The sequence below is a fragment of the Varanus komodoensis genome, unplaced genomic scaffold (assembly GCF_004798865.1).
Source record: "Varanus komodoensis strain SLA01 unplaced genomic scaffold, ASM479886v1 scaffold138, whole genome shotgun sequence".
NCBI lineage: Eukaryota > Metazoa > Chordata > Lepidosauria > Squamata > Varanidae > Varanus > Varanus komodoensis.
Genome location: NW_025335399.1, coordinates 279538 through 345943, shown reverse-complemented (window position 1 = coordinate 345943; position 66406 = coordinate 279538). Strand labels below are relative to the sequence as shown.

The following is a 66406-nucleotide window of genomic DNA, read 5'->3' as shown; positions in this document are numbered from 1 at the left end:
GCATAAAAGCAGCATTTCTCATCCAAGGCAGCACATAAGCTGCCTTGGATGAGAAATGCTGCTTTTATGCAAATCATTCAGGCATCATCCATAGCAGTCTAGACCTAGTCAAAGCCTGCCTGGAGGACTGGAAAAGGCGCCGCCAGGAGGGTTCCAACTGGTATCCGCGCCTCTTTAACTGGTCCCCCTGGCTGACCAGTCTGCTCTCTTCCCTTGCTGGACCCCTTTTAGGGTTGTTATTGCTCCTTATCTTTGGGCCCCTTCTGCTCAGTTGGGTCACCCGCCTTGTCCAGCAGCGCGTCAACGCTACGAAAGTACTGGCATTTCATGTCAGGTCTCATCTGGGGCAGGGTAATGTTTACAAGCTCCGCCCACTAATGGTCCACGGAATCAATGATTCGATTCCCCAAAAGACCAGTAGGGAATGTTGTAACCCCCCTCATAATCAAGCACGTAGCCAGGGCATAGCTCATCACAAGTAAAAAGCATGATCAGGGTGTCCTGTTCGCATGAGAACAAGTACACGAACACGGATATGCATGCTACGCAAAGCTGACAACAAAGCAGGCTACGCGCCAGCATTACCAGTATCACCGCAGCCGTTATGCCCTTGTACCCACGCTTGCTTGCTTTAGCATGATAAATGTGCAAATGTGCTTTCCCCTATTGTTCGCTGTCATTCAAGCATAAGTGTAAAAGAGTATAAAAATCCTGCCTTTGATCTGCTCAGCACCGCACTCTAACGAGTGATGGTCCCTGCCGGCAGGTAAATAAATCTCTCTCGATAATTCCAACCAGTCTCTGGTCTCATCCATAACACCGCGCCATACAACACCAGCCAGTCCTAAAGAAGGCATCCTTGGATCCAGAGGTGGCCACCAATTATAGACTGGTGGCCAACATCCCGTTCTTGGGCAAGGTGCTAGAGCGGGTGGTGGTGGGACAACTCCAAGCATTCTTGGATGAAACTGATTATCTGGACCCATTTCAGTCCGGCTTCAGACCCGGGTACGGCACTGAATTTGCCTTGGCTACCCTGTACGATGACCTGTGCAGGGAGAGAGACAGGGGGAGTGCGTCCCTGTTAGTTCTCCTGGACATCTTAGCGGCTTTCGATACCATCCAACCATGGTATCCATGGCTAGTGGGATTGGGAGTTGGAGGCACCGCATGGCGGTGGTTCCGCTCCTATCTCAACGGCCGATTTCAGAAGGTGGTGCTGGGGGACTATGGCTCTGCACCATGGCAGTTATGCTATGGAGTTCTGCAGGGGTCCATTTTGTCCCCCTTGCTATTCAACATCTACATGAAACCGCTGGGAGAGGTCATCAGGAGGTGTGGGCTGCGGAATCATCAGTACGCTGATGATACCCAGCTCTACCTCTTGTTCTCTACCAATCCAGGTGAGGCAGTGGCTGTAATGAACCGGTGCCTGGCTGAGGTAATGGGCTGGATGAGGGCCAATAAACTGAAGCTCAATCCAGACAAGACGGAGGTCCTGTTGGTGGGTGGTTCAGGCCTCAGGATGGGGGACTTAGGCCTTGTCCTAAATGGGGTTGCACTCCCTCTGAGGGACAGAGTTCGCAGCTTAGGAGTGCTCCTCGACCCTGAGCTGTCTTTAGAAGCTCAGGTGATGGCGGTGGCAAGGAGCGCTTTCCTTCAGCTTCAGCTGATCCAACAGCTGCATCCCTTCCTGGAGAACGACTGCCTGGCGACAGTGACACATTCCTTGGTAACTTCCCCATTAGATTTCTTCAATGCACTCTACATGGGGCTACCCTTGAAGACGGTCCAGATACTTCAATTGGTGCAGAATAGAGCTGCCAGGCTGCTGATGGGGACTGGGCATTGTTCTCATATAACCCCAGTTCTCCATCAGCTCCACTGGCTCCCAATTGAAGTCCAGGCCCAATTCAAGGTGTTGGTTATGACCTATAAAGCCCTCAACGGCTTGGGTCCTGGGTATCTAAAGGAACACTTGTGTCCATATATGCCCTCCCGCCCCTTGAGATCAGCAACAGATGCCCTTCTCCGGGAGCCCTCTGTGAATGATATTAGGAGGGTGAGTACCCAGAGGAGGGCTTTCTCTGCAGTGGCGCCCCATCTATGGAATGCGCTCCCCAGAGAGGTCTGCCTGGCGCCGTCGTTATTTGTTTTTCGGCGCCAGGCTAAGACCTTTTTATTTAAAACTTATTTAATTGTTAATTTATTCGTTATTTATAGGATTTTAAATCTTTTAAGCCGAGCTGCACCGGGTTTTAATATTTTTATTGTGTGATTTGTTATATTTTGCTCTTGTTGTGAGCTGCCCCGAGGCTTTGTTGCAATGGGGGCGGCATAAAAATGTTTTAAATAAATAAATAATCATGATGGTGAGTTTAAATGTGCAACTGCACATATTTAGATGTTCTTTCTATTCTTTCTTTTGTTGTTTGTTGCTTGTTTGAGTTTTTCTCTCATATATCAGGAATGATCCAAAAGAAGAACAACAGTTAATTCCTAAATAGAGATTCTAAAACTTCCTTGTTAGGTCCAAGTGTAACCTGGGACAAATCTTCTTCACAGTGAGCTCCAAGGTTGCCACCATCAGTGTCTGTGGCAGTCCTTAATGGAGACAGTTCAGAGGCTCAATTGAGAATCATCATGATGTGGGTACTGTTCATGTATGCTGTTCTTCTATGGTGTGATATGGGCTGCTGTTCATATGCATGCAATTGGCATCTTAGTCTTTGGTGAATGCATTGCCTTCTTGCTGCACTAGATGTAGGTGCTTATTCTTCTAGAACAGGAGCAAGCACATTTTCCTTATTATTTTTTTTTTAAAATATAGTTTTTACTGCAACAGGATAAAAACAAAGAACAAAAGGGAAAGAAAGAAGTTTTTTCATAAAGGTGTATCCATTCACAATAACCATTCATTATATAATTAACAAAAACAAAGAAACAAAGACTCAGTACTTCTGTTATATGTGTGTGTGTATGTGTGCAGTCCATTCAACAAAATAAGCACCCAGAGGTACATTGTACATTGTCTCTACAACAAGCTGTAGACATACATTCAAATTCAGCAAAAGCAGTAAAATCTTCAGACTACTGAATCATCGGTGGTGATTATTCATTCTCTCTCGCTGGAAGTACAAGTGGTTTTGCAACCTTAAAGTCTCTCAGCATCCATTTTTGCAATTCATCTGTTAATCGCCATATCACAGGAAAATAATTTAAAAGTGCAGAAACAGCTGCAATGATCACAGATTTAACCTTCAAGCACAAAATTTATGCAGACAGCAGCTTCCAACCAGGCAGAAACCTGCATAGGTCATTCCTACACCATATACCCCAACATAGCAGAACCAGAAATATTCCTATTCTAGATATCCAGAGAATTTCTGCTTCATATAGGAGAATTTCTAAAATTAATTCTGCAACTGGAGTTCAATTTGCAGGAGTTTTCATTTTCCCCAGGTTTCTTTTATCTCCCCCTCTTCCCATACTCCATTACTGGGCTGCATTGATAAAATACTGCCCCTCCCCACCAAAAAATGTGGTTTTATACTCTCATTTTATTGCTTTGTGCACTATTTTACTGAGAGTCACGTGTATGCTGGCGGATTAGAAAAATATGACACCAAAGAGACACCGGCACCAACACAACACGACACGACACTGGATGCAATCATATGTCCAAATTGATTTTCGAATTTTGCATATTACATTCTGTTTATCAGAAACTGGGTTGCATTTCGTACTCAGAAATCATCTTGCTACCTGAGGCATCTATCATGTGGTAAATCTGAAGCAGATGTACAACTGATGGATTCGGATGACGGTTAAGGGATGCAAGTGGGTAGGTACAGTTGCCCACCCCAATCTATAGGGATGTTATTTTAAATAGCAGTGTGTTCTTATACATAAATATTCAGAAGAAAGCCCCACCGATTTCAATGGGACTTACTCCCAGATAAGTGTATATTGAATTGCAGCCTAAGTCCCACTTGTGTGAACAGGTTTGAAATTTAAGCTGAAGAGTTTCTAGGTGGATAATGTCCATCTTATTTAGTGGGTGAGGAGAGACAGGGAAGTGTTACTTAGATTTTCTTCCACAGTTGATAAAATATCTTAGCCCACTCTAAGTAAATGGATGTGAAATCTGGAACAGTACACACATAATGTCAAAATAGTTTGCATTGTGTCAGAAGTACCCATAGCTCACTGGTGGCCCATGTGCTTTGCAAGCACGTGATCACTGGTTGTAGTTCAGTCTGTGGCACTTGAGACAGCAGGGCTGGAAATGGCTGCTGCTGAAGACTCTGGAAAATTAAAAAAAATCACAATACTGCTCTAGATGAAACAAAGATCTGCCTCTTTACATGACAGCAGATCCAGGTATTCCTTGCTTGCCAGTATGTCTTTGAATCATAGCTTAGGCAACTGTCAGTGACTTCCATGTGAAAAAGTACATTTACGTCATTCTCAGTGGTCTCTTGTAAAATCCAAATTTTGTCCAAAGTGAAATCCAAAGAAAAATCAATAGTTGCTCCTGAAAAGCAGTACATCATCTAGCTATTTAGTTATGTTTCCATCTAAGATTGCTTCAGCTTTATTTCTGCTTATGCAGCCAAACCTTCACCACCCACACATGAAGGGGTGGGGATGCCTTAAGAAGGGGATCTATCCTAGCAGCCCCATAACAATTCAATTGCACAGAACATCAAGAGATGGGGGATCTGATAAGCTATAAAACAGGGGATCCCCATCATGGTGCCCACAGGCATCATGAAACCCATGAAGTTCTCCATGTGCTCATGAAGTTCTCCATTCCTTGCTTCTTCAAAGACATTTTAAAAAAAACCTCTTGGAAAATGTTGAGGTAGTCTTCCCCTTCCCTCCTTCTAGCCTCTTATCATTCTTTAGCCTTGCTATTCCTCTCTTCTGGTCTACTCTTTCCTTCCCAACACCATTTCTTTTTGAGTAGCCAGTCCCCAAAGCATCCATTGACTAACCACATCCCTAGGAGCCATTTTGTGGTTGTGCGCACAGTACCTTTTCAAATTTCCAAATGTACCCATGGGCCATAACAAGGACATAAAGACAAGGACATAAAGACAAAACATGTCCTTGTCTGAAGGGATATGTGCAGGTCTCATGTTTGGGACAGAACTTAGGACTACACATGTAAAACCAGTGGAGAAACCAAGACTGTGATATAGGCGGAGCTGGACACCAGTGTACTGCAGCTAGAGGGCAGCGCTGAGAGGGAGCAACTACAGCAGACACTGCTGGTGCTGGTATTTGTTCCTCAGCATGAATACCAGGGGTGATCTGACTGCAATGTCCTCATGCCAAGGTGAGCCATCAGTGGCCATAGTTCACCCACAACCACCTCCATCTGCTACAGAATCCACAAGAACACAACAAAGGGATTCATTTTGACAAAATGCTTGGTCCCTATTTCTCTTTCCACAAGTTTTCCTTTAACCAGCTGTTTGCTGCATGTTCTCCACCTTGGTTTCCAGGATGCTGCTCAATCTTTACACAAACCAATCATCTCTTTTCTTTCCTGATTTTTGAGAGTCCAGAAGATCAACTGGGCTGGGTATTGAATGACGTTGTTAGGTTTTCCCTTCTCCCACAGAGGGGAGTCACCTCTTTATAAAACTATACCAATCACCCTCCACACAACCTTCCACTGGGACAAAGCAGCCCATGACTTCCACCAGTTCCTCTTTCCAGTATGACCCACATTACATGCCCTGGCATCCTGCAAGGTCCCCAAGCTTCAGGAACAACTTTGTGGAGGCATGGGGAATGAAGCTGGAGAGGAACCCCATTTTATACGTAGAATTTATCTTGTGCCTCTCTGGAGCAAGCCCTATAATTATCAATAAATAGATATTTTTAGAAGCTAAAACTGTCGTTCTATTCTAACTGTAGTTCTGTAGCCTGTCAGCAATATAGATTAATGATTATTTATTTGGAATTACCATCTTCTAGTACTATTTCAAATTTGCCAAATGTTCAGCCTGGCTCTGCATTTGTGCTGTCCATAGCAGTGTTGCGGACTCCAGTTGAGCAACTCACTCCTAAGTCCAACTCATTTTGTGTCAGCAATTCAACTCGGACTCAACTCAGAAGCAACAAGTGAGTGACTCAATTAAAATTGAATCAGGATGTCTACATTTTTTATGACTGAGTTGCTCCAGGGCTTACTGTGTGGCAGGATATCCTGGAAGGCAGGCATGAACATAGCCAAGGTGGAGGGAGAGACGGAGTTTCAAGGGGATGGGGGCTAGATAGGGAATTTATTTATTTGTTTAAATCGAGGTTTAAACAAAACACTAAGGGCTTCACTGCATCAGTGAGAGAAGTGCAAATGGGAACATCAGGTGTGTTGCAACTCTCCCACCTCCACACACCCACCATGACGTCTCCTTTTGTAGTTAAAGTTGGCTTTTGAGACTAGAGAAGAGACTTGATACTTGACTTGGACTTGAAAGTAAAGATTTGAGACTTGACTTAAGACTTGAAGTAAAGGACTTGAGCATATCACTGGTCCATATAGATTAGAAGTAGGAATATACTGGATTTTAATTTAGGTAGTTTCTTTCCACAAAAGAAGCAGCACTCAGGATAACTTGCATCATACAATGGAAGTACCAAAAGGAGAAGGCATGGGTCACATGAAGTGGCTTCACTGCATGCAAGTTTTCTCTGATGAGAAGAGACCAGTCAAAAATGCAGCCATGTCCTGGTGGATGCCTGAGGAATTTCATCCTCTCAATTCAACTATCAAAGGACATCAGAGGCATGGCCAGACCCCTGACCTGTTTTTGGCCCATGAAATGCTTGGTGGATAGCAATTTTCTTGATCTAGGATTTATCAGTTTGGTGGGTTTTCCTATAGGAATATTTTTGAAGTTGGAGAGGGTGGGAGAATAGGCCATAGGTTATTCATCACTACAAATACAAGTTAACAATAGAAATAAGAGAGAGATGTCACTTTTTAACAGTAGTCACTACTGATCTTTCCCCCAGTCCCAGTATCATAGTAACCCACCATCCCAGTAACTGTCACTTACCATGCACTGTTACATACCAGTAACAAAAGGTGGTTCAGTATTCCTTCTTCCTTCCATCTGCCATTCTCTAGACACATTACTTGATTTTTAAAAAAAAGTCAAAAGAGCACTGGTAAAATGCTACAGGGACTGGGAACAAGGCACACTTGTGAAGCCTTATTTGTATTTTATTTCTTCTAGCATGATGATATGGAACAGAGTCAGGGTGTGTTTCTCCCAGGGACCACCCCCCCCCCTCCCCTGCCATCCAGCCCCCTGTGGCAGAGCTTCTTTCTGCTTCCTGGGGCTCAGAGGTTTTCTGGAGGCTGCCTCCTGCTGGCCTTCTCCGCCACTTACTCGGAAAATGTTCCTCTCTCCTGAAACATTTCAGGGCCTGGCTTAACAGCACTTCTGCACCTTTCCCTGTGACAACTGCCACAGAAAATGACCCTCCAGAGCACCCTGCATGAACATCTTAGGTGGCCTCCCTCCCTCCTCCCCTGTTTGAACCCTCTCCCTGGTGTGCCTGGAGTTTTTCTTGTGACAAGAATGAGCTGCCTGGTCAGCCATAGCTGGCCCTGCTCCTTGTGCCTGAGACTTTTCTCCTTATAGCCTACTTGGCAACTGGGGCTACTGCACTGGGACCAGTCCAAGTCTGCTTGCCCAGTCTACTGTCGCTGCAGCCCAGACACAAAGATTTCCCTACAGTTATGAATGGGCCTCACTAAGAGTCAGGGCCCTTTTTTCCTGCCCCCCAGGATCATTTCATGGCCTGCTTAAGCCTCAAGTTTGCCGCTATTCTGTTTTGTACACAACTGTGCAAAATAGAAGGGAAGAGGTTCTATTATGTCACAAGTGCAAGCTGAGATTCAGTGTCATCTCATACTCAAATATATCTTTTTATGAAAGCTTTAAAAGCCAAACAAACCAGCGTGCTGGTGAGCCGATGCTATGCACAAGAACTAAGGCGGCCCCCACTTGTTTGTGGGGACCTGGACACATTGCCTCAGCTGCCCCCACCCCACCTGAGCAGCCCTGCAGGGCTGGCTTTTGCAGGGTTGCAAAACAGCCGTGCAGCAGGTTCTGATATTGCCAGGTGTTTCCCCAGCAGTGTCTATGAAAAGGACCTGCGGAGGTGGCCTCTGATTTGCTGCTCTGCTTTCTACTCTCTGGTTCTAGGCTCCCCAAAAGTCTCTATCGTGCAGTGTGGGCGGTTGTCAAACGATCACTTTTCCAGAACTGGAGGCTTATAGTCTTTATTATCTTAAGCACACAGCCAAAATGGCTCCAGCAGCAACTTCCTGATCCAGGACACCCCCACTGCAGCTACAAGAAACAGATCCTTTGCTGAAGCAATGTAACTAGTCTTAAAGGGACAGTGGCACCATATACTGCAGTCTCCCAGGCTGTAGTTTCTTCAGTCTCCTTCCTTTGCCATTTTTAGAAAATGTTAAAATTCCCATTGCCCGAAAGATAGTGCTGTGGCAACCAGCACTATCAAGCCTTGCAAGTGATTTGTATGCCAACCAGTTTTGTAACAAACATGAGGCTGATATCACAATACTATGTACTACAGTAGGCTGTGCCTTGACTGAGGTATTTTCCAAGATGACTTCTAAAAGTTGTTCCATCATAACAGAAAGCACAAAACACAGTGACAGTGCCAGCTGCAGAAAGATACAGGCAATATGTAGGCATTCCTTCAGCTTCTGAAGTAGTGAGTTCTTCTTAAAGTGAGAGTGATTCAGTTTGCTTTACTGTAGTTCTGATCACAATGGGAAGATAGTGGTGAAAGAAAAAGAACCCCAGCCTCGCACATCTATCAGTAGTAATTCTAATCCTGTACTGTGCCCAGCAGTGTTTGTGGTTTCCAATGGGCCAAGTGAAATTAAGGATACGGCTTTTCATCTAGATGCAAACAAAGCTCATTTCTTGAGAATTTTTGCTGAAAGAATTTAAGACAATTGTGAGAAGCTGAAAAGGTGCCAGACTGTCTTTTTTGAGTATCATCAATTACTTTGCTTCTGCCACAAGCATTTCCAGGTGGTGCTTCTGCCAGTGTCATTTCTTCACTTGGGAGTCCTGGGACCAGTAACTGGAAACATTTGAAAGACATTCTGAAGCAGTATGAAAACTCACCCAAGCATCATACTGTGTACTTCATGTCTGTAGGTTTGGACTGATGTTAGCAGGTTGATGCAGAACACCAGCAGATTATAAAACAGCATTAGAAGGAGGTGCTCAAATACCTAATAGATATTACACTGTTCTGGGTGGCATACAACTTGGCATTTAGGGGAGCTCTGGACAAGCTGTTCACAGGCAAGAACGGGAATTTTCTGGGTCTTGTGCTCACAGGAATACATGTGGATTGTCAGGTCCAGGACACAGGTGGCAGGTTCTATGGCTTGAAGCACCAGGCCAGGGGTGATGGAGATGGATGGAGATTTCAGTTTGAGGCCAAAGGGATAGGCAAAGTCAGGAACAAGCAAATGTCAGATTTGTGAAGAGTCCATTTTGGGAGTGGGAATCTATCAGATTTCCCAGAGTCTTGGACTCTGGTCTGCTTTGTTGCAGCTCTGAGTCTGAGTCCCTGGCAAGCATGCCCCAAGATTGCCGGGTGCTCACCAGGAATGGACCCCCATGTGCTGCACAGGCAGCATCCCTTTTCTGCACCACCTGCAGCAGTCTTTGTTTGTGCTGCTGCACATGACTTGGAAGAAGATTGCCAGTTGTGCAACCTTTGTTCTGTGAGCATTTGCAGACTTCTCAGTTTGGCTTGCTTCACATGAACAGGCTGAGCACAATAGAATGTCTGCAAATGCTAGATGGAGGGATTATGGTAGGTAATCTAGCAGGACCAGAAGCAAAGGCAGAGCCTGGATCAAGCAAGGTCAGATTAGGGATGAGTGAGGAAACTTGTTTGGGGGTGGGTATATGTGGATTCCCTTGGCTCTGTTCACCAGACTTCAGCCTACGTTCTCTTATCCTGAAGTCTGACTTGGCACAAAGTGCACTGAGTACTTGTGCAGCCCATCTGCCAGGAATAATGTGAACATGCTCAGTGTGAGAGTGGGATTGTTCTTCCACACACATAGCTAACAGGTTATGAGTATGTGCTCCACAAGCTGCAGAAGGTTGCCAGGTTGTGCAAAGAAGAGTTCCACTAGTGTTAGGCAGCATTCACAGACTTTATCTTGGCTTGGCTTGCTTCTTAAGCCAGGGCTGAGAAAGAGAAAGAAATAACAAGCAGAAGAGAGCTGGATTCTGGGAGGATTGTCACAACCCTAGGTCAGATACCGATAAGGCATGTCAGAATCAATGTGAAGGCAGAGTCAGGAGCAGGCAAGGATCAGATAGCCAGCAAAGCATAGCAAGACCAAAGGAAAAAGATACCGATTGAGTGTCTGATGAAGCAGGGTCATGTCAGAGGCAAGGGCAGGGGCAGCTGGGAGTCCTAGCACCATTTAGAGCAAGGCAAGACTGGAAGCAGGATCAGAGACACAACCATCACAAAGACCCAACCTATTGTGGAAAAGCTGAGTAGCACATGGAAGCCTTTTACAGGGCCTTCCAGAGCTCTCAGCTGCACCATGTGATTGCACAGCTTCCAAATACCTACTGGTTTGATCCTGATTCTGCAGGCACAATTTGCAGATGATACAAAACTGAGTGAAATATCAAACACTCAGAAGACAGAACGCGGATCCAGGACAATCTTGATAAACTTGAATGCTGGGCTGAAAGGGATTCAGCAGGGACCTCCACCTAGGAAAAAGAAACCAAATGTATCAATACCAGATGGGAAATATGTGGCTCAACAGAAAAAGACCTTGGAAAACAGTCTAAATATGACCCAACAGTGCAATGCAGCTGCAAAAAGGGAAAATACTATTAACAAAACAGGGGAACCAGTGGCCTAGAGAGGTTATGGGTTCTCCCACACTTTGTTGTTGTTCTTAGTCGCAAAGTCGTGTCTGACCCATCGTGACCCCATGGACAACATTTCTCCAGACCTTCCTGTCCCCCACCATCCCCCAGAGTCCACTTAAGCTCACACCGACTGCTTCAGTGACTCCATCTAGTCACCTCATTCTCTGCCATCTCCTTCTTCCTTTGCCTTCAATTGTTCCCAACATTAGGCTCTTCTCCAGGGAGTCCTTCCTTCTCATTAGGTGGCCAAAGTATTTGAGTTTCATCTTCAGTATCTGGCCTTCTAAAGAGCAGTCAGGGTTGATCTCCTCTAGGACTGACCAGTTTGATCACCTTGCAGTCCAAGGGACTCGTAGGAGTCTTCTTCAGCACCACAATTCAAAGGCCTGAATTTTTCGGCACTCACCCTTCCTTATGGTCCAACTTTCACAGCCATACATTGCAACTGGGAAAACCATAGCCTTGACTATAAACACTTTTGTTGGCAGGGTGATGTCTCTGCTTTTTAGTATGCTGTCTAGATTTGCCATAGCTTTCCTCCCAAGGAGCAAGAGTCTTTTAATTTCTTGGCTGCAGTCCCCATCTGAAGTGATCTTGGAGCCCAGGAATATAAAATCTGTCACTACCTCCATTTGTTCCCCATCTATTTGCCAGGAAGTGAGAGGATCTGATGCCATGATCTTAGTTTTCTTAATGTTGAGTATCAAGCCAACTTTTGTGCTCTCCTCCTTCACCCGCATCAAGAGGCTGTTTAGTTCCTGTTCACTTTCTGCCATGAGAGTGGTATCATCTGCATATCTGAGGTTGTTGATATTTCTCCTGGCAATCTTAATTTCAACTTGTGATTCATCTAGCCCCGCATTTCTCATGATGTGCTCTGCATATAAGTTAAATAGGCAGAGCAACAGCGTACAGCCTTGCCGGACTCCTTTCTCAATTTTGAACCAATCAGTGGTTCCGTGTCCAGTTCTAACTGTTGCTTCTTGACCCACATATTGGTTTCTCAAGAGACAAATAAGATGGTCTGGTACTCCCATCTCTTTAAGAACATGCCACAATTTGTTGTGATTCACACAATCAAAGGATTTAGCATAGTCAATACAGCGGAAGTAGATGTTTTTCTGGTATCTCTAGCTTTCTCCACGGTCCAGCATATGTTGGCAATTTGATCTCTAGTTCCTCTGCTTCTTCGAAATCCTGCCTGTACTTCTGGTAGTTCTCAGTCCACATATGGCTGGAGCCTAGCTTGTAGGATTTTGAACATAACTTTGCTAGCATGTGAAATGAGTGAAATGGTGTGGTAGTTTGAACATTCTTTGGCATTGCCCTTCTTTGGGATTGCAATGTAAACTGACCTTCTCCAATCCTATGGCCACTGCTGAGTTTTCCAAATTTGCTGGCATATTGAGTGTAGCACTTTTACTGCATCGTCTTTTAAGATTTTGAATAGCTCAGCTGGAATACTGTCACCTCCACTAGCTTTGTTGTTGCTCAGACTTCCTAAGGCCCATTTGACTTCACATTCCAGGATGTCTGGCTCAAGGTCAGTGACCACCCCATCGTGGTTATCAAGGACGTTAAACTCTTTCTTGTATAGTTATTCTGTGTAGTCTTGCCACCTCTTCTTAATCTCTTCTGCCTCTATTAGGTCCCTACCATTTTGGTCCTTTATCATGCCCATCTCTGCATGAAACGTTCCCTTCATATCTCCAATTTTCTTGAAGAGATCTCTGGCCCTGCCTGTTCTATTGTTTTCTTCTATTTCTTTGCACTGTTCATTTAAGAAGGCATTCTTATGTCTTCCAGCTATTCTCTGGAATTCTGCATTCAATTGGGTGTATCTTTCTCTTTTTCCCTTGCCTTTCGCTTCCCTCCTTCCCTCAGCTATTTGTAAAGCTTCCTCAGACAGCCATTTTGCTTTCTTGCATTTCTTTTTCTTTCTTGCATTTCTTTTTCTTTGGGATGGTTTTAGTTGCTACCTCTTGTACAATGTTGCGAACCTTTGTCCAGAGTTCTTCAGGCACTCTATCTATCAGATCTAATTCCTGAAATCTATTTGTCACCTGTACTGTATATTCATCAGGAATACGATTTAGGTCATATCTGAGTGGCCTAGTGCTTTTCCCTTCTTTCTTCAATTTAAGCCTAAATTTTGCAACAAGAAGCTCATGATCTGAGCCACAGTCAGCTCCTGATCTAGTTTTTACTGACTGTATAGAGCTTCTCCCTCTTTGGCTGCAGAGCACCTAGTCAATCTGATTTCTGTGTTGACCATCTGGTGATGTCCATGTGTAGTGTCATCTCTTGGGTTGTTGGAAAAGAGTGTTTACCATGACCATCGTATTCCCTTGACAAAATTCTACCAGATTGTGCCATGCTTCATTTTATACTCCAATGCCAAACTTGCCTGTTATTCCAGTTATCTTTCGGCTTCCTACTTTAGCATTCCAATCCCCCATGATGATAAGGACATCATTTTTTGGTGTTAATTCTAGAAGGTGTTGTAGGCCCTTTTAGAACCGGTCAACCTCAGCTTCTTCAGCACCAGTGGTTGGGGCATAGACTTGGACTATTGTGATGTTGAATGGTTTTCCTTGGATTCGAACTGAGATAATTCTGTCATTTTGGAGATTGTATCCCAGTACTGCTTTTCCTACTCTTTTATTGACTATGAAGGCTACTCCATTTCTTCTGAGGGATTCTTGCCCGCAGTAGTGTACCTGATGGGCATCTGAATTAAATTCACCCACTCCTGTCCATTTTAGTTCACTGATTCCTAAGATGTTGATGTTCAGTCCTGTCATCTCTTGTTTGACCACATCCAGCTTGCCTTGATTCATGGATCTTACATTCCAGGTTCCTATGGAGTATAGATCTTTACAGCATTGGACTCTCCTTTCATCACCAGATACATCTGCAACTGAGTCTCCTTTTGGCTTTGACCCAGTCACTTCATTCTTTCTGGTGCTACTACTACTAGCCCTCTGCTCTTCCCCAGTAGCATATTGGACACCTTCCAACCTGAGGGGCTCATCTTCCGGCGTCATATCTTTTTGTCTTTTGGTACTGTCTATGGGGTTTTTCATGGCAAAGATACTGGAGTGGGTTGCCATTTCCTTCTCCAGTGGATCGCGTTTTGTCAGAGCTCTCTGATTTGACCTGTCTGTCTTGGGTGGCCCTGCACAGCATAGCTCATAGCTTCATTGAGTTACACAACCCCTTTTGCCACAACAAGGCAGTGATCCACCCACACTAGAGGCATTCAAGATGAAACTGAACTGGCATTTATTTATTTATTTATTTATTTAAAACATTTCTATGCTGTCCTTTGCATAGCCTCAGGACAGCTCACAGCAAAATAAATAACCATATAAAATACAATTAAAATTCAATGATAAACATTAAAACATTCAATCAAACCAAGTATTTAAAATTAAAAGAAGAAAAGAAAAAAGGAAAAGGAAAAGAAGATGCAACTGATTGATATTTCTTATTAAAATTATTAATTTAATTATTAAAATGATGGGTAAATAAAAAGGTCTTTACCTGGCACCAGAAAAAGTAGAGAATTGGCACCAGGCGAGCCTCTCTGTGGAGCATATTCCATAATTTGTGTGCCACCCCAGAGAAGGCCCTCCTCCGAGTAGCTACCCTCCATACCTCCTTCAAATAGGGTTCCTGGAGCAAGGCCTCACCTACCGATCTTAAGGATATGAAGGCATATAGGAAAAGAGACGCTACATCAGGTATCCCATTCCCAAGCTGTTTAGAGCTTTATAGGTTAATACCAGCACCTTGAATTGGGCTCGGACTTCAGTTGGGAGCCAGTGAAGCTGATAGAGGACTGGCATTATATGAGAATAACAGCCGGCCCCATTATTATTATTATTATTATTATTATTATTATTATTATTATTATAACATTTCTATGCCGCCCCTTGCCGAAACCTCGGGGCGGCTTACAACATGATAAAATACATTGAAATACAATAGTACATAATAAATTACCATTAAATACAAAAATACAAAAAATACATTGATTTACAAATATAAAATTAAAATTATCAGTACAAAATAAAATAAAAATATAGGAGGAGATCATCAACCTGGCAGCTCTATTTTGTACCAATTGAAGTATCCAGACCATTTTCAAGGGCAGCCCCATGCAGAGGGCATTACAATAATCCAACCGGGAGGTTACCAGAGCATGTGTCACTGTTGCTAAGCAGTGCTCGTCCAAGTAAGGGCACAACTGTTGGATCAACTGAAGCTGAAGGAAGGTGCTCCTTGCCACTGCCATCACCTGGGCCTCCAGGGACAGCTCTGGGTCGAGGAGCACTCCTAGCCTGCGGACCCTGTCCTTTAGAGGGAGTGCAAACCTGTCCAGGACAGGAACAGAATCACTTACCTGAAAATCTGAGCTCCCCACCAAAAGGACCTCCATCTTATCTGGATTGAGTCTCAGTTTATTGGCCCTCATCCAGCCTATTATCTTGGCCAGGCACCGGTTCAGGACAGCCACTGCCTCACCTGGATTAGATGTAAATGAGAGGTAAAGCTTGGTGTAATCAGCGTACTGATGAGTCCACAGCCCAAACCTCCTGATGACCTCTCCCACTGGTTTCATGTAGGTGTTAAAAAGCATGGGGGACAAAATAGAGCCCTGTGGTACTCCATGGCAAAGGTGCCATGGTGCAGAGCTAGAGTCCCCGAGCACCACCTTCTGGAAACAACCAGCCAAATAGGAGCGGAACCACTGCCAGCAACTCCCAACCAAGCCAGCCTATTGAGAAGAATACCATGGCGATGGTATCAAAAGCCACTGAGAGGTCCAGGAGAACCAACAGGGATGCACTCCCCAATCCCTCTCCCTGAACAGATCATCATACAGGGCAACCAAGGCAGATTCAGTACCATAACTGGGTCTGAAGCCAGACTAAAAATGGTCTAGATAATTTGTATCATCCAAGAATGCCTGGAGTTGTCCTGCCACCATCCACTCTAACACCTTGCCCAAGGATGGGATGTTGGCCACTGGTGTATAATTGGCAGCCACCTCTGGGTCCAGAGATGTCTTCTTCAGGACAGATCTGATCACCACCTTCTTTAAAGGGGCAGGACCCAGCCCTCCTTCAGTGAGGCATTAATAACCTCCAGGACCCAGGGACCAATCCTGTGATGGACTTTTGCAAGAAGCCGGGAAGGACAAGGGTCAAGTAAACGGGTGGTTGGGCATACCATCCCAAGCATCTTGTCCACTTCCTCAGGCCACAATAACTGAAACTCATCCAACAATGGTGGACCAGATTGCGCTCTGGATGCCTCCCATTCTGGAGTCAGGTCAACTGTGGAGTCCAGCTCACAGCAAATCTGAGCAGTTTTCTCCTTGAAGTGCTGGGCAAAGTTGTCACAGCAGGCTTCTGAAGGTGTCACCACCTCTTTATTTTGGCTGGCGTGTGTAAGGCCACACACTACTCGAAAAAGCTCTGCTGGACGGCACTGTGAGGAGGTAATGGAAGTGGATAAGAATTGCCTCTTCATCACCTTCACCACCACAGCATAGGCTCAATAGTGAGCACATAAATGTGTTTGGTCAGATTCATCACGTGATTTTCTCCACCTGCGCTCTAATCATCTCCCAGCTTGCTTCATCATCTGCAACTCAGGCATATACCATGGTGCCAAGCGGGCTCTGCTAAACGGGAGAGGACACTTAGGAGCAATCGTGTCGATTGCCCTAGTCATTTCCCCATTCCACAATTTGACCAGGGAATCAACAGGAGCACCAGCTTTATCTACCAGAAAATCCCCCAGAGCCCTCAGGAATCCATCTGGATCCATAAGACTTCAGGGACGGACCATCTTAATATGGGCTGCACACTTCTGGAGGGAGAGATCAGCCCTGACCTTAAACCTCACGAGGAAGTGATCTGATCATGACAAAGGAGTTAAGGTCAAATTCCTCTCTTCCAGATTGCCTTCTTCCTTCCCTGTTGAGAAAATCTGGTCCAGAGTGTGACCTCTTTCATGGGTTGGGCTGGTAACTGTCGAGACAGCTCCATGGCTACCATGGAAGCCATGAAGTCCTGAGCCACCCTGGAGAATACAGCCTCAGCATGGACATTGAAGTCCCCCAGGAGCAGCATCCTGGGGGGTCCTGAATACCAGGTCTGAGACGATCTCCATCAGCTGGTGGGCAGGAGGGTGCACGGTACACCAACAGAATCCCCAATCTGTCTAGATTGCCTAACACCAGGTTCAAACACTCAAGGCCTGGCCTCGAAGGAATAGGAAGCCCCGTAAGGGAGACTGAGTCTCGAAAATCAGGGTGACCCCCCTCCTCTCCCTTCTGGCATGGCCAGTGCTGCACCAAATACCCAGGCAGGCAAAGTTGAGTGAAGGGAACATCTCCCCCTTCCCCGCCCAGTTTTCCATGATACATGCCAGGTCAGCCCCCTCATCCACAATTAAATCGTGAATGAAGGATTTTTTATTATAGACCGACCTGGCATTCAGCAGCAGCATTGTCAGGCCCAGGGGTCAGTTGATATTGTTACCAGGAACCTTCTGACTGGGAAAATAACCAGAAGAGGGGACAGATATAATACATTGGTCCCTCCTTCCTCTATACTGACTTGTCAGCCCCCCAACACCGTATCTTCCCCGCCCATCACCACCCCAATGGTGGCACCCACATGCTCCCCAGGCACTCCCATCCTAGATTAAAACCTTAAATAAAAATAGTAAAAATACAGTTGCAAAACAGAAGAAAGAAAAAGTTAAAGGAATATTAAAAAAATGAAAAAAAGTTAACAGGACCGCTGGCCCAGCCCCTCACGGCCCCTCACAGCCCCTCATGGCATTGCCCTTTGGTCACCAGCCCATGGCCGCCAGCCCTGGCCACAGTCGGCAAGAAGAGGGCTCCACTGCGGCCCCTCCCTCACAATCAACTACCTCCTGAAGCAGCTTCCACCTGCGCGGAGAGGCAGAGCAGCGAGGGTGGGATGGTGTAACTTGGTGTCCTGCAATAGCAGGGGTTGGACCTAGAGTTGCTCTGGTGTTTGGGTAGGCAGAGGCCTTGTACCCATCCTACTTGAATGATCCTGTGGACAGCCGGGTTGCCACCATGTGAACAGAGTGCTGGACAAGATAGACCTCTGGTCTGATCCAGCAGCATCTATGGTACAAAATGACCAATGTCTTCCCAAAAATCTAGGAAACACTATTAATTTTCCTGACACTTCCAGTGACAGTTGCCAGTAGCTTTTCCAGCAGGAGCTCATCAAATGAACTTACAGTCACAGATGAGAGGCTCTTTCATGATACTTTCACAAATTGAAGCATCCAAAGCTACATTCTGAGCAGTGGCAAGTCTCTATGCCACACAGCAGAATCATTTTTACTTTAAATTTAGTTTGGTTTTGCAGCAAATCCTCTTTTGGTACACATTCTATGTTTTAGAATATCCCTAATTTTTATTTTTAAAAGTAATAATAGTTAAAGTAATGAAGGTATCCAAATAAATAAAACATATTTTATTAGTTATATAGAGCTGATAGTGTTAACAATACTTGAAGTGCTAAGTGTTCACTAATGTTGCATCAGTGTAAAACTAATTTTAACCAAGTGAAAATGAAAAAGAAACATACTTTACAGCTAACAGGAGGAAAGAAGATTTAAAGCTAAAGGAATTCTGTTCGTACTCAAACTCTGTGTAGAACCTGGGAAAGAAAAGTTGCCATCACTTGTTTGTTGCCATCCAACCTCACTGCAGTCAGCACATTCAAAAAACACTAAGCTCAGTTTGGTGCCCCTTCAGTTCAGAGAGATCAAAAGTTTGAACTCTGGATGCCATCTATTGTTTATATGAAACAAAAATTTGATTTGGACATTAGAGCTTTTACAGTGCTTATGTAACATTTTTGAAAATTTAGTTGATAGCATCTTGCACATGGGAAAAATTTGAGTTAGTTTGCTTGGTGACTGTTATAGGTTTTATTGGACTTGTGAATTATGTAATTGATGTGATGTTCTGTTTGCATATTTTAATAAATAGGCTTGAAAATATTAACATGGCACCTACCTGTTGCTGTGAAATCTGTTTCTCCAGGGATGCGTGGGTTCTCTTAGGAGTCAGCCATGTTCAGAGGTGCAGGGGAGGTAAGAACAACTGGCCTGAGGTGTTTTAAGGTGGATCCCCTTCCTGTACCTTTTGTAGCCAGTCTCTTGTCTGCATGCACACACACATTACACAGCTGGAGAAATCCCTACTTTCCTGCAAAGTCTTTCCTCAGGTCCCCAAAGTCTTTCAGCCAGAGATATGGTGTCCTTCTTCTACTGTGTTTCAGAACAGAAACCCAGGTCATCAGTGAGCTTTAAATATTAAGTAGTGGAATAAGAGGCAGCAGCAGGTGCATGGTTTGTTCTCATTCTCTCTGCCCTTGTGGCTATGCTTCCTGGCTGCCCAAAGTTTGTGCGTGTTGCTCTAAGTTGGCACAAGTTGCTGCAGGCAACCACCAGCCAGAGAGAAGCAGCTAGAAGGACTGTGAGGATTCAGTGGGATCCCCCATTCTTATGTGGACACTTGCATCAGCAGCAAGTCCCCCATTCCTCAGCCCTGGCAGTAGTGAATGCAGCTCCTGCAGTTAATGATCTTAAAACAACTGGCAGGAATGCAAACTTGACCAATGTAATGTGCTTTTGTGAGGGGTTTCCCTTGAAGATGGTTCAGCAAGTGTAGCTGAATCATGGAACTGCTCAGCCATTGTCTGGGACTAGCTGCTTGGGACACACGGCACTGATTCTAAAAGAACACTGCTGACTGCAAATTAGAGCTGTGGCCACCACAGCCCACCCCAGAGGCCTTGTCTTCTTATTTGGATCCTCCTGCCCCTGAGGAACAAGGTACTTCTGAGATTGAGTTCCTGGGATCTCGGGATGGAGACTGGAAAGTTCTGCTCCTACCTCAGTGGGGATGACTAAGCACAACCTGGCACCTATGGATGCCCATGCTTCTCTCTCTCTCCTCTTTTTACCCTGCTCTAATTTTTCCTTATGTTTTCCTTCCTTCCTTCCTTTCCTCACTTCCTTCCTTCTTCCTTGATGGTATGTCTTCTGCATAATTCCCTCCATAATCCTGCCTCCAACCTCCAGGTGATGGAAGTATATGACTGTAAGGGTCATCCCATCATTTCCAAAGACAGTTTCATATATAGAATGCAGTAATCCAAATGAGAGGTTAACACAGAGGGAGTAACTCTGCATCAGCACTCCCAGTGGTAGTTGCTAAGCAGCTTTCATTAAAAGCAGCAGATGCTACTCAATACCTACATTCTATGTGACCAAGCCCACAATCTTTATGCACAATCAGGATTCCTGATCACATAGACAGAGAACTGGGAATGTATGCAGCAGAATGTGATGACTATCTCCCTTCAGACCTTCCAGTCCAGCCCAGGAAAGTCAGGGGTTGAGGGGGCATACCTGTATCCCCTCCGTGCTTACAAGAGCACCAAAAGAATCTTTCCAAATGGGCTAATGCAGCCATTTGCCATGTACACATAGACTGCTGGGATCTAAATTGACTGACTGACCTTGGAATCAGTCAGCTGACTTTTAATGTCATATCACCGTTTAGAATCCTTTAAAAAAATGGGTGGGGGAGCAGTATAGGAAGTATTAGGGAAGAGAGGCAGGCTGAAACAGGAAGCACTTGTATTGCCATGATTAACCTCTGTAGCCACCCTCATGCATGTGCCATTTTGGCTATGTATTCCTAAGAATGGGAAGAAGTTGGACCAGTTTAGGAAAAATTGAACTATTGACCTTTTACTGAGAGATTTTTTCACCAAAACTTTTTTCCAGAGGAAATTTTTCTTTCCCCACAAGGGGGTGCTATACTCTTTCTACTGTAAATGTTGCTGGTTTCATTTTTCTCTGCTTCCCATCCCCTTCACCCTCTATATTCTTAATTAACTCTTGATTGGAGCTGATTCTAGATACCGGGTCACTTTTTATTTCCCCTGCCTTTTTTTTGGTTGGTAAGTAAGTAAATAAGTCTGATCAATTCAGTTCTGATACACTGCATTTTAAAAATGTGTGACTTGAGTTGCTCAAAGAGCAATGTGTGAAAACTTTTGCTCTCTACTAAGATTTTGTTCTTCTCCTGAGCATCATCTGGGATCTGCTTTCGACAATCTGCTCACCATACCAAAGTACTGGAAAGATGCTGAGAGAGAATGTTCCCATGGTCCTTGATATGCTGTATCTGTATCCCAAGCATGCGTAGCACCTTGTCTCCACACCATGTGGAGAAGAGAAGCATTTTCATGTTTCTTGTTGTTGTTGTTTCCCAGGTTGCAGTATTGTTCTGGCACTGAAAATAGGGCAGTGTTGCGCTGAGATCCTGCTCAAGTTAAACACTAGACTTAGCTTGACACTGCATTAGAAATATACTGCAAATTTACCTGAAGTTGTATACAGCTGAACCACTGATTTAAAAATTTTGGTTCCACTGAAGGCCCTGAGGTAGAATCAGACAAATGTATTGCTTTGTTATAACAAGTCACATTGTATTGTGTTAGTTGCATTAAATTCATTAAAACCAGCTATTGTTCACAGTGCAGTATGCAAGTCTTCTAATGTGGACAAGGTGCTTGGACAAGTATGTTCCACCACCTGCTTCTTGGACCCTTGCCCATCTTGGCTACTCAAGACAGCCAAGGACGGGATCGGGACCTGGATCCTGGAGGTGGTCAACGCCTCTCTAAGGGATGGCTGGGTACCTGCCCCTTTAAAGGAGGTGGTAGTCCAGCCTGTCCTAAAGAAGGCTTCCCTGGATCCAGAGATGGTCACCAATTATAGACCGGTGGCCAACATTCCATTTCTGGGCAAGGTGTTAGAGCGGGTGGTGGGACAACTCCAAGCACTCTTGGAGGAAACTGATTATCTGGACCCATTTCAGTCCAGCTTCAGCCCCAAGTATGGTACTGAATCTGCCTTGGTCACCCTGTACGATGACCTGTGCAAGGAGAAAGACGGGGGAGTGCATCCCTGTTGGTTCTCCTGGACCTCTCAGCAGCTTTCGATACCATCAACCATGGTATCCTTCTGGATAGGCTAGCGGGATTTGGAGTTGGGGGCATTGCTTTGCAGTGGTTCCGCTCCTATCTCAATGGCCGATTCCAGAAGGTGGTGCTGGGGGACTATGGCTCTGCGCCATGGCAGCTATGCCATGGAGTTCCACAGGGTTCCATCTTGTCCCCCATGCTATTTAACATCTACATGAAACTGCTGGGAGAGGTCATCAGGCGGTGTGGGCTGCAGAAACATCAGTACACTGAAGATACCCAGCTCTACCTCTCTTTTTCTACCAATCCAGGTGAGGCAGTGGCTGTATTGAACCAGTGCCTGGCCGAGGTAATGGGCTAGATGAGGGCCAATAAACTGAAGCTCAATCCAGACAAGACGGAGTCCTGTTGGTAGGTGGATCGGGCTTTCGGATGGGGGACTTTGACCTTGTCCTGAATGGGGTTGCACTCCCTCTTAAGGACAGGGTCCGCAGCTTGGGAGTGCTCCTCGACCCAGAGCTATCGTTGGAAGCTCAAGTGACAGCGGTGGTGAGGAGTGCTTTCCTTCAGCTTCAGCTGATCCATCAACTGCATCCCTACCTGGAGAACGACTGCCTGGCAACAGTGACACATGCATTGGTCACTTCCCAATTAGACTTCTGTAACACGCTCTACGTGAGGCTGCCCTTGAAGACGGTCCGGATACTTCAATTGGTGCAAAAAAAAGCTGCCAGGCTGCTGACGGGGACTGGACGTTGTTCTCATATAACCCCAGTCCTCTGTCAGCTCCACTGGCTCCCCATTGAAGTCCAGGCCCAATTCAAGGTGCTGGTTATCACCTACAAAGCCCTGAATGGCTTAGGCCGCGGTTACCTAAAGGAGCGCCTGCGTCCATATATGCCCTCCCACCCCTTGAGATTGGCAGCAGAGGCCCTTCTCCGGGAACCCTCTGTAAAGGATATTAGGAGAGTGAGTACTCGGAGGAGAGCTTTCTCTGCGGTGGCGCCCAACCTATGGAATGCACTCCCCAGAGAGGTCCGCCTGGCGCCGTCATTATTTGTTTTTCGGCGCCAGGCCAAGACCTTTTTATTTAAACGCTATTTTAACTGTTAATGGTTTACTTGTTGATGTTAAATTGACCAGGCTGTTTCCACTATTTTATTTTATGTATTTTATTTATTTGATGAATTTTTTGCATTTTATACGGGATTTTAATGATTGTAAGCGTCCCGAGGCTCATGCGATGGGGCGGCATATAAGTTGTCTAAATAAATAAATGAAAGAAATAATTACACAGAACTCTTCCTCAGACTAAATTGGAGAAACATATTTGTTCCTCAGTCCCAAACTATTCATGGGATTGGAGGCCATGACTGACACTCCCAACATTTGAAAGTGGTAACAGGGGTGGATGGGGAGAGTTTTTTGGGTTCAAGCCATGGCTTGGTGAGGTTAAATTTTTCCCAGTTCCAGTGCAAATCACACACATGAACACAGAGTTGTTATGAGCCAAGGTGATTTTAAAAGTGTTAACCTTACCAACACTTTCCCCCTTGGCCTGATCTCACTGTGTGCATGTGGAGGGGGAAGTGTTTTTATCATTAAAATATGTTAGGATGCTCTGTTATGAATCTCTCAGTGATTTGAAAAACAGCAGATCTTCAGTGTCTCGCATCACACTTTACAAAAGTGGAGTGAGGAGGGTCACACCAAAGCCAAAGAAGTTTGCTGTTAAACTTAATTGTTGAATGAAAACAACATAGGCATGCACATTTGATTTTGATGGGTGATTAATCTACTAAAGAGCTGATTAATGGGAAGCTGCCTATTTTAATGTATAAGAGCAAATTTTTATCAGTGAAATCTGTTAGTTGAAAAGTATTTAGTTCTAGTATATCCTTCTAATAGGGAGACTGCCTGGTCTTTAGTCAATCTGACCTTTAAATTCTGTTCCCATCTATAGTGATAACCTCATATTTCAAACTTAATTCATTTCAGGAAGCCATTTGAACTCTGAATCATGCGAAGTCCAAAGCAATGTTCTCCATTAGAAATAATGGAAAATGGATGAATCCATTCCCAGACCCTAAACAATACCCATTTTGGCACTGAAGATGATTGAAAAGGCACTGAGAATGGATCGAAAAAGCACTGAAGCATTTTTTTCACTGCGCCTGTAGTTCAAACTTAGAAGCATTGTTCAACCTTTGGAATGATCTTATTTGGATTTTAATGTTCGAATTCTGGAACGTTTGAACTTAGGGATGTTCGAAGTTTGAGGCATCACTGTATCTCCATAGCACTAGGTCAATGTGTCATCAGCTGACTGGAATTTTCCCATTTGAAAAGTGGAATTTTTCTTGTGGAAGGCCACTGCTGGGCTACCTGTGAGCAACATGCACACCTCTGGGCATTTTGTGTGCCCCCTGCCTTTGTGCTTACTGCTGAGATGTGGTGCAGCAGCAAAAAAGCAGCAAGACAAGGTACACAATGTTCACACCTTATTTCAGAATCAAATGCTGCTTTAAAAAGGTGTGCAATTCACACATAGTTTGGTTTAAAAAAGAAATTGACAAGGTTTTACTTTTTCTACCCCTGCTGCACGATCAAATTCCTGGGACAATTTTGATAGCACAGCGGTGGCAATGGCTGAGTTGGCAGGGAGGGGTGCAGCCTGAGTAGTTTATTTTATTTATTATTTTTATTTTATTTATTAAAACATTTTTATGCCGCCCCATTCGCCGAAGTTACTGGGGAGACAAATTATCCCCAGGTGTTTTGCCAAAGGCAATAGGTTATTTTTGGATCCAGAAGCAATGAGCACACAGGTGGGTTAAAGTCAAAATATTTTATTCTAAAACAGGCACTATAATGTAAACAGACATAATAACATGGAAAAAGAAATACAATACCAAGTAAGCTGGCTTTCCTCTATCAGCCATCAGGAGCCACCCCCCTCACTATCGGCAAGGAAAAGGCCCTAATTTTGGCCAGCGTGTGTAGCACCTTCCTCGCTCTGCTAGATCTAACACAGAGCTTGCTTGGGCAGAGCTGCAAGGCTTCTTTTCTGTCCTGAATTTAAGAGTGTTACATGCTGTAGAAGACTACATTAAAACAGTTAATTAGCCACATCTGCTGTTCTAACAATGATAAGGAGGGTCAGCAAGCAGCTCAGAAAAACATTTTTGCATGCCAGGGGCTGGGGTTGTAAAGAGGCCTGTTACAGGAACAGAAGGAGCAATTGTGTTACACCACCTATCTCCTCAGTACACAATAGTCTTCCAGTGATTTTTCTCTGCACCAGGCTCCCAGAAGAGTTCCTTCTTTGTGTTATGCTCCAGATATTTAGGAACGTGACTGTAATACTTCCTAGTGGGATGGAGTAATTCAGGCCATTTCTACACCTTAGTAAAGGCACTACTGATTGAATGGTTGGTTGCTGAGAGTGTCTGACTTGTTTGATTACATGGTGCCCAAAAAGAGAGAATGAAGTGCCCAGAAAAGAGGACAAAAATGGATACAAATTTGCATGTGCTAATTTAATTACAAATTTAGGAATAATTTACCATAATTCCAAAAGAAATGCAAGACATTTCACTCTAGCAGGGAGGCTGTGGCCTGACCTGCTGTCCTGGGTACATGTCCTGCCATCTTCCAGTCCTGTGGAGTCCAGAGGCACTCCCATTTATAGTGAGCTTTCACAGCCCCGTTAGTAGGAGTTATATGGTGGAAATGGTGGTGATATATAAAGCCTAGGAACTCAGTACTGGAACATGAAATGCAACATGATTGGCATTGATTGATTAAATTTTGCCAAATTTTAACATGAATCAGGTTTTTTTTTTTAAGTAACACAGATAACTTGCACACAAACACTATAGGTGCCTGCATGGATGCGTGCATGCATGAAATCCATTTGTAATGGCAACAAACTGGAGCTGTGCAATGGGGGACGGGACACTACCATTTTAAAAAGTCAAGTTAACAGAAGCTGGTCATAAATAACTTTATATATGGTCCCATAAAATCCAAATGAGCTGTTGCAGAGTCAGTCAGTTGTACATGATGGAGTGGATAAGCTTGAGGTGATTCTCCCATTAAAGTGCCTCCCTTTGGTCTTTGTGAGAGACTGCCAAGGGAGCCTTTCAGAAAGAGCACCCAAATGCCAACGTGTGGAGGGCACTGGCTTGTTCTTCAAAGGGACCTTCGTCTCCTACTAGCTTTTCCATTCAAGTTTAGGCTGCAGTAGCAGCTGCTGGAGAGGAACAGGCGGGAGAAAGAGACTCTAAAGGGGAAAGAATAAAACATAAATCAAGATGGAATGTCATTTACTCTTTGAATGCATTTACGGATCTGCCCAATGCCAAATGTAATCTTGGAGTAAGTGGAATGAAGGAAGCAGAGTCTGTCTGTCTGTTTTCACAAAATCTTCAGGAATTTATATTTTGCATTTAAAAGGGAAAGGAAAGCACATATTGCTAAACGTGCAACAAGCCCAGCAATAATGATGGAAATAATACATTGTAGTTTGCCATCCCAAACCATTGAAAATAACCCCTTTTTCTGTTCTCTCCTTCTTACTGGGTTTTTTACTGGAATGAAAAACCCCTTCTGCCAAGAAAACCCATGTCCTGTCACTGAGCCACGACTCATCCTTGGGAAAATCTGGTCCTGGTCCTTCCTGGCTGACACATGCACAAATCTCCCCATAAGCCCCCACTGGCCTTTGCTCCAACAGCAGTGAGTGGCCTGGGAGCTGCAGCATGGATATGTGAGCCTGCTGGGAGCCCTCTGTGCACTGCCCTGACCTTCCTAGGATGGAAGTGAGACAGAGCATAATGAGAAGGTTTGCTCTTTGTTACAACCTTCACAAGTAAACTGACAGTGAGCATGCAAACCACATCCATTAGGGTCAGGTTCATGTTACATTAAGCATGCAGTTAGCAATTCATAATCTGTTTTTTTCTGTGCCAAATAGCAGCTGGGAGAGGAAGAGAGAATCTCTGGTTAGCAGGGGCCAAGGATTAAATTCCCTCACCACCCCACCCTAGTCACACCAAACTGCCATTCTAAGTGGGGGGGAGGGGTCATAGTATACAGGGATGCTACTTAGAAAAGCAGAAACAAGCACACAGTGGCCCTTATTTTGCCCCTCTTTGTCATCTTTGCCTACCTGAGGAAAAAGTGTGATATACGAGCTTGTCCTCCCCCCACCCCCATTCGGGAGAGAAAACCAGAATGCATCTGCATTCCATCACTCACAGGCATGATGGACATCACAGGTGAAGGTGATGGGGGAATGCAGCTGGAATCCAGCTTGATTCTTAGGGGCCAGAGCCCATGGGAAGAACTGCAGCAGAGGCCACCCTCCTGTTTTCCATGGAGATAGCTCTTCACCTTCTCCCTGTGCCACAGGAGAAAAACCAAGTGCTACATTTGGAGATGATGATGATGATGATGATGATGATGATGATGATTATAACATTTCTATGCTGCCCCTTGCCAAAACCTCGGGGCGGCTTACAACACGATAAAATACAATGAAATACAATAGCACATAATAAATTACCATTAATTACAAAATACAAAAAAATACATTGATTTACAAATATAAGATTAAAATTATCAGTATAAATTAAGTAAATAAAAATATAGGAGGAGAAAGAGAAGGAAGAAGAAGTTGCCCTGGCCAGATCATATGTTTTAACAATTAAAATGATGTTTAAATAAAAAGGTCTTTACCTGGCGCCGAAAAACCAGTAACGACGGTGCCAGGCGGACCTCTTTGGGGAGTGAATTCCACAGGTTGGGTGCCACCGCAGAGAAAGCCCTCCTCCGAGTACTTACTCTCCTAATTTCTTTCATGGAGGGTTCCCGGAGAAGGGACTCCCCCGCAGATCTCAAAGGGCGGTCAGGCATATACGGACGTAAGCGCTCGTTCAGGTAGCCAGGACCCAAGCCGTTTAGGGCTTTATAGGTCATAATCAACACCTTGAATTGGGCCCGGGCTTCAATGGGAAGCCAGTGAAGCTGACGGAGGACTGGAGTCATGTGAGCATAACGCCCCGTACCCATCAGCAACCTGGCAGCTCTATTTTGCACCAATTGAAGTGTTTGGACTGTCTTCAGGGGAAGCCCCACGTAAAGCGCGTTACAGAAGTCTAGGCGGGAAGTCACCAGCGCGTGTGTCACCGTCGCCAGGCAGTCGTACTCCAGGTAGGGGCACAGCTGATTAATCAGCCGAAGCTGAAGGAAGGCGTTCCTCGCCACCGCTGTCACCTGAGCTTCCAAAGAAAGCTCTGGGTTGAGGAGTACTCCGAAGCTGCGGACCTTATCCCTAAGAGGGAGTGTTGCACCATTCAGGACCAGGTCAAATCCACCCTCTCCGAAACCCGATCTGCCAACCAACAGGACCTCCGTCTTGTCTGGGTTGAGTTTCAGTTTATTTGCCCTCATCCATTCCCTTACCACGGCCAAGCACCGGTTCAGCACAGCCACTGCCTCACCTGGATTAGTGGAAAACGAGAGGTAAAGCTGGGTATCATCAGCATATTGATGATTCCGCAGCCCACACCTCCTGATGACCTCTCCCAGCGGTTTCATATAGATGTTAAATAGCAGAGGGGATAGAATGGAGCCCTGTGGTACTCCATGGCATAGCTGCCATGACGTAGAGACATGGTCCCCCAGCACTACCTTCTGGAATCGACCGTTGAGATAGGAGCGGAACCACTGCAAAGCAGTGCTTCCAACCCCCAATCCCGCAAGTCTATCCAGAAGGATACCATGGTCGATGGTATCGAAAGCCGCCGAGAGGTCCAGAAGAACCAACAGGGATGTACTCCCCCTGTCCTTCTCCCTGCACAGGTCGTCGTACAGGGCGACCAAGGCAGATTCAGTACTGTACCCGGGTCTGAAGCCGGACTGAAAAGGATCCAGATAATCAGTTTCATCCAAGAGTGCTTGGAGTTGTCCCGCCACCACTCGCTCCAACACCTTGCCCAGAAACGGGATGTTGGCCACAGGTCTATAGTTAGTGGCCATCTCTGGATCCAGTGACGCTTTCTTCAGGACCGGTCGTATTACCGCCTCCTTTAAAGGGGCAGGCACTCGACCCTCCCTCAGAGAAGCGTTAACCACTTCCAAGATCCAGGTCCCAATCCCGTGCTTGCAGTTATTTATTAACCAAGATGGGCAAGGATCCAATAGGCAAGTGGTGGGACGTACTCGTCCAAGCACCTTGTCCACATCATCGGGCCGCAATAATTGAAATTCTTCCAATAATTTTGGACCAGACGGTAGCATTGGTGACTCCTCAGAGACCTCTGATTCATTAGTGGAGCCCAGCTCGTGACGAATCTGAGCGATTTTCTCCCTGAAATGCCTGGCAAAGTCATCACAGCGGGCCTTTGAGGGTGGCATCGGATCTTCCTTAGGACCCGGGCAAACCAGGCCTTGCACCACTCGAAAAAGCTCCGCCGGACGGCATTGTGAGGAGGCAATGGAAGCGGAAAAAAACTTCTTTTTCGCCGCCTTCACCGCCACAGCATAGGCCCGATAGTGGGCTCTCAAGTTCAAGATCCTGTTGTGATGAGGACAAACTTGTCTGATACCTGTCACCAGCTGTTTTTGTAGGGCTGTCTAGGTTCCTGGAATGCAGGGATCATGCCAGTGTCCCTGCTCCAGACCTGCATCTATTCCTTAACCCCTGTGAACAGAGGCTACCTGCATACAGGTGGTAGACATGGTAGGCTCTCTCCAACGGGTCAGGAATAGTGCGCAAGTTCCCTAACTGTGTGGAGAGAGTCCATAAGCATACCTTGTGCAAGTGCACAGGAGCTCCTCCCCAAGGGCACAGCATGCCTGGAAGCAGGGAGCAGGGATAGTGGGCACGCTTCTGTTCCACATCTGCAGCATCTGCACCAGCCTTCCCAAGCTGCCAGCATTTCTCACCACTGGCCATGCTGGCTAGGACCAATGGGAGATGAATACCAAAACATCAGGATGTTGGCAGGTTGGGAAGGCAGATTTATACTAACCGCCAGATACCAACTGTGTGAAAAGGGCACCTGTGTGGCCAAATTCTCATTAGACAGGATTCCTCCATTTGTCTCTATGTTCAAATAGCCCATGCACCATTGCCTCTAAGCCTGCAGGTGTCCCTGATATAAAAGAATAGCATGAAAACACCCAGAGTAAGCCAGTATACTGCTATCTGTGCATGCATGCCTATCTCCCATCATAAAGTCAGGCATTCTGCTCCCACAAAATAATGACGATGTCTTTTCCTCGTTGCAGCCTTGACTTCCCTGGTATTCCTCTTCCCAGTCAAGACACCTGTGCTTCAACTGGCTTCTGATCTTGCTTCCCCTTTATTAAAATCACAAGACTGGTTGTCCCTGTCTGGCTTCAGCCATGGAGGCTCAGGGTGAATAGCAGCTAGTTAACTCCTTTCTCAATACCCTCCCTGAGCACGCAGACATGGATGTCAGGCTACCCAAGTTTTTCTGCCCATCTGTTCAGATGGCACAGTGCCCAGCTGGAGGTTGGTTAGACCTTTGTTCCATGGTATACAAAGGAGGTGCAATAAAGGCTTTAGAAGGGCACAAGTAGAACAATGCAAGTGCCATCTCTTCAGCAGGAGCTCTTTTACACGCAAAGGATTAGTAGGGCATCCTGCAGGGATCTTCTGCAAGCCTGCTTGGTAAGAGCAGACAGACTGAATCACACTGGTCTGCAAGCTGTTAGTATCTTGTATTTACATGTTTAGGCCTGGCTTCTGGTAAGAAATAAATTGATATATAGCTAAAGTCTGGCTAGAAAAGTTCCTCTAATAAGAATGATATTTGAAGTCATGATGGTCAATATACTTTTTGCATAGATTGTGTTCTTGGATCCAGACAATCACAAGGTTGTGGGGTATAAGTGCCTCTCCCCATCCCCTGCACATACAAAAGCCACATACATATGGGGCATCCCTTGAGTGGAATGAGCAAGTGAAGGATATAACTTGTTCAAAAAGAGTATGGAATTCAAGGAAAGGGAATAAAGATGGCAGCCCTGTGGAGAACATGCAGGCAAGAGTAAATAGGGACAGAAATAAAAATAACATTGTGGGCAAGCTTCAGGACAGGCTGCCAAACCAAGGTGAGAATGTGAATAATGCTTTCTTGCAACAAATTGCAGTTTTCAGCTAAGCAAGAACTAGTAATGGCAGAGGACATCAGATAACCAAATATCTGCTGGGAAACAAACCCTGCTAAGAACAGAATCTCCAACAAATCCCCGATAGGCCTTGCCAGCAGAAGAACAAAGCAAGAAACAGGAAATGCACTATCCTTTGGGGCACAATCTTTTTGCCTTCCAGCAATGTCAGGAGGCCATAGGTTTCTTTGGAATCCCAGCTCTTGGATCTTGGAGCTGGGAGTCTGAAGGCTGAATCCACACTCTGTGGAATTAGCCAGCTGTGGAATTAAGGGTGGGCAACCTGGGCAGTCGCCTCTGGTGCCATGCAGCAGCATTATGCAGATTTCAATTAGCATCCCAGCCACCTTCCTTCCCCATCCCTGACATTAAATCTAGATGGCTGAAAAAAGTTGCCTAGAGAAAATGCAGCACTTGAAGTACAAGCAGTGGTAGAGATCACTGCTGCTGTGCCATGCACCTTGCATAGGAAGCCTGTAAGCCTCTAAGTTTGGAAGCATGCATACATCTACTGTAGGAACAGCAACAAATAAATAACTGGATGGTGCCCTCCCTTAACCTTAACCAAAAGGGAAGAAGAGCAGGTAAATGAGATTAAAGCAGCAGGAACTTTGTTGGACAGTAATCAGATAATACTGAAATTCATGATTGTATAAAAAAGTAAAAGTGAGTGAAATCAATAAGGAGCCCTGGATTTTAAGAAACCTAATTTTTGTAACCACAGTTAAATGCTTGGTATGATTTTGTGGCTAGATATACTAAGGAAGGAATAATGGCTTTGATCACTACAAGGTGACCAGGGCTTGAAGCCTGATTGAAATTGACTCAGAAAATCAGAGGGCCTGGATCTGGTCTGGTCTGGTCTGGAAAGGAAATGCAAGCAGCCAAACATTCAACCAAAACACAAGAGAAGTGAACAGTATGTGCATTATCAAGTGTACAATTCAAATATTGGTTATATTGTTTGTTGCTCTCTGTAGAGATGAGAAGTAAATATAACATGCACCTGCCAAGTGCTGGTGTGGTGTTATTTTTTCGAAACTGAGCTTTGAAACAGAGTGATATCAGTTCACAGGAAGTTATGTCATAGACGAGGCCAGGTAGCTTGTCCCTGTGGCTTTCTAGAGTCTTTGCCATCATCTGCTATCTGATCCTTCTCTAGACGGGGATTACGGAGATTGAACCTGAGATCTTTCTCACGAAAAATCAAACATAATCAAAACATAAATCAAAACATAATCAAAGATTATGTTGCATAATGATGGATGCTTTCAGGGACTTGCAGACCAGTTTTTGGCACTCTGATTAGAGGCACCTTCTGCCCAGAATTTGAGGCAATTGTTACTCATCATGTTTACATAGAAACAAACCATTACCCATTGTAATAGATTATATTTTGTTTTATGCACTATTACGCACTGAGAACAATGGGAGTGAAGTTAGTCAAGATTAATTTAAGTCCCACTGCTTGTAATACATCAATTTTACATATGACCAGATCCAATCCAATGTGTTGAGACTTTTTTGTATTTTAAATTTTTTTTGTGTTTTTTAAATGAACTGTGTTAAAATTGCTATATAATATTGTTCTTGACTTCTGCATTACTCTGACCTTATTTCTTTCTGTGCAGAGCTGCACAACTTGTGATCAAGTTAAATGCAGCTCACAAATGGGAATTGTGGTTTAAAGGCAGCAAAGGGGGGGGGGTGAGTGCAATTGATCAATGGGCCACCATACATGGCAAATGGCCTGCATTCAATGTGGTGGGTCACAAGTTGTGCAGGCCTTCTCCAGTGGGAAACCTAAAATGTCTGTGGGAGTCAGTTTTTTCCTTCATTATCAGGAACAAAGCCAGCACATGACCTTGTTTACTTTGTGGGGAAAAGTGAAATGATTCACATACTAATGAATGTGTCATTCAGATGGTCCTTTGTTTTGAGTGAATGAACGTAGTGGCTCCAGGCAAACTTGGCATGGAAATGGAAAAACAGCAATACTGTGCCATAAAAGGAAACCGTTTCAGTAGAGTTTTCTATATAGCTCATCAGTAAAGGGATTGCAAGCAAAGTGCCAAGCATTGAAGGGCCATGAGAGAGATCTGTCACTAACCTGTATAGCACACTGTCCCATTTCTGGTCAACCCATCTCATAAAGCTAGATAAGGGACACAAAAGGACAATTAAAATTAAATGGGCTGAGAACTACTTCCCTGAAAGAAAAGGCAAAGCACTAGGGTCTTTTTCATTTTTAGAAAAAATGTACAACTAAGAGGCCCAGTTCTGTGTGAAATGGTGTGTGGACTTGGGTCCAGACCTTGGCAGATTGCAGGTAGGGGTTTTTATGCCTGGATACTCCTCCATAAGAAACTAAAAAGAAAAGTCTCCACATAGAAAATGTGTTAAGCATTTGGTTAAGTCAACCATGGGGGGCCTGGGCCCTTCCCTCTCTCTCTGCTAAGGCAGTGGCCCATTTCCATGCACAGGTTTACCACCTCCATGCAAACTTAGACTAAAGTGGGACAAGACAGACTTATGAACTGTTTCAAACAGAGATGATCTTTCTTTCTCATGAGATCATCCATTAAAGCTGATTAGCAGCATGTTCAGAGAAGAGGGAATGGGTTTCATACATCCAGAGGAAAATAAAGTGCGACATGAAGAGGCAACCCAAGGACCTCCCCAACAGATTTTGTGTCTAGTGTTAACCTGTGGCCTTGTAGAGGGACCAGTTTTTGGTTCTGTGCCAGACCATATCTCTTGCCTCTGGGTTTTTCCCTGTCCAAGGAATTAGGTGATCCAGCAGATGGCAGACATCCTGTTAAATTTGCAAAATGTTGCCTTTAACTGGGTCACAGAATCCACAAGGGTCGTAAGTTATGCTATACTCAAATCTATTCTGTAATGAACTGACACAGCACTGGGTACTTCTTTGCTCTACCTTTCCTTTAGGAACTTCAGCCTGCAGCCCTCTGTACATGCAAACCTTGGGAACAACCTGAAAGTCTCCGGCCTGAGGGTCTCAGCCAGGGCAAGCAGTCAATGGCCAGAGGAACGTGGAATGGCCAGCTGGGAAAGAGCATGGTACTGTCTGGATGTAACATCTGCTGCCTGTGGAGTTGCCCTTTGTGGGGCTGGCACTCTCCCTACTTAAATTGTCAGAGGTAGTCTTGAATTTGGTGTTGAGGACCCCCATTTTTCTGGGAGATCATAACCTTTGTGCAGAAGACAACTAGCAACTCATGAAAACAGAGTGGTAGACAAAGTGGGATAGTTGAGGCTGGATGACTGGAGTAGCCCCAGCAGTTGCCACTCTTTCCAGAGAACTCTGTGGTAGTTGTATTCACAGGGTTGGAGGTGACAAGAAACCATCATGGTATGAAGTAGCCATAGCATTTTCTTTTTATTGTAGTTTCTAAAGGCCAAATGTACAATAGAGAAATATAGTGACTGGGATCAGACAACCTGACAAACCATGGTAAAAAACCACTGTGGCTTGTCATGTTGTATAAACCCAGCCAAAATCTTCTTCACATACCATGTGAACAATGAAAGTCACCATTGCAAGAAGTAGTAATGACTGCCTACCCAGATGGCTCCAAATGGAGATTACAGGTAGTAATATCTACTAGCCATTATGGCTATACAGTGGTACCTTGGCTCATGGACTTAATCCGTTCCAGGACTCTGGTCGTGACCCAAATTGGTCGTGAGCCATTTTCCTCATAAGGTTCAATGTAAATAAGGTTAATCTGTTCTGTGACTATTTTTTTAATCAGAAAAAATGTAAAACAAAGTGACAAAGAACAACAAAGATTGTGGCCATCTCCCCTCCCCCCCACCCACCCTGAGCATGAGCGTGGCCATCTCTCCACCCTCCCAGCACGACCGCAGTTGCGCCCTTCATCCCTGCACACGCCCATCATCCTGGTGCGCTGGTGGGGGAGAGACTGGTGTGTTCGTGCTGGGGTGGAGGGGAGATGACTGAGATCATGGTTGGGCTCCTGCAGGAAAGACGGGCACCATCACGGGCACACTCGGGCAGGAAAGACAGGCATGATCTTGGCCATCTCCCCCTCCCCGTCCCCAGCACAATCGCTGCCACCTCCCCATTTGGGGGTGGGGTGGGAAGATGGCCGCGATTGTGGTCACCACCCAATGCGGAGTTCATGACCAGAGTCAAAATTTTTAAGAAATTTTTGTTCACGACCCAATTTGGTCATGAACTGAGGCCTTTGTGAGCTGAGATACCACTGTATATTGGAAGCAGTATGCCTCTCAGTACCAGTTGTTAGGGGACTGGTATTGAGCCACAAGCTTTGCATTGGCATCTGGTTGGCCACTATACAACCAGAATGGTAGAGTAGATAGGCCTTCGGTCTGATCAAACATGATTCTTATGTTTCTAAGGTTCAGCGACCTCCTTTTAAAGTAAGGTACCTCCTACCATGCTATATTTGTGAATGCAGTTGACAGGAGTAATGGCCCCCATTAAGACTGGCTTGCCCTTTTTGGTTTGATGGACTGTTGCCTCAAGCATATAGCTGCACTGTGGGAATGGGGAGGTAGAACATGTACAACAAGAAGGTACTGTAGCTACAGAGCAATAAAGATACATGTGGGGAAAGGTAAAAGAGAGAGCCAGTGTGGCGTAGTGGTTAAGAGCACGGGACTGGGACTCAGAGGATCCGGGTTCTAGTCCCCACTCAGCCATGGAGCCAACTGGGTGACTTTGGGCCAGTCACAGACTCTCAGCCCAACCTACCTCACAGGGTTGTTGTTGTGGGGATAAGATGGAGGAGGAGAGAAGATGTAAGCTGCCTTGAGCCCTTTGTAGGAAAAAGGCAGGATATAAATCGCAATATAAATAAATAAATAAATAAATAAATAAGTAAGTAAGTAAGTAAGTAAGTAAGACTGACATCAATTCATCAATCCTAGAAAGGAGTAGTTGTTGTTTAAAGAGCTGTTTAACAAGCCCCAAAGAAGCAGCCAGAGAGATATCAACTGGCAGAATGTTTCAACGCTGTATCTTACAAGATTTTTCTATGGATTGCTGACATGATATATGGAAGTTGCTTTCAACATTCCAAACTTCTATATATGAATGTTGTTGATGCTGTTGAGCTAAAGAATGATGATTTGACCAGAAGGGGAAGGATGGAATGTTCCAGTCCTTTCAGGAATCCCACTGGCTCCATTTTAACCTCATATGCCATCTTCCCATGAACTGAGGCCATTGCCTCAGAAATCAAGGTGTGGACCTAGGCCCAGATCGCCAAAGTTCCACCCTGATATATTGGCTAGATTAGAGTGTGACAGAACATTGGAACTGATTTCACCCAATACATTTTGTGCAGGATGCCCTGTCCAGTATACAGCTGGGATACCACAGCAACCTCCATCCCCACAACAGGATTCTAAATACAATTTAATTAATTATTTTAAAATAAATTATATGTCGCCACTAGTCCTACAGGCATCTCTATGTGGTTTACAACAAACAAACGGTATTGCAAATACTAAAACACTGAAATCAATATATCCACATATATATATAACCCAGAAACAATATGACACTTGACCATTAAAATTGTGTCACGTGAGCAGGGCAATAGATAACAACAGATTAGCAAGTCAATTGTTTTTTAAACCTCTGGAGAAATGTTTTTGCCTGGTACCAAAATAAAAGCAATGTTGGTGCCAAGTGAATTTTTCTGGGGAGGCAATTCTATAAATGAGGGGCAGCAACCAAGAAGGTCCTTCTTTTGTTAATGTGTACATGATGTTTAAACATTGATATTTTTTGTGGCAAATATCTTCTACGATCTTTGAACAGGTACTAACGTACCTGATGGACAGATCACATGACAAAATGTGCCTCTTTTATTATATGGACAACTAAAAATTCTATCTATCTGTTTAGTGTATTTTTATAGAGAAGGAATAATTTTCATCTGTTTTTATGGGAAAGAACAAGAACAGTATACCAAAATATAACTAAAACATGGTAGGCAAGATGTAAGATAAATACATCCTCATCGTGGGCTTTGTATTTAACCATGCAATCCTATATTCGTTTTATAAGAAGTAAGAAGTTAGCCCCACTATGCTAATTAGAGTTCCTGTCACATGGATGTGTATACGATTGCAGCTTGAATTATCGTACATTAAATGAAGCATACTGATCAGAATGACATGTCTCTTAGGAAAACATAGTGGGGACTCTTTCTTTAAAATGCATGAAAAAGAGGTGCTCCATTAATAACTTGGATATTCTTTGAACTTTCCCCCAGTCAATCTATGTTTTTTTAGTTGAGAGACTCACTCAGCGGTGACAGCCAGGTCACATCACTACTTGGAAGTTATAGAGGGAGGGTTTTTCACACAGAAGGTCCAAGAGGCAAAGGTGGGGGTGGGGACATCCTTGACTTGGTCTTGACCAACAGGGAGGAGGTGATAAACGAGGTACAGATTAGGGGAGCTCTGGATGCGAGTGATCACTCCATCCTTTGCTTTGAGATCAGGGGAATGGGGGTGTGCAGCAGGTCAAACACTAGAAGTTGCGTCTTCAAGAGGGCCAACTTTGGCCAACTGAAGGCCAGACTGGGGAAAGTCTCCTGGGATGGGTTATTGGAAGGCAAAGGAGTTGAGAATGGCATTAAAAAGGGAGGTTTTGGAGGTGCAGGCCTTGATGATACCTCTAGTTAGTAAGGCAGGAAGGCAAAGGAGAGTGCTGCCATGGATGAAAAAGGAGGTGGTTAGTGGGATTAGACACAAGAGGAACTTCCCTAGGAAATGGGCACTGAGGCAAATAGACAAAAGGAGAGGAGGCAGTTGCAGAAGGATTCTTTGCAAGGCTAAGGCTGATTACGAGCTGAGACTTGCAAAGAATATCAAGAGCAACAAAAAGGGCTTCTTTCAGCATGTAAATAGCAAGAGGAAGGGAGACAAGTAGTGGGACTGCTAAATAAGGGGGAAGGGGATCCAGTGACTGCTGTGAGGGAACAGGCACAGATGCTAAATGACTATTTTGCCTCTGTGTTCTCCCCAAAGCAGGACAGGGGAGATCCGCATATTAGATGAGGCTGGGGACTTAGGGGCACAGATTAGAGTCACCCCCCCCCCAGAAGTTTATTATTATTTTTTATTATTATTTAAAACTTTTATATGCCATCACCACATGCCTCAGCATCTTGGGACAGCTCACAGCACATACAATTAAAAAAAAATAAAACAATAACAAATTCCATAAAATTATATAAAAACAAAAAAGCGACTGTTAACGATAAAATAATAATTTTTAAAATAGCAATTAAATAAAAATGTTTTAACCTGGCTCCGAAAAGAATATAAACTCGGCTCCAGGTGCACCTCTCCAGGGAGCACATTCCATAATCTGGGCGCCACTGCAGAGAAGGCCCTGCTCCGGGTAGTTGTTCTTTTTGTCTGCTTTAAAGAGAGCTCTGGGAGCAAAGCCTCTCCTGCAGATCTTAAGGAACGTGAGGGCATGTAAGGGAACAGACGCTCCTTCAAGTATCCTGGTCCCAAGCTGTCCAGGGCTTTATAGGTTAAAACCAGCACCATGAATTGGGCCCGGACTTCAACTGGAAGCCAATGTAGCTGATAGAGGACCGGTATTATATGAGAATAACAACCAGTCCCCATCAGCAACCTGGCATCTCTGTTTTATACCAGCTGAAGTATCTGGCCCTTTTTCAAGGGCAGCCCCACGTAGAGTGCATTACAGTAATCCAACCAGGAGCTTACCAGAGCATGAATCACTGTTGCTAGGCAGTGCTTGTCCAGGTAAGGGCGCAGCTGGTGGATCAGCCAAAGCTGTAGGAAAGCACTCCTTGCCACTGCCACCACCTGGGATTCCAGTGACAGCTCTGGGTCAAGGAGCACTCCCAAGCTGTGGACCCTGTACTTTAAATGAGAGGTAGAGCTGGGTGTCATCAGCATACTGGTGACACTGCAGCCCAAACCTCCTAATTACCTCTCCCAGAGGTTTCATGTAGATGTTGAAAACCATGGGGGACAAAATAGAGCCCTGCGGAACCCCATGGCACAACTGCCATGGCGCAGAGCTATAGTCCCCCAGCACCACCTACTGGAGTCAGCCAGCCAGGTAGGAAGGAGGAAAGAGGAAGTGTGTGCGGGACCACGGAGGCCTTGCCGGTGTTAGGGAGAACGGCGGCAGCAGTGTCCTAGCCCAGGTGTGTCCCAGCAGCAGTGAGGGATCAGCAGCGAGGATGTCGGGCGGTTGTCCAGAGATGTCTCAATCCCTGGGCCGATGTTGGAAACAGTCCCCTGAGGGGCTCCTCAGGGCACTGGATGTTACAAAGAGTGGGTATGCTCTGGGGGCAGGCGGGTGCACTCAGGGGGAGGAGGGCGCGATGGGTGCGCTGGGGGGAAGGCAGGTGTGATCACTGGCGCACTCGGTGGGGGAAGGCAGGTGCGATAGCGATCATCACCCAATGCGGAGTTCACGACCCGAGGCAAAATTTTTCAGAAATTTCTGTTCGCAACCTGATTTGGTCATGAACTGAAGCATTTGTGAGCTGAGGTACCACTGTACTTCCTGACAGTTAGGAGGCTGAGGGTATGGAATGGGCTTCCACGGGAGGTGGTTGAGGCCCCATCGGTGAGGATGTTCAAGGATAGGCTGGACATGCACATGGTGGGCATGTCGTGAGTGGAGCTGGCTGTAGCCGGGGGTCAAACTAGATGGCCCAGGGAACCCATTCTGACTCACTCTGTTTCTGTGTTTCTTTGTAACTGCATATCAATTTAAAATGTTCATGTAAGCAAGAGGTGAATCCTGTCCCCTTCTTTCCCTCATCTCACCTCCCATGCAGACTTCATTCTTATATGCATTGGCATTCCTATATTTGGCAGCTGGTAACCACAGTCACAATCACCCTTAAAGTGTTGTATATTTTTGTTTTTTAAAAAACACATTCAGCCATTAAATTAAAGAGCCTAAGTTGCATCGTTAAGTACATTTTCCCAGAAGTAAGCAGCATGGAAATCAAAGATGTTTACTTATTTGTGAAAATGTTTGGGTTTGTTTGATGCACAAAATTAATGCATACTTACCACCAATTTGTCTTGCATGAGCAGAAGCCATAAACAGCAATAACTGTAGTTCTTCCAAGAAATTCAGGAAAGTGTACATTCCACTTTATCCTCCCAACAACCAGGGAGAAGGTTAGCTTGTGGAGACTATGACTGGCACAAGACAACTCAGTGAACTCCATGGCTGAGCAGAGATTCAAACCCAGATCTCTGCTGTTCAAATCAAGCTCTCTATCATGGAGGTCAGATGGAGATACCTGGGTCAAATCCCACCCCTGCAAGATGCAATCAGTTGCTAACAAAGAATGCAACACCTGTAGTAACAAACCCTCCTGGCAGACCACTCTAAGGGATGGGACTGGAGGTGCAAGGTTGGTTATTTCCCAGAGAAGCCCTCCATGAAAATGAGTTGATGACCAGGATTCTACCACTAGTTCTCAGTGTCAGGGCTGAAACCTTGTCCAAGGCCACTTCTGTTATTTTCTCTCATCATTTTGGGGAGTGGGGGGGATGACAGGACAGGATTGACAAGGTTGTAGAGTAAAGCTGTAGTCTCAGGGTAGGCTTTTTTCAGTTGCAAAGCAAGCATCAAGATGTTTGTTTCAAGATAACATTCTTTCTGGAGGGCTATTCCTGACTCATTGGCAAGCGACTAGAAGTAAGAATTTATAGTGTTGGCCTAAGAGATTTGTTGCTTGTTGTTTTTGTTTATCCACCTGTTTTCTGACTTCTTGAATAACTTTTCTCTGTCTCTGTGTCTCTCCAAAAGAAAGGCCTGCTGTTACTGAAACAAGTAGGTACTGTCGGGCATCTGAGTCCCCCTCTTTGTTCTGCTGCCTGTGCGTTAGGTGGGTTTAGTGGCCAGATGCAATGAAGTTTGTAACAGACAGTCCTCAGACCATCTGTGCATTGTTTGGGGTGGATGGGGGGAGGAGGTGGATGGGGGGTGTGAAAGAAAGGCTATTTGTGTAAGTCGTGGGAAACCTAGAGGCTGGCTTTGCCAGCATGCTCTATGAATTGAACTAATTGAAGATTAGACTGGAGAACTCACCATAGCTAAGGGAGAGGATAATCCTTCATCAGCCGTAGTGGAAGGCCAGTAATTGGAGCTTATTACAGGGCAGAGTTCCTCTACAGTGCTGGAGAAACTGAGAAGAGCTTGCTGTTTAATTATGAATTCTTAACAGAAATTGGGGTTTATGGGCTCAGTGCGTGTGTAAGAGTCTAGAGTAAGAAAAGGAGTCCAGCAAGAGGGAAAAATGAGGGAAGAAATGCAATTTTGATAGTCTAGGCTCAACTTTTTAAAAACAAATGAAAGCTCCTTTTGTTGGCCAAACCAACATTTTAGCATGCATAATGAGCCCTTGCATTGTATGCAATTAACCCTAAACCTATCTGCAGGAATTTTGTTTTTGTTTAGTGTTTAAACTGGAAGTATTTTTCTCATGATCAACACAGGTATGGAGCTTTCAAAAGGGCTGCTAATCTGCTACTATTCTCATTAGCACACCTTTTGTGTTTAGATTTGTATTTTCAAATTATGTTCTTATCAGTTTTCATACTGGTGGCTATTTCAGTTTAGGACAAAACAGGTACACTCATCTGGATTCTGTTTATCTGAATCAACAGTTTCAGTTGATTCTACTACAGAATCAAATAATATCTTGCATCAAGTTTCCATTTAGTTAGAAAACTACTTAAAACAATTATATAAGAAAACTTTTTGAAAATAGATAATAACAACATAGGAACTTACTTTGTAGACATGTGGACACAGAACATACTATTCCCCTTATTTACATTTCAAACATTTTAATCAGCTATATTTCAGCAATCTCATAATTTGAAAGGCTTATCAAAAGTTTATATTGTCAAGAAGGCAAAAATAATTAAACTATTACATGACCCTTCCAGACATCAGTGGAGCAGGAAAATGGAATGGCATATGCTGAAGCATAGCTTGGAAACACAATTGCTTATTTTATATATATAAATACACACACACACTCCAACAGTCCGAATGTAAATAAAAGTCAAATAAACTTGGTAATAGTAGATGACTATTAGCAGATGAATAGCAAAGACACAACCACCCAGGAGCAGGACTCAGCACAGGCTGCATTACTTAGTCAGCCAGCATTTTTCAAGGTCCTTTAAATTAACCATTCCAGGCAGGTCCATCCCACAACCCAGAACACAAAGGCATTGTCCATATCTCAGATGGTATGGGGAGATGAAGCAAGGACTCAGATGTTGGTTGGAGTATAGGTACATACTGGAAAATGCTCTGGTTAGATCATCCTGTTTCCAGGCTATTCAGAAAGCAACCTGAGAGTGGTTAAAGTTAGAATGGGATTACAGACACATACTCCATGCAGGAAGCTCCAGTTGCTACGATTCCGAGATGAAGTTTCAAAAAAGCTTTTCCAAGGCAACCCAGCTGCAGCATCCCACTCAGGATGTTATGGTCTTAACAATAAAGGGGGCAAGACCAGCAAACTGGGAAAAGGTGCTCTTAACCATCATGGTCACCACCTGGGTATCCAAATATATCATCATGGTCACCACCTGGGTATCCATTCCTGTCTTTGGTCCAGGAATGCCCCCCCCCCCAAAGTAAAATCTGATTCTTTAGAGTACACCTGATTCAAAGAGGTTTATATCTGACCTTGGATTGGCAGAACCCAATTAACCCTTAAAACAGTATTTTGGTAAGCATTAAAATACTACAGGGAAAATGAACAGAAGAAGTTAATGCTGTTTAACTGAAGTATCACTTAAGGGTTTTTGTCCTTCCATTTTAGCTGCTGCAAGCCATGGTAGAAGGAAGATAGTCCTCAGAATGGGAAGTGGCCCCTTGAAAGAGCTACTTTCTGCAGTGGAGATTCTGTCCAGCTGAGGCAGTGACTGGAATAGGACTCATAGTCTTGCTGTCTCGTAACCTGTGGCTTGTGGATAGTTGAAGGTCTGCTTTACCAATCATCCCAAATGATGATCTAGAAATGCTGTCATCCATTCAGCTGATTCCTCATTTTGTTTAGTTTTGCCAATAGATGGATTTGACTGGAAAATAGCAAAGTACCCTTGACCGCATGCACATTTCATTTTTGCCCCAGCAAAGCATCATGTAGTCATATTAATTCAACTTTTAAACTGTGCAGGGTCTCATTCTTAGATTTTCTTGCACATAAAATTACAAGATGTAGGACATTATATTCTAGCCATTGCATATTTTCTACAAGTCTGCAGCTGAACCTATTTCACACAGATCCCCAACCTTCTTACCTTCCTAAAGTGCATGGTGCTAATTAATGGTTCACCATATCCAATATTCTAAAGCAGGGCCAGTTTCACAGGAAAGGTCACTTAAATATTTAGCCTTTTCTTGAAAAAGGATCTTCTGTTGCAGTTATTGTATGCCTCCAAATGAGCACACTCCTTTAGATCTAGAAGCCCCATCCCCACAGGATCCTAATCCCCAACTCTGCTTTCATTTGCTCCTCCAGTGGTCCTAACCTGCAGCTCTAAAGTACTATAAAGATTAACATCTTATGCTCTGAATGGGCTAGGGAACATTTTCATGACATGGTTAGTCACTGTTTCTGTTTTTAGATTGATGGGTATCAGCATTCGAATTATTAAGATTATCAACAACAAAATAGCACCAAACTATATACAGAGAGGAATACAACAAGGAAGCCCTTCTAAACAGAGGTTCCCAGGAATCCTAGGATTCCACAAAAGGTCACTAAAGGTTCTGTGAGAGATTGTGGGAATATGAATTATATATCAGACAGACATGGTGTTTTCATATTCATGTGCACATGTCCTTATAATTTAATAGAAACACACACACGAGTTACTGCCTGATCAGCACTTTTGTTTGCCTGGTTGCTTAGGAAATGGGAGAGGGCCCCACCAAGAAGGGAAGGGGTTCCCTGAGACATGAACATTATTTCAAGGGTTCCTCCAAGACTATAGGAAGGGATATGACATAATTTATTAGACTTATAGCACAATCCTATAGATACATGTGTATGAACTGTTATTTCAGTGGGCTTATTCTTCTGAAAGCATAATTAAGATTTAAGAGTTAAAGTTTTTACAATATTTAATCATTTTTATTTTTATTTAGTCTTAAAAATTTCAAATCCACATTATGTAAGAAAACCTACTCATCTGTTTTCTTCCTACAAATCAAGTTTGAAAGGGGGGTTTTGAGTAGGAAATCAGGAAACCCTTTCCTAAGGGTTCCTTAATCAACATGAGTTCCTTAATCAACAAATCCATTGCATAATATGAAAATTAGGCTGCCAGATTAATGGGATTGAAATATGGCATCCGTGGCCTAATGTTAAAGTTAGACAAAAAGCATTTCCAAAGGACAAAAGTGGTCCTTTAGTGAGGATGCAGCTCCATTTAGTTGTGCAGATGAAGTATCCAGTAATACTATCTTCAAACTTGTCTGAATTGAATCTCATTATTGGCCCTTATTCAGCCTAGCACTGTGGCCAGGCACAGATCTCACCCTTCTACTGCCTTGTCTTTCCTTCTATGGGAACTACCTTCCCACAGAAATATTTTTGGATTGATAATAAGGTGATTAAATTCAAGCTGAATTAAAAATGCAAGCATCATTGACATTGAAACTGATTAAGATTTCAAATTAAGACAAAATGCTGCACTAATGAAAGCTAGGGGGAGATTGCTAGATTTTTGCAGCTGATATTTAACACAGGACACTAAAAAAATAAGCTTGTTTCCTTTTGCCGTATGCTCTGAAAATATGTTTATAATATTAACTCCCCAAAGTTTTGAGAGTTTGATATAAACACAGTATCATCAGAAATTTAATTGAAGATGTAATGTGAAAAGTTCTTAATTTGGTGAGGCTGCTGTATTCAAATTGAAAAACAGCTTGATAAAAGCTTCTCAGAAGATTCTTAATAGATCCACAATGGAAAAGTAAACTTCCTTGAAGGCCCAAAAGGTCCTTTTACCATCCCAAAGTTTTGAGCAGGCATGTAGGTAAGTGCATGAACAGTAAATTGCCACAATCCAGCTGCTAGGTAACTTGTAATCCATGATTAACATACTGTAGACAAGTGTAGGAGCCCACTTGTAACCAGAAGAACAAGCATGCTTCAGTTTTTAATGTGGTTTAAGACAGTGAAGGGTTAATGAGTACAACATAGAAAAAGAAGACTAGAGCATCACAACCGTAGGCATACTTAAAATTAAAGAATTCTGCAGCCAGAAGTATATTTTGAATACCTAAAATGAACAGATCTCACAGTCCTTCTAAACACAAATTCACTCCTGGTTGGACTATTCCTGATTCTTTCTTTAAGGTTATTTTATTGCTAGTGTTAAACAGAGTCAGGAATTCTTGCTGATCCGTTGCAAATCATCCAGTGATTTGCAAAAAAATCCACATTTAATTGTGCACCCCAGAAACAGAGTCCACTGCAATGTATAAAGGCAATAGTGGTGAAAGGCACAATGGGTCCAACCCTGGCATGTTTTGCCCAATTAAACACAAGAGTGAGAAAAAAAAAACTGTATTTTTATTCTTGAGAATAAAGTTCAACCACAGTGAAAGGGCAATGAACCGCAAGTGCATGGGGGAGTCTCCTTTTAAACCCCTAATGACCAGGTAGTTATGACAACTGCTTATTGGGTTGAAATTCCCACCACAATAGCTGTTTGCACATTCAAATACAGGTGTTTCCTGCACTTACCTGGGAGGCTGGGCTACCTGGAGGTTGGACTAGGAGCTTTTGGCAGAAGATGGCTCCATCTCTGGCCACTTGTAATGGTCTGATTTAGGGTGGCAATGCTTGGGACATGACCAGCCTGCCTGGGCTTAATGTCAGCCAGCCAGGTATTTCCTTCAGTGGAAACTCCAACTATTTTTCTTTAAACAGGTTCATTACGTAGGTTGGTTGAGATTGCCCATAATTACTGGATTGTGGTGATGGATATTTTCATGAAGTTTTTGATCTTGCACTGGATCAGAGTATGCTGTCCCCAAAGTAGCAAACAGTGGTGAAGCATATACTTCAGACTTATCTATTTGAATTTTGTTTAATTGATGGTAAGAGAATTTTACATCTATGAGAGTGTGATTGTATACAGTGGTACAGTGTGATTGTATTCATTGGCTCATGAACTTAATCCATTCCAGGACTCTGGTGATGACCCAAACTGGTCGTGAGCCAAGTCAAATTTCCCCATAAGGGTCAATGTAAATAAGGTTAATCCGTTCTGCAACTATTTTTTTTACTCACAAAAATTTGAAGCAAAGTGACAAAGAACAACAAAGATCGCGGCCATTTCCCTCCCCCCACCCTGTGATCATGTGGGGGGGGGAAGACAGGCGTGAGCATGCTGAGGGGAGGCAGGCATGGGTGCGCGATCGTCACCCGATGCAGTTTGTGACCTGTGGCAAAATTTTTATGAAATTTATTTTATTATTTTTATTTTATTTAGCGGAATTATATGCTGCCCCATTTGCCTAAGCCTCGAAATTTCTGTTTGCAACCCAATTTGGTCGTGAACTGAGGCGTTGGTGAGCCAAGGTACCACTGTATTTGTTCCATTGGTCCATCAGAATTGCTTTTGACTAGATTAGTTCTTGGTTTCTGCAAATTTAATATGTTCAGTTACACTTACAAGATTGAAACACTGGTAAACTGAGGCAATGCTTCAGCCTGTTTGGAGTTGCAGTTTCAGACTTGCCTCATGTGTTGAATCTTTTGCATTTTAACATTTCCTTTCTTAATGACAAGGGCTTTAAAAATAAGATATTTGCTGTGTTTCATGAGCATTTCAAAAACTAACGATTCTCATGCAGTTGTGTAGGAGGCCACCAAAGCTTTTATTGAATTATTGCTTATAAGACATATAAGAAGTTCTTGAAAGTATCAGAAATTGAAATTGCTTATGGCCTAGTTTGCAGTTTCTCCATGCATAGTAATCAATGAAGAGTTGCAAACATTAAATATAAAATAAATATTTTTTCACAGCAGGAATATGCTTTAACCTGTTTTTGATAGTTATTGGGAACACCAGAAATGTCCCAATAAAATTTTGGTATGCCAATTTAAACAGTAGCAACACTAAAATATACTTAAAGTGATTAAAGCTGAAAATGATAAGATAAATCTCTCCTGCAGGAAAAAAACAATGTTAAAGTTTTATTCAGTTTTATATAGCAGTGGTAATAAAATATCAAAAAGCATTCCCCCACCCCCAGTTAATCTTCCAAGTATAGATTCCTCACAATGGCAGTTTAGTTCTGGAAAATCATCTTGTCTGGACAGGTTTCTAGCATCTTAGTTCCTGAACTACTTTGTTTATATTTCAGTATTTTGAATTATGCTCCCTCTCTGTATCGTTAAATGATTATTATATTATGATGATACCCAAACCTAGTAATGACTATGCCTCTTGCTCCAACTATTGACCCAACTCATTAATTAATGATCTACCTCATTGGTATTAAAATATTAACTGCTGTTTTGGATAATAGACTGCAATATATAATTGCAACACTAGTCTGACTGGATCAAGCAGGATTTATTCAACACAAGCAGAAATATTTGTTAGCTTAGTCATGTTAAATTCCAATATAAAGACTGGTCCACTATTGTTTCTTTGGATGTTGAAAAGGCCTTCAATGACATTCACTGGGAATTTACTTTCGCAAGCTTGTGTAGCAAGGAGGCCCAGCTCTCTCATTTTACACTCTGCCCAGATTTGTCCAATTCTTAGGAGAAGGTGGGGGGCAGAGGGGGCCAGATGATAGATCAGAGTTACCTAATGAAGATTCTCAGACAAGGCCACCTTGGAAAAGGAAGAAGACATTTCAGAACTGGGTGGGAGAGATTAAGGGGGGACTTCCTTAACCCTGCAAGGAGATGACAGGGGAAACAAGGAGTACCTGATGTTCCTCCAGTCTGGCCCTCAAGCAACAGGAGCCACCCAGACAGTAGAATCAGAATTCTTCTGAAAAGGAGTAAAGGAGGGCATGTTTCCATTTAGTTTCCACTCTTGACATGGGGAGATGTTGCTTCCACATCAAATGGTACTTTAATTTATGCTGGTATATGACCTTTTCTGCTCCAAGAAAAGGTCATTGCTTCCAAGGTCTTGCCTAAGTCTGCTGAACAGGGAAAAGAAGAAAGAGGAGAGACATGCTTGCAATACATTGATACATGTTGGTTTTCCTGTTGAATTTTTGAAATAGGCTAAAATTGTGTGTTCAGCCCTGAGAGCCAGAGGTTCAACCTGACCAACAGGGTCTTCTCAGCCCTTTTTCCACTTGAGGGTGGGACTAGACAAGGATGCCCATATTATCCAGTGGTATTCAACTTAAGTTTCAAAGCCCTGGTATTTGCTAGTAAATATAACACCAGTATTCTTGGCTTAGTTCACAATTGTTTAGAATTCAAAAAGATCATTTGTTGTTGTTTATTTTGTGACTCCAGATCCATTCCTGCTTTGATGAAGCTGATTAATGAATGCTTTTTGTAAACTGGCTTTCTTATTCAATTAACTGGCCAAAATGATGCCAATTGGAGATAATATTTAGCACAGCATATTACCCAATTGGCAGTTTCAATGCTGCTCAGAGCCTTTTGCCTGCTTGGGAATACTAATTCTTAGAGACCTATTGCAAAGAATTACATTAAATTTGAATAAACTGATAATTGAGATAATACAGGATATAGACAGATGGGTATCATTTAAGTTGAGTTTCTGAGGTAAAGTTGAAGAAGAATATTATACATTCTGTTATGGGATTCCCTTTGTATGTACCCAGCAAATACTTTCAAGAACGTAATTATTTGTTTCATAATTTTTCTGTGCTTACACTTCATTAAAATTATTTCAAAAAAGGATGCATCTTTCTATTAAGGAAGATGGATTTGGCTTTTCAGATCTTGTGCTGTATCATCCACTCTATTTGATCACTTATACCAAATATATTCTTTTCCACATGGATTAGATTTTCCACCATGGTCACTTTTGGAATCCTCTTGTCCAGACCTTCTGTTTGTGGATAGCATTAGGCTCCCAGCGTATTAAAGTGGATTGGGTTCCTTCTACTGTTATTGTTGTTCAGGGGCTGCAGGAAAACATTATCACATCAAATATACTTTGCTTAATTTTTGCATGGTAAACTGACATTTTGGCTAAATACAGACTTAAACATCAGCAAGAAATGTTCTTGTGCTGGACTTAGTTGTACAAGTTGATTTTTACTTTGGATCAGTTAGTTGGGAATGATGATAACATAGAAACAAAGCGAGTTGGCTTCCTGGACCGTCTAGTCTGACCACCGGCTCCAGGCTGTTCTGCTCACAACATGTCCACCATGTGCATGTTTAGCCTATCCTTGAACATCCTCACCGATGGGGCCTCAAACATACCCTTGAGGTCCTAACTGTCAGGAAGTGCTTTCTGGCATCCAAATTGAACCTTGGTTCCCTGAGCTTCCCTGAGCTTCCACAAGGTTTGTCTGGCAGGACCTGTTATTACGGAAGCCGCCAGCTGTTGTGTGGCCACCAGCTTCCCTTCCCATCACTAGATCTTTCGGTATTATGAGCCTTTCCATTGTTTTTCCTACGATGGACATAAGAATAACTGGTCTGTAATTCCCCATGTCCCTTCTACTACCCTTTTTGAAAATTGGGACCACTGATGCCACCCTCCAGTCCTCTGGAACTTCACCGTTCTCCACGAGGCCTCAAAAATGGAAGTCAGCGGGCGTGAGAGAACCCTTGCCAACTTTCGAAGTACACTCCACGCGAGCAAGCCACCGCCAAGTATGTGCACAGCGAGGCAGCGGCTTGCTCACGCGGAGATCATTTTCTCCAAGCGAGTCCAAAACGATCTCCATGTGAACAAGCCACCACCTTGCCTCGCCATGTGCGTGCGCACGCATTGAGTCCAAATCTTCTGAGGTGGGCTGAATAAATGGGCATGGCAGGCCAGATCCGGCCCGTGGAACGTAGTTTGAGGATCCATGCTCTATAGCTTCTAGGAAGTGACGTGACCTGGCTGTCACTGCTGAGTGAGTCTCCCAACTAATATCCAGGAGATTTAAATCTCCCATAATTACTGTGTGTCTCCCCCGAGATAGCTTTAGAATGTGATCTGTCAGGACATCGTCCATGGCCTCAAGTTGACCTGAAGGGTGGTAACATACCTTCACTGTCAGGTTCCTTTCCCTGTCAAAACCCCTTAGTTTTATCCAGACTGCCTCTACCAGATCCCCATCCACACTGCACTCTATATCACTGCATCCTATCCCTTCCCTGACATATAAAGCTATGACCCCATCCCTCTTTCCCTTCCTGTCCTTCCTAAACAGGTGATACCCGTCTGTGTTTATATTCCATTCTTGCCTTTCATCCCACCAAGTTTCTGTGATCCCCACCAGGTCATACCCTCCTATTCCTAGGAGAACTTCAAGCTCTTCCTGCTTATTACCCATGCTCCTAGCATTGGTGTACATGCACCTCAACTCCTTCCCACAGGTTCCTGTCTTTGGGATCCCCAGCCTCCTCCTTCTTCCCATCTTCCCTGATACCAGCCCACTCTTCATAGGAGTCTTGTCAGTCCCTGCAGTACCTCTAACACCCTGGTCCCAGAATCCTGATCCTCTCCCCACCCTTGTCCAATGCAGACAAGTTTCTGGGGGGCCTAACCACCCCCACCCGCAGCTCAGTTTAAAATCTTCCGGACAAAGTTCACTAGAGCATTTCTGAAGGACCTTTTCTGCATCCTCATGAGATGCAACCTGTTCCTTGCCAGAATTCCATTGAGAAGAAACCGGGTGTCATGGTTGAGGAACTCGAAGCATTCCTGCTGGCACCACACCCTAAGTCAGTTGTTCACCTCAGCAACCATCCTTTCCCTGCCCAACCCAAATCCCCAGACTGGTAAGACAGAGGAAAAGACCACTTGGGCCTTTAGGTCCCTAAGTTTCTTCCCCAAGGTCTCAAAGTCCCTGGTGATCCCACCCACACCCTGCCTGGCTATGTCATTCATCCCCACATGGATCACCAGAAGTGGCTGGTGATCTCTGGAGCAAACAAGATGCTCCACTCTGTCCCTCACATGCCAGATGCATGAGCCCGGCTGGCAACAGACCTCCCTCACCTCAAGGTCAGGGCAGCACACTGCCGCCTCAGTGCCCCTCAGCAGGGAGTCCCTGACGATGATCACCTGCTGCCACCTCTTCCCAGTGATGGAAGGCGGCCATGCCCTGGCCCTTGCCTCTCCTGCAGTGGCCTCCTGGTTGCATGTAGTCCCAGGCTGGGGGTCCTGGTGGTCCTCCAAGGCTTCATCAGCCCCAGCCTCCCCAAGTGAAGAGAACCTGTTTCCCAGCTCCAGACTGGTGCCAAGAGAAGAAGGAGGTCGTGCAGACCTCCTCCTCCTGTAGGTGACATGCCTCCATGTCTCTCCAGCTGTTCCTCATGTGGCCCCTCCATCAACCCTCTGTCTGGAGGGGGACTGCTCCCGGGTGGCCTGAAGAGCTCTCTTGGCCCTCAGACACTTTACCTCCTCTTCTAGGAAGGTCACAAGTTTGCACCGAGGGCAAGTGTATCCCTGCTTCTCCTGAGGGAGAAGGGCGAACATGTTGCAGCTGTCGCAGCGGACAATACCTGTTGTTCTCCTGGCCTAACATTGGGAACCCCTCAGAGACCTTACCTTGTTCCCCTGCCTTGTCTGTCCTGCACTACTCCTCACTCGCCCAGTTCTTCCAGACACACACACACACACACACACACACACACACGGACAAAATAAAAATTTAATTAAAAAGGAAAAGACTAAATAAATAAATAAAGTTAAAAAATAAAAATAAAAATGTGCCCCCAGGGAAGGGAGTCCCCAGGCAGCCCAGGCCACAGCTAAGGGACAAGGGACGATGCTGTATAAGCCTCTCAGGCCGCTGGTCCCACCCCTCTGCTTTCTCCTGGCCTCTCTGACCTCTCTGGCCCCACCTCCCTTCCTCTCCACTGTTCCTGTCCCCCCTCTCCTCTGCCCAGCTCCTACCTTGCCTGGCCACCCTCAGCACACTCTCCCAACCAATGCCTCTGCTACTCCGCTACTCTGCCAAGAGGCAAGAGTCCTTGTATTCTCTGATTCTTGCACTAAATAAAATTTGTTTGTAGTGACTGAATAGTAGTACAGTGGTACCTCAGCTCATGAACGCCTCAGTTCACGACCAAAGTGGGTCACAAACAGAAATTTCAGAGAAAAATTGCCTCTGTTCGCGAACTCTGCATTGGGTGACGACCATGATCGTACCTGTCTTCCCCTCCCGCAAGCACAATCGTGATTGAGGCCATCTCCCCCCCACCCCACAACACGATCACTATCGCATGATTATGGTTTGGACTCACCCTCCAAACAATAACCTCCCCCTCACCTAGGTTAGTGTTCTCTACTGTACTGTACTTTGTTACTTTGTTGTTCTTTGTTACTTTGTTTCTAATTTTTGTGATTAAAAAATATTTACAGAAGAGATTAACCTTAATTACACTGGACCTTATTGGGTCACAACCAGAGTCCTGGAACGGATTAAGTTCATGAACCAAAATACCACTGTACTTAAAATGCAACATTTGCTGGAATCCAGGTTTGGCTGTGCAGTTTTTGTCTTTTCTACTATTAGGAATGCTTATTGAGGTTGCTCAGGTATCTAACTGCACAGTCCAAAAATATGAATAAACATGATGTATCAGGTCTAATGGAGGAATAGATTAGTGAACTGGAATGTCTTATTGAGTCCAAGCAGTGAATCGCCACTTCAGCATCTATATCTGAAGTTTAAGTGGACCTCAGGTTTGGCTTTACTGAACAAAAACTTCTGTTTCACATGATGGCACAACATTTCCTTAATAAGGATTTGTTGAAGTTCGCTAACTGCTGGAGGTGTAATACATCTAATGATTCTCTTAATTATATGTTTTGGCAATGTCTGGTAGTTGTCCCTTTTTGAGCAGAAGTCATAAATAGGCAAATTTGCACTGAAACATACATAGACATTTTCTGATATACTTGTTCTTTTAAATTATCTACCTGTGTCTTGACAGTTAATGTATGGTCAAAACAAATGGATCTTCCATGCCTTCTTGATAGCTAGTAATTGATACTGCAACACTGGAAACATAAATATTCACCTCCTGTAATTATAGGCAGCCTATAAATACATGTAAATAAATAAATTAAATAATGCCAAGGACCAAAGACCTAACAGTGCATTCTATATTTCAGTGGATGGCATATTGCCACCACTCGTGTGGACATATTTTGGTCTGTTTTTGGTGAAGCTTCTGTATAGTGGATACAACCTGTATTTATGGTGTTATATCAATATTTATTTATTCATGCGCATATTTATATGATTCCTGTAACTGCCTTCCTAGGCAGCTTACAACCATATATTTAACATATTAAACATATATATATATATATATATATATATATATATATATATATATATATATGTAAATATGGTATATATATTAACACATGTAAGATATTTATATATATGTTAACAATTATATATATATGTTATATATGTTAACATATATATAAATATGTTATATATATTTATAAACATATATATATATATAAATAACAATTACGTTTGAGAAATGCTTTATTTCATTTTTGGGTTTTTTATGAAAGTCATAATAAAAATTAGAGGGTAAAAATATTGGAAACTCTGGAAATGCAGAAAGGGCAAACAATGCAGAAAGCACACAAAGCAGAATCTTCCAAGGCAGTGCTTGCAATGTGTACAGCAGGAAAGTTAGGCCAGAGTACTCAGGCTGTGCTCCGTGGTATTAGAATTAGGATGCCCCAGTTTTTACCTATGAAATATTGGTGGCCTGGTACACCAGTACTGATAAATAACTCATTGGCTTATAGTATGGAAAAGTTTAGGAAGCACTGCATTGAACATCTGCCATCATAGTTCTTCCCAGATCTTGCTTCAGCACCCACTATCCCCCACCCAAATTATCAGGAAGAGCAGGGCAGAGCAGGGAAGAAACCCTGCTTAAAGTTAATGTTAACATGTTAATTTTCACTCATTGTCGGCTGCCATGGGGTAGAAAGATGGGATTTGTGAGGTAGAAAGATGGGATTTAAATAAACAGGTTTGCCAGATTGAGTGACCAGTTCAGATTGATCAGAACTTCAGGGATCCCAGGAGAATAGGAATCAGCATCTAGTGTGCTTTGAGGGGCAGTGTGAGATGTGAATTAGTGATATGTATCCAATAAATGAGAAAACAACTACTACATAGTTTAGGGAACAAGGAGGAGAAATAGACTGGTTTTGTTTTTTACATAAAGATATTCAGAAATTTATCTGCAACTGACTGATGTGGGGAACATAGTCATCTACCATCACTGGCCACTGGCCATTTGTGGAGTTAGAAGTAAGAACAGATATAGGCAAATATTGTTTTGCCTCATTTCAAATCCACTTAAATCTTCTGGGTTTGAGAATTGAAAACAGAGCTCAAACATCTTGAGGTTTGTGCTCTTTTGGGAATGGGGGCTTTGCCAGAGCATATCTGTACATTTAGCTTGAAACCCCCAAGCCAAGTACATATTGGTTTCTCATTATTGGTCATTTACATTTTTATGTTTCCTGTTACCTTTTATTCCAGCTGCTTAGCTGGCAGTGAATTTGAGAGTAAATGTGTCATTAATTTCCTTCAGGATTATGTTATGTAGTTCTTTCTCTGTGATTATCTGGAAGAAAACTGTAATGAACAGTTTAGTGAATGAGTCTGGGAACTCTTGAAGCTAACTAAATGCAGGATTTTAAATGGGAAAATGCCACATAAGCCAGTCTGAGTTGTGTAAAGCAGGGATGGCCAGTTTCTGAATTCTGGAGTTCTGGCTTTGGCCTTTAAAGCCCTAAAAAGCCTGGAATCAAGACATCTCAGGAGTCATCTCCTCCTTTGTGAACTGTTCGGGATCTTGCTTTGTTTTTGGGGTCTTCCTCATAGTTTCTTCACCAAGTGAATGTGTTATAGGAAAGAGAGATTAGGTTTTATTGGCTGTGGTGGCTGAACTATGGAATACTCTCCTAGTGGAAGCTTGTCTAGACCCATATTTCCTTGCTTTTTAGTGAGATTTCAAGACTGTTCCTTAAGTGCTGGCATACCCAAGTGATGCTCACCAACACTTGGTACCTTGAGACATCTAAGGCCTTGCTCGCTTCCCAATTCATTGTATGAAATTATTGTAACTTTGGGAGGCAAGCTTCGACATAAAGCAATCTCTGTTTGCTTGCTTTCTTGCTTGCTTTTGCGCAGCATGACTCTGGGAAGAGGATGAGGCAGCTGTAACTTCGCTTTCAGCTGCCTCATCCTTCGCATGTGCAGCCAAATGGCATTTAAGGTGACCTGGACGGGTTAGAGTGGACATTGAAAGGGTGATGGGAAGCATCAAAAGCTATTCTCCTAACGGGCTGGGAAGGCAGTGGGGAGAATCCAAAGGGTATTGTTATTGTTTTAATTTAGACATATGTGTTAATGCGGGGTTCAGCATTCCTCAGGTGGAATAAAGTAGATGAGTGCATTTCCTGGGTACTCGTGTGGTGACTTGGGGGAGGTGTCATATGAATGCTTTTGTGTGTCATGATTTTGTGCTGTGTGTTGTTGGTAGTGTTTGTATGTGAAGATCAGGCAGATGTTTGAGTGTGTTTATGTGGATTGAGTGGGGTGGGGAGGGCTTTGGCTGGGTGTGTTTATGTGTGTGAGCATTTATTCAATCAACACATAATATGAACCCAAGTACAGCATTAAATAGAAATCTGAGCAAATTACATGTGTTACTTACAGAACAGAAAGGCAGATGTATACATTAAAATGACTATTTTGCCTCTGTGTTTCCTCCAATGCAGGATGGGGGAGATCCACATGGGGGATCGGATGAGGCCAGGGATTTAGGGGCACAGATCAGAGTCACCCCCTCACCAGATGTCAAGGAGCTCCTCAGGGCACTGGATGTTACAAAGGTACCAGGCCCTGATGGGTTACACCTGAGGGTACTTCAAGAGTTGGCAGGTCTACTCTCATGCCCATTGGCCTCCAGTTTTGAGGGCTTGTGGAGAATGGGTGAGGTTCCAGAGGATTGGAGTGTGGCGTCAGTGGTCCCAGTCTTCAAAAAGGGTAGTAGAGGGGACATGAGGAATTACAGGCTGGTTAGCCTTACATCTGTTCTGGGAAAGACAATGGAAAGGCTCATAATAGCGAGAGACCTAGTAACCCTAGATAGGGAAGGGAGGTGCAACACAGCTTGCTGTGGTATGCCGCGGTTTTACGGATGAGACCAAAGACCAGAGTGGAGGGCTCAGGACCGGGATCGGGGGAGGCCGGCGACACCCGTCTGTACCCGTGGCCAGAGGATGGCAAGGGCAGGGTGGACCTCGGAGGGACAGATGGACGGGGGCCATACGGAAGTCCACTCCGTGTTCGGGACAGACTGTGGGAAGCGTGGGGCGGGCTTCCGGAAGCCTGGGAATTCGGGGCATAGGGAGGTGGCTGAGTCCATGTGTCCAGAGCGTCCTCCGGCCCTGTCTGATCATCCGTGAGGATGTGGGGTTTTGTGGATGGGGTGAGGGGCAATCTGGCGTGGGGTCCTCCACCCTTTTTAACCTTAAGGAGAGACGGACACATGGATCCTGGGAGTTTCCGTTGACACCGTTTAATGTAACTAGGTTTTGTCTTGGCGATGTCCAGCCACATCTCTATATATGGAATCTGATCTGGGTGTCCGGGACTCCCAAGGATCACAGCCTCAACGTTCCTAATCAAGATCAAATCAAAAGAGCCCTCTGAGGGCCATCCCATGTCAAAAGTGGTCCACTCTAATTCACAAAGGGTCCGGAGGGTTCCTGGCTTGACGGAGACCCCGAATCCTGAAGCCCTCTTAAAGAAATCAGAAAAATTATTCAAAAGACATTGCAAAGGGGTGGTCAGGACGGACTGGCCCTGCCCCATTTTCAAGTCCTGTAAAAAGATTACTCAAGTGTCAGATCAACACACACAGGGCTTTCACACAGGATAAGCTTATTGAGCATGTCCAGAAAACTGGGTAGGACCTGTGTTTGCAAGCCCAATTCAAGGGCCACACATTTCCTTACTTCCCAGTTCTGGCTCATATAGAAGGAATGGGGGAAGGAAAAAATCCCACACACACATGCCCTGATCATCACCTTTTTCCCAGCCGGACTCAGCCATGCTTGGGCTCAGGCAAATGACCTCATGAATCTTTCTCAATCAAAGCCAGGTTCACACATTCTCATCTCAGGGGCAAGAACACCCATCCATGCCCTTGCTTTCAACCATGCCCTGAAGAGGACAGATTGGTGCGGCTGCGTGGGGAGCTTCTATTTCTTGAGGAACCCCAAAACCCACTCTGGACTATGCTTACCTCCCAGAAAGGGAACCACTTTTTAATACAAACAGACAAGACAGAAAACACAGACAACAACAATAGAACAGGACATAAACCATACTGAGAATTCCAAGTGTCAGTCCAACAAGACAGATGACAAAACATCAACAAGACAGACAACAAAACAGACAATCTAAACAAACACACAACCTAAACAGGAACTGAGGCCAGGGAACGACGTCTCGCCCCCAGACCGGAAAGTGGCCCGTACGCTGCGTCCAGCAGGCCTTTCTTTCCAATACCAGATCTGCAGATATTCAGAACAGATGGCGGGTAACCGCCGTGCGCACTTACTGATTACTCCTCTCTCGGCTAGTCAGACGTCCCACCGAGCCGGGGTAGAGGCATAAGATGCCTATGGGCCCGTCCCTGGTGTCGGGGGAGGCAAGACTGATAGTCTCAAGATCTCGCTGGGGCCTCCAAATGTGGTATGCCACGGTTTTACAGACGAGACTGGGAAAGACAATGGAAAGGCTCATAGTAGCGAGAGACCTAGTAACCCTAGATAGGGAAGGGAGGTGCAACACAGCTTGCTGTGGTATGCCGCGGTTTTACGGACGAGACCAGAGACCAGTTGGAATTTTTGAGAGAAGCAGTTTCTTACCTGCAGAGACCAAGCACTCATTGGAGTGTGGTCTCGAGCAGAAGGAAGGCAGCGGTTTTTATACCCTTTTACAACTATGCTTGAATAACGGCGAACAATAGGGGAAAGCCACCAAGCCCCATTTGCACATTTATCATGCTAAAGCAAGCATGCGAGGGTACAAGGGCGTAATGTCTGCGGTAATGCTGGAGCATAGCCTGCTTTGTTGTCAGCCTTGCGTAGCGTGCACATCCTTGTTCTTGTCCTTGTTCTCACGTGAACAGGACACCCTGACCATGCTTTTTACCCGTGACGAGCCATGCTCTGGCTGCGTGTTCGATTATGAGGGGGGTTACAACACTTGCAATGCAACACATCCATGCAATGCATCCATGCAACACAGCTTCCACAAAAACAGATCCTGCCAATGAACCTTGGGAATTATATGACAAGGTTTCATGGTGGCTAGATGCAGGGGATGCAGTGGATGTGGTTTCTAGATCAAGAGAGGTATTACTGCTACTATATACGACTCTGGTGCATCTGCAACTGGAGTATCATGTTCAGTTCTGCACCCTTCATTGCAAGAGGGATATAGCACGGTTGAGATCAGTGCAGCAAAGGGCCACAGGGATGGTGGCTGGCTTGCAGGGTAAGCCATATGAGGAGAGACGGAGGGAGCTGGGTCTTTTCAGCTGAGGTGGAGACTCAGAGGGGACCTGTTAGTGACATACAGGTATGTGAGGAGATCCTACGTGGAGGTGGGTCATGACCTTTTTTCCCCTGTGGTGGAGGACAGGACATGTTCCAATGGAGCAAAGCTCAGGGAACCAAGATTTAGGGTGGATGTCAGGAAATACTTCCTGACAGTTAGAACCCCTAGGGCATGGAATCTGAGAGTCAGGCTAGATGGCCTGGGTGACCCCCTTCTGACTTGTTCTGTTTCTATGTTTCTTACAAACAGAAAATATTTTCTTCTGAACAAAGCCATTGGAAAACCTTTTAGCATCACTTGATTAAATTTGTTAGGTCTGCTCTGAAGTCAGATATAAAATTGCTTTGTGGGACTGATTTTTCAGTTACTTTAAGAAGGGTGTATATTTTGCTGTAATAACAAGGGCATGGTAATTAATATTCCTTAATTAAAGCTAGAATATCGAGGCCAGTGAAGCTCAAGTAAAATTTAATGTCTGTGTGACATAAGATGGTTATATGTTCATTTCTGGGTACCAGGTTGGGGTAGGCTGCCCTGTGTGGGCCAGGATGCTTGCTTCTGCAGCAACTTCCACTCACCTTCTGTTTCTTTACAATCAGATGCCATTATTTGTACAGAGGCAAGTTAAATCATTGGTCTAGCAAATCATGTTAACTACACTGTATGTGGTCTCCTGCAGGGGTTATTTCTTTTGATAAGAAATGAACCTGGATCAGTCTTATCAAAAGCATGTGCTGTGTGTGATCTAGTACCTTCACACAAAGCAGACCTATGTAAGATACATGAAGATTTTGTCCCTTGCTTTCAGATAAAAGAGTATCTCTTGAGGATGTTAGAACAGGTGTGACAGAAAGGCTGTTGCCACAGAAATTGTGTGGTTTATGGGGCGAGATCAATACAGGGCTGGGAGCCATTTGGAGAGGAAAATCAACAGGCAGGATGATGGTCATTCACTGCTTTCTCCCCACTGCCCCTCCCTCCGCTAGGGTTATTTCCAAACCTGGGTTCTGCCTTTCTCCAGACAGAAAAACACCAGGGCGAAGAGTTTACAGGGAACCAATAACAGGAAAAGGGTTAAGTACCTTCAATTTCCTCTTCAAATACATCCTTCTCTATATTAGCATTGTAAGACAAACATGGATTTTGGGGACCCATATCTGTTTTGTAATGTGTAGTGAGTCTCTAGTTCTAATCTCTGTGCAGCCATGAATTCACTGGGCACCACTGTGCAAGCCATTATTTCCTGCAATGTAATAACAATACTGGCTGGCCTTACAGGCTAGTTGTAAGAATTTACTAGACAATGTAAATGACCGACCTTGGAAGTTTGAAATATGTTCATATCACAAATATTTCCTACGTTTCAGTTTTCCTATTTTAAATGTAGGAGTGATTTGTGGAAATACTTCATATTATTCAATACACAGCACAGGATGTTGGCCTGACTTCCTTTTCAAACATTCCTGCATTGCATTCCTTCCTGGTATAGAGTTCTGACTTGGTTGTAAACATGCATAAAATTACAACCTTAGTCAAAAAAAATATTCACAAATTGGGAATTTCGGTGCCAGTACATCATAAACTTTCCACAATTATTAATAAATATTATAGTTAATTTTGGTACAATAATATTTTACTGCAACCAATACTTGCAATAAGGTCCAGTAAAACCAATGAAAGTTAGGCTCCAATCCTACCTGGAAATAAGTCATTTTGGGCTAACTTCTGATTAGACGAGTATAAGATTGCACCTATATCATAAGTGAAGTCTTTTAAAACCACGAAGAGAATTTTGAAAATTAGCTTTAATAGATTTTGAAATTGAGATTTGAGAGTTTTCATTATGTTTCAGAGTCATTTAGACCCTAGTCACTTTGTTTTGCACTGGTTCACTTTCCCAATTCACTTTAACAGGGATCTGAGTCCTATGAAAATCAATTCCATTTTTCCCTGGCCTTCAGGATTTAAACCAGAGGTGTCCAACCAAATGAGTGTCCTGGGCATCACCACAACATAATTCCACAACCCTCATTGGCTGATGACAATACAGATTATTAGTAATGCCTTTTGAGTGCTTTGTTTTCCACATTCACGTATGCTTGGTAACACCAGGGGTGTTTTGGCCAATTACTGTACTCATTTCACTGAATACCCAGTCTAGTTTTATGCCACAGTTCAGCCACACCTGCATGTTACCTGGCCTTATGCCCATGCTCCAGTCAGCATCTCAGCATACTGTATCCAATGTGTGCTAAGATTGCTGGGGACAACATTCATCCTCTATCTTAGTTTGTAGATGATTCTCACAGACATTAAGCCTACCACTTTCCTGCCTTGCAAGTTATCAGTAACCCTCTATTTCATACAAGAAGTTTCAATTCTGTACTCTTTCTTATTGCTTGTTCTCTGAACATGTTCTTCAAAATAACATAAAGATATATTTAGAGGCAAGTGGTTAGTATTTCTAGGAATCTTTATCTTAACTGGTCCTCCTTAATTGGGTTTTTTTAAAAATGTATATGCTGTGTAATAGGGGATGGTTCAGAATTGGTATTAGTGGAAATACACTGGAGCTAGGTTTGAGTGTCAAGGCTTCCAAATGGTAAGATTTAAGTTCTGTTGAATTCAGTGGGATGTATTTCAGAGTAAACATGCTGTAGATTACACTTCACAACTGGTTTAATAGTGAATCCCCACCAGCAAACCATGGGAACTGTAATTCTGTGGGCTCTAATGGGAAAATGTTCTGACAGAGAAACTTCAGGACTATCAAACCATCATTTGCAAGTTCTTTAGGAAAATGTGATTTATATTTGTAGGTAGATGATGTTACAGGAACAGCAATAAACTGTGAGAAATAAGGTAGTGGCTGAGGGCCAACTGAGATATTACACATAATTGTAACTCACTATCCCTTTCTCTAAAGAAAAGCAACTTCAGGAGGGAGCAAAGTGGGCAAGAAAGACATGTCTAATGCTTGGAATGGGATGGCAAAGCCTGCAGTTTCTCTGCTCCAGATTGTGTGCTCTTGCTCGCTCTCGCTCTCGCGCGCTCTCTCTCTCTCTCTCTCTCTCTCACACACACACACACACACACACACACACAACTTTTCTCCTGTAGACAATTGTGAGGAAACTGGTGGAAAGGAGCGGCAATTTGGAGTACAGGTGGCAGGGGATAGATTAAGCACATTCTCCCTTCATCTCCTCACTGTCCCCACTTGAAACTACAATTTTATGAAAGAAAAGGGTTTTGTGTGCATGCATGCACATACGTGCAATGTCTAGTGTAGCTGAATAACAGGGCTGGATAATGTATGGCCCTTCAGAAGTTGGACTGCAATTCCCATCAGCCCCATCTAGCATGGTTAATAAAGGTTCTCGGAGGTGTGGTCCAACAACATCTGGAGACCTGCAGACTTTCTACCCTGGTAGTGCAATGTACATAACAGGGATTTACAAAATCACAAGCACCATGTAAAGAAAGCATCAAGAGACACTTGTTGCCCTTTTTCATAGCAGTTCAGATCACCTGATTAATCAAATCTGCAATAAGGCTGAAGCAGTAAAAACTAAGCCCCCATCCACATAAACCCGGGAATGGTCAATACTTTCCTCCCCTCCTAGTCAGCTTGCCAAAGGCATCTGTCTGGCCACTGCTGGAAGCAGAATGCTGCACTAGATGGACCTCTAGCCAGGCTCTGCTTGTACACCAAAAGCTGCAGCAGCACCTGCACTTGATCCTGTGTTATGGCCAGGTTCCTTTCCTTAATGCCAGTATAAATAGTTACCCCTATAAGAAGAAATAAACCGGTATGTTTCACTTAGGTAAACCAAATAAGTTCAATATAAAACACTGTTTATTCAGGTTCCTCACTGTGCTGAGTTGGAAATATGGGAATAGTTATTGCATTCAAATATTTTCCTCTAGAAGCTCTGTGTGTGTTTCAAAAGAAACAAATGAGAGAACATATGGATTTCTTTAAAAGTTCTTACTGAAATATTTTAACTTTAGTGTGCTTGATAGTTCACAAGCTGTTTTAACATATGAAGAGTTCATTTCAGGACATAAGTCTCCTGTATTTTTTAAAAAATGTCTTCCTGTATAAATCATGTTCAAGCAGCAGGGTGGGAGGGGGGAATTAAGCTCTGGACTCTGATGCTGTTGCATTTTGGCGTTCTGCCTCTTGACTGTTTTATTGTCTGTTTTGGCTGGACTCAAAGTTCCAGCTAGAGCTGCCTGCCAAAAAGAAAGGGGGGAAAATGTTAGGTCCTTTAAGGATACTGAAAAATAAAGCCAGTTTTTAAATCTGCCACGTCCTGTAAGCAAATAAAAACTGAATCTCTATGGAGCTCAGTTGCTCTTTCTGTTCTTTTTCTGTTTCGTGTAGGAGTGGAACTGTTTTTTCTTTGCATCAAATAAAAAGCGTTCAAGTGCCTCACAACTTGAGATCTCCTCAAGGTTTCCTTTGTTCAAATTCTACTGTACATGCATTTTTAGGCATCTTTAGTGAAGATAAGGTCCTAATTTACAGTCAAGTGGGAAAATTATTAGGGAACTCAGGCTGTACATTTTAAATAGGACAAATAATTTATATCTATATATCACTTTTGTACATCTGGACTGCATTGTGTGGTTTAGATGTCAGGCTATTTCAGTATAGCACATTAACCTAGAAATGCTTCAGTTTCATAAAGGATTATAGGCATAATCCTGCCAAGAGTTAAGCACTTTAAAGCATGTGCTGAATATTTTACCCCATTGAAATCACTGGGATTTTAAAACATTTAAACTTGAGTTGGTTGTTGCCTTTGTTACAATTTCCTTTTATATATACCTATATATTACAAGGGGAGGTTTGAACAGAACCTTAGGAACCTTGAGAAAATATGTTGGACTGTAAGGGAAAATATGTTCAGTCTCCCTTTACTGTATATTGTCTCTTCCTGCAATTTCCCAGGATGGGAATTTTGCCATTTTATCCAAATGCAAAAAACTAAGGGATTTCACCCTTCCAAGTCCCAGTGCCACCACCAGAGACCACAGTACCCTTCTCCTTGCTGCCTCAAAGAAAGGAAAAAAGGTTGGGGGAAAAGCTGACAATTGGAAGAAGCAACAGCAAAAATTTGGGAAACTGGGAAAACTCCATCCATTGCATAGTATTGCAATTAAACAAGTATTCCAATTGGTCTTGTGATATGGTAAATATGTATTACGACCACATAAAATGGCAATAAATTTGTTGGATTGGTGTTTGACTTTTTGTCATTCATTTATCCTAATTATATCTTCTCTTTTCTCCAAGATACTCAAAACAGCCTACATAGAAACTTAGAAACATAGAAACAGAGCGAGTCAGAAGGGACCTCCCAGGCCATCTAGTCTGACCCCCGGCTCCAGCCGGCTGTGCTCACAACATGCCCACCTACATTTATTCTCACAATATTCTCATAAAATGGGTGAAGGCTGAGCAGTGACAACTGGTCTAGAATCATGCAATGAGCTTTGAGGGCAAATGGATACTAGAAATCAGGTCTCCCTGACTGCTAGACCCCACTGGCTGTCATGTATTAAAATGACAAATATCGAGGAAATTGCAACCATTCTGGTTTACCACTAGAGCAGAAACAGGCTTTGCACTCAATAATTCTCTTCAAAAGTCTCCGCTCTTAATTTAATAATGGATAATAATAAGTAATGAATTATTCTTAGATGTCCCAGATTCTTGTACCTCTCAAAAATGAGGCATTATTGTTTATTTTATATCTGTTAGGTTAAAATGGAGCCCTATGCTGCCTTCTACTGGGTTCTGGTAGTTCTCATTTTAAATGGACTCTGAGAATCCCAAAACAATTGCTTAAAAACACACTTGCAAGGGTTTTGGGTTGGTGCTGACCAGACTTTATTTCTTGGCAGTCTTGCCTGGTTTCAGTCTTTTACTGTGGATAAAGCTAACTTTTCAGGTACTAATTCCTTGACAGTCTGTCTGTCATATGACACATGTTCATGTGCACTTTCCATGGATGTCACTGCTACTGTGGTCTGACTTCCTTTCTTTTTCTAACAGTTGATATCTCAGAGTAACTGTAAGCCTCTGCATAAGTGCTGAGCATGAAATGTGCTGTGGGTAATCATTCATTGCAACAAACAATTTCAGGCTGTAAATTTAAAATGTAAAATCAGATAAACTCTATCTGTCCCTATTTCTCAAGGGCAATGCCTATCCTTGGTAAATCACTATCCCTATTTTGTTGTCAGAGAGATTACACTTTTGCTAGGAATCTTAGCTGTCTTAGACAGGAGATACTGCCAAGTGTGTTCCTTGCAGCTCCAATGTGAAATTGAATATTCTACCCAAGTCATTATTTATTTCACTTCTATAAGTTGCAAGAGTCAAAGCACTGTAGGCATTCACAACACAAATCACAAAATACAGAACACATAAAATTTTAATATACAAAATTTAAAACAGTTCAGCTAGAACAATTTCAATAAAAGCTAGATCTGATAAAACTGCTGAGGAGCTGATAGATGAAGTACAGATTAGAAGAGCTCTGGATGCGAGTGATCACTTCATCCTTTGCTTTGAGATCAGGGGACTGGGGACGTGTGGCAGGTCGAGCATTAGAAGCTGGGACTTCAAGATGGGAAATGAGAGCATAGAAACATAGAAACAGAGCGCATCAGAAGGGGCATCCCGGGCCATCTAGTCTGACCTCCGGCACCAGCCGGCTCCGCTCACGACATGCCCACCATGTGGACGTCCAGCCTATCCTTGAACACCCGCACCGATGGGGCCTCAACGACCTCTCGTGGAGGCCCATTCCACACCCTCGGGGTCCTGACTGTCAGGAAGTGCTTCCTGGCATCCAAACAAAAGCTTGGCTCCCTGAGCTTTGCTCCGTTGGAACGCATTCTGCCTTCCTCTGCAGGGGAGAACAGGTCTCTACCCATCTCCATGCGACATCCCCTCACATACCTGTATGTCGCCAACATATCCCCTCTGAGTCTTCTCTTTTCCAGGCTGAAGAGACACAATTCCCTCAGTCTCGCCTCATACGGCATCCCCTGCAAACCGGCCACCAACCTTGTGGCCCTACGCTGCACTGACTCCAACCTGCCTATATCCTTTCTGTAATGAGGGGCCCAAAACTGAACACAATACTCCAGTTGCGGGCGCACTAGAGTCGTGTAGAGTGGTAGTAACCAAGGGTGGCATTCGCCCTCTTGACCACTGCATCACACTGCTGACTCATTTTTAGCCT

The 66406-nt window shown here is 43.9% G+C and overlaps 1 long non-coding RNA gene across 1 annotated transcript; it reads left to right on the top strand.

The window, feature by feature from the left end:
- Positions 1-15422: 15422 nt before the first annotated feature.
- LOC123019795 lies at positions 15423-39392 on the top strand. Its single transcript, XR_006413955.1, has 3 exons — positions 15423-15653; positions 31437-31443; positions 39355-39392. It is a non-coding gene; the product is annotated as an uncharacterized LOC123019795 (long non-coding RNA).
- Positions 39393-66406: the final 27014 nt, after the last annotated feature.